At 44.1% G+C, this 60948-nt stretch overlaps 2 protein-coding genes across 2 annotated transcripts; one reads left to right on the forward strand and one right to left on the reverse strand.

The window, feature by feature from the left end:
* Positions 1-11392: 11392 nt before the first annotated feature.
* On the reverse strand, positions 11393-18572 carry Epm2aip1 (EPM2A interacting protein 1). The gene has a single exon (XM_052187092.1). It carries the CDS (start codon positions 18457-18459, stop codon positions 16639-16641), a length of 1821 nt encoding a protein of 606 aa, XP_052043052.1. The 5' UTR covers positions 18460-18572; the 3' UTR covers positions 11393-16638.
* Positions 18573-18803: 231 nt separating this feature from the next.
* Mlh1 (mutL homolog 1) lies at positions 18804-60321 on the forward strand. The gene is made up of 19 exons (XM_052187093.1): positions 18804-19000; positions 21241-21331; positions 22279-22377; positions 25742-25815; positions 27666-27738; positions 28669-28760; positions 29997-30039; positions 30402-30490; positions 32219-32331; positions 34282-34375; positions 36255-36408; positions 41894-42270; positions 44224-44372; positions 48375-48483; positions 50264-50327; positions 52194-52358; positions 58139-58231; positions 58545-58658; positions 59943-60321. Exons 1-19 carry the CDS (start codon positions 18885-18887, stop codon positions 60108-60110), a joined length of 2277 nt encoding a protein of 758 aa, XP_052043053.1. The 5' UTR covers positions 18804-18884; the 3' UTR covers positions 60111-60321.
* The last annotated feature ends 627 nt before the right edge of the window (positions 60322-60948 follow it).

Here is a 60948-nt window from a genome sequence, read left to right on the forward strand (position 1 = left end):
TATCCTCAAACAGATTGGTCCACTAGGGGATGAGGTAAATGGCCAATGGTCAGTATGGTCAGTCCTTTGGAATGAGTCCTCACCTCTAGGTCGGTCTCTCCCTCCTCCTTGTGGTCTGAGGAGTGCAACCCAGCCCCTGACCCTTTTTAAGTTTTTTGAGTTAACTCAGTTGCCACACCCGAGGACTGGGGCTGAACCCCAGAAGTCATACTGTAGAAAGAACTGACCCCAGGAAGTTGTTCTCTGACCTCCACACACATGGCATAACACAAATGTGACATACATACATACATACATACATAAATACATACATCTGTAAAGTTTAGGCTGAGTATGATAGCAAATGCCTTTAATCCCAGCTCTTTGGAGGCAGCGGCAGGCACATCTCTAGTTTACAGAAGAGTCCCTGATAGCAAGCAGAGGAGATGAAGTTTAGAATGCAGAGACAGTAAGTTGAAAATAAGTATGGCTTGAAACCAAAATTAGCAGATTCATAAACTAAACACCATAGAACAAAGAATTATGATGTTTCATCTTTCACATTAGCATATAGCTAGACGCCTAGGAATGTAAAAAAAAAATGGCATTTATAGGATGAGTTTGGACTCAGGACCTCCATTTCTAGAAGACAATATCACACTAAGGGACAGACTCAGGAATATCTGTCACAGTGTTTTTATTTAAATGTGATAACAGAGCAAATGTCAACTGAGAGAGAAATGGCTAATTCCCTTCCCCTAACAAAAACCCACCAGGAGATCATCTCCACGGCAGCACAGGTGTGGATGTGTGTTGTGTAGAGAGCTGAGTGAAGAGACTTGACACGGGCTTTTAAAGCTTTGATATAAAATGCATTTCATGGCCTGGGTGTTGGCCATGTGGGTGTTTAATTATAACAGTTTATTAAGATGCACTTGTACCGGAGAGATGGCTCAGCAGTTTGAACGCACTGGCTGCTCTTCCAATGGACCCAGGTTTGATTGCCAGCACCAACATGGCAGCACACAACTACCTGGAACTATATTTCCAGAGGATCTATAAAAGTAACTTCTATTCACCTGACTTAATTGTCATCTCTGAGGCTTACTGCCTTATCTGCTAACCTAGGCCTGGTCCTGGAAGCCTCTGTATAAGCTAATCTAGGCCTAGATTGACTTGGTGCTGAATAAACTCGACCTTTCTCATTCTTTCTGAACCCTCACTACCTGATTCAACTCTTAGCTGTCCTGGCTCAAACTCCTCTCCAAGTTGACTGATCCGATCTGCTCTCTCTCTCTCTCTCTCTCTCTCTCTCTCTCTCTCTCTCTCTCTCTCTCTCTCTCTCTCCCTCCCCCCCCCTCTGATGTTTTGCTCTGCTTGGTCTCAAACTAACTCTAGCAATATGTTCTAATCTGTTCCTTTTCATTCTCTGGCTTGTTCTGTTTCCACCTGTATCTAGCTTGTATCTCTCTCTTCAACCTGTCTCTGTACCACTGTCCCAATAAAACTGCCTCCTCCCTCTCTCTGCACTGCCCCTTAAGTAGCTTCCCTATCCTCTCTCTTCTTGTGAGAGTTGGGCAGATCCTGTTCTGTCAAATCTTTCTCTGACTCATCACTTTGTCTGTCCCTGCATTAGACATCACTTACAAACATGGGTGCTTCCTTCTACAAACTAACTTTACCTTCCTTGTTTGGGATTAAAGGTGTGCACTAAGGGCCTGTCTGTATTCCAGCCAGAGGGATTAAAAGTGTGTGCTAAGGGCTGAGCCACACTAGCGCCAGGGAAATGTTAGTGGTCCCCAAAGAATAGACAGGAGCCAATCTGATGCAACTCACAGCATGGGTTTTATTCTATTTGAGCTAGCTCAGGCCTCCTCAACACACCACCATCACACAGGGCAGCTCTGGTGGTGGGGGAGGCCCGAATGCCTATGGAGCAAGACTTTATAGTAAGTAGCAACCAGGAGATAAAAGTGCAAGCATCTAATTGGAAAGCTACTATTGCCTATAACATAATTGGCTGGTGCTGGGAGTCATACCATAAACTTAATTTCTGTTCTCCTCTACATTGGTGGTTGTTAGGCAGGGGGTGGGCTTGTAACCTTGGGGTACAGGTTTGCTGGGGGAATAACCTGGAGACACTGGTCTTGTTCAGGGTGTAGCCTGGAAAGCTGGTCTTGTGGGGATTAGCCTAGAGACTGGAGGTTTTGTTGGGGGGCTACTTGGAAACTAATGCTAGGTACCAGCCTGTTAGTTTACCTGAGTTCAAACTTAGGTCAGGTGCTCTAAAGTGGAGTCTGAACTTAAAAGATTTGGAACCTTAACACTGCGACTAGAAACAGGTATTTTTAGTAAATAACACAATCTTGGGGTTTACAATGTGATCGAGTATCTTGAAACAGGGATCCAGTGATCTCTTCTGGCCTCCAGGAGCACCACATATCTACAAGGTTCCCAGACATACATGCAGGCAGAATACCCATACCCACAAAATTTAATTTAAAAAAATTTAAATCAGAATTCACAGAAACCAAAAGGCACATTTGGGGCAGGGGGAGATGAAAGAGTCACGCTGGTGAATATTGCTAGAACAGAAAAAAATTAACGTCATTTCAGAATAAAATCTAATGCTGTAAAAGCAACCAGTACAGAGGACAATCAACTATAAAAATGAGTCTGTGGCAAAAGAAAAAAAAAGGAAGAAATGGATGCTTAATGATCAGAACAGGCAAAGACTCAGCAGGCTGGCAGGGTGGCTCAGGGGCTAAAGGCGTTTGCTGCCAAGTCTGACCACCTTGGTTTGAGCCCAGCCGCCACGTGATGCAAGGACAGAAACGACTTCCACAAGTCGTCCTCTGGCTCCCACATGTGCACACCCACACACAGGAAATAACTCTAATAAATGTAAATGCAAAATGCAACCCACTTTAAAAATGAAAATATAATTCACGATATACAGATATACATGTGAAGCAAAAATTAAAAAATATTGTAAGAAAATGCGGTGAGTGGACGTCATCGGGCACATGAAGGACAGAACAAGGACACGCAAGACTCTTATTATCTCTTTCCGCATTCTGATTTTTTTTTTTAACCACCCAGAGTCTTGTATACACAGACCAAAATGAAATATTATTTGCCGAGGACTTCCTTCCTGGTGTGCTGTTGCCATGGATAAGTTCTTGTCTGCTGCCTAGAGCCAGTCATTAAGTGGATGCCGGTTGCCTGGGAAACCAGATTCGATATCAAAAGCAACACCAAGGCTTACTTACCGCTCACCGAGCCCCCTTTCCGACCTATCTCCTGCTCCTGTGTGATGCTGTCAAGCTGTAGGAAGCTTACAGTGGCCCCCTGACACTGGCTGAGAGGTCACACTACTTAGCAGTGACCCGCTCGTCCTCACTGTGATAAATATGCTCATGGGAAGTGTAGCAGACGCAGCTTTACTTAGTGAATGTCATACCTCAGTGTTGACAAATCCCATCTCCTTTATGTACAGCTTTACACGTACAGTGGGGTGGGTTCCCAACGCAGGTCTGTACTCTTACCCAGCTAAGCCTTTACTCTCTGAGCCAATCTCCCCAGCACTCATCTGTAAAACAGCGTGTGTCCTATTTAGTGTAAACTTGATTCATTTTAAAGCCTCTCTCTGTCTGTCTGTCTCTCTCCCTGTGTGTGTGTGTGTGTGTGTGTGTTGGGTTGGTCTGGTGCTGCTGTGTGTATTCAAATGCTAAATTCTGTACCCCAAGATCTGGTTGCTCGAAGACAAAGGATGTCCTCACATGTATACCAGCTTTTGTTGTGTAAGACTTGACACACACACCCCAAGTTACCACAACCTGGGCTGGAAGAAGAAAGGGGTGAAATGAAGTTTCCAGGCTTGGGGTTTTAAACAGGGACCATGAGGAGAGAAGAAAGGATGAGGAGGGAGTCGCCATGGGGTAGGTGGGTCGCGAGCACGTGGCCATGAGGGCTGGCCTGATGGAACAGCCCAGGCAGAACGCAGCGAGCGAGCGATATCTCAGGGTTACTGACAGGGAAGCAGACAAACTACAGACAGGGTTCATATCTGCCCAGCTCTGGTGCTTTAAAGCTCATATAAAAAGAAGGTTTTCTGTCTTTTATTTGGAAACTAAATGATCTAACCAAATTAACCACAGCATGTGTGTGTGTGTGTGTAAATATATGCCTGCCACATATATATTTGTGTACTCTCAGAGGCCAGATGAGGACATTGGATCCCCTGAAGCTATAGTTATACGAGGTTATAAGCAACCCAGCATGGGTGGGGTGGGAGGAATCAAACTCCCATCCTCCTAACCCCTGAATTAACCAAAATCCCATCCTCTTAGCCCCTGAATCATCCCTCCAGTCCCTCCATTCATTAAAAAAATCTATTATGGAATTTCCAAAGGTACCCAAGAGATGATTCCCCGGGTGTTATAGCCCTCAGACTTTAACCATTAGTAACTCTTGGTAGCAAATAGGGAAGGGTGTGTCTCCGCTATAGCAGCTAAGAGCAGGGACAAAGACCTATCCAAATTGCCAGTTAAGGGTGGTGTTTGGAAGGTATTCTGTGGGCTATGTGACTAAGCCTGGACTGGACTGATGGGCAGTCTTCCAGAGATGGACAAGAGTCTTGCACTCATCTTAAAAGAGCAGCAAAGAAAGGTCACAATATTTGAACCACAAAAGAACTCTCACCATTGCTTACCCACAAAGGGTAGCTTTCATATTGTTGTTGTTTTGTTATTGTTGTTGCTGTTGTTTTGTTGTTTTTTGAGACAGGCTTTCTCTATTTCCCTGGCTGTCCTGGAACTCACTCTGTAGACAGGTCTGTCCTCAAATGCACAGAGATCCGCCTGCCTCTGCTCCTGAAATTAAAGGCTTGCACTGACACCACCAAGACTATAGTTTTCACATTTCAATTGACAGGGGTTTTTTTATTCCTAGAGGAGACTGAAGCTGTATTTGACTTTGTGACCCCTGTGATCCATATGAGGGGCACTGAGCAGACAGTCTGGGTAGTAATTGGACAGGAGTAGTGAGTGCGCTGGCGGCCCTCCTAGTTACATAGGAAACTTTGAAACCCAAGTTGGGGGTGAAAGCCAAGACCAGCTTCTCCAGGTCTTTCTTTGGCACACTACTGCTGGAAGGGACAGCTAGTACCCATCTGCACAGTGACCCTGAAGTGACTCCCTTGACACCTTGAACATGTCTCCAAGCACAAAAGCAAGCCCTGCCCTTGCCAGGAAACCACAGGCCCAGAAATAACATAATAATGATTCTAATTATATTTTATTTGTTGTATTCTTAATTTTTTAAAAAAAATGTATGTATGTATGTATGTATGTATGTGAATATACCATTTCTCTTTTCAGACACACCAGAAGAGGCCATCCAATCCCATTACAGATGGTTGTGAGCCACCATGTGCTTGCTGGGAATTGAACTCAGGACCTCTGGAAGATGGAAGAGCAGTCGGTGCTCTTAACTGCTGAGCGATCTCTCCAGCCCCATGCTGAATTTTTTTTTTTTTTTTTGGTTTTTCGAGACAGGGTTTCTCTGTGTAGCTCTGGCTGTCCTGGAACTCCCTCTGTAGATCAGGCTGGCCTCGAACTCAGAAATCCGCCTGCCTCTGCCTCCCAAGTGCTGGGATTAAAGGCATGCGCCACCACAGCCTGGCCCCCCCATGCTGTATTCTTTTCTTTTTTTCTTTTTTATTGAGTATCTTCTTCATTTACATTGCCAAAGGTAAAACCTTTCCTAATTTTCCCCCTCCCAAAAGTCCCCCTCCCCAAAGATTCCCTACCCCTCCTCCCACCCCCTGCCTCCATGTATATGCCCCCTCTACCCGACACACTCCCACCTTCCCCCAACCTCTGTCCGTTTCCCTTTGTTGGGGCATCTATTGAGCCTTTACTTGACCAAAGACCACTCCTCCCACTGATGCCCAACAAGGCATTCCTCTGCCACATTTTTGGCTGGAATCATGTGTACCCCTTGGTTGATGGTTCAGTCCCTGGGAGTCTTGGGGTGTCTGGGTGTCCGAGGTCATTGTTCTTCCCATGGGGCTATAAATCCCTTCAGCTCCTCCAGACCACCCTCCAGATCCTCCATTTGGGACCCCAAGCCCAGTCCAGTAGTTGGTTGCTAGTTTCTGCCTCTGTATTTGTAAGGCTCTGGCAGGGCCCCTCTGGAGACAGCCATGGCATGCTCCTTTTGGTACACGCTTCTCTGGAGACAGCCATGGCATGCTCCTTTTGGTACACGCTTCTCTGGAGACAGCCATGGCATGCTCCTTTTGGTACACGCTTCTCGTTGTAGTGTCAGGGTTTGGTGACTGTTTATAGGTGCTGTATTCTGAAAAAAAATAAATTTTTGTTTATATGGATGTGTCTGTGTGTGTCTGTATGTGCATATGCCATGTGTGTGCAAGTCCCTCAGAGGCCAGAGGAGATCTAAAGCTGGAGTTACAGAAGCCTGTGAGATGCCTTCTATGGGTGCTGAGAACCAAGGTCCTCTACAAGAGGAACAACTCCTAACCACTGAGTCATCTTGTCAACACCCTCTTTTCTGTATTCTTTTTCTTTTAAATTATTTTTAAAATCCTTTTTATGTCCATAGATGTTCTGCCTGCATGGTTGTCTGTGTACCATGTGGGTGCCTGAAGCCTTCAGAGGCCAGAAGAGGGTATCACATCCCTTAAAACTGGAGTTACAGAGGTTTGTAACAATGTGGATGCTGGGACTAGAACCCAGACAGAGCAGCCAATGCTTTTAGCTGCTGAGCCTCCTCTCCAGTGCTGCACTTTAGATGACCCAGCCTTAGGGCCTTCACTGACCTAGGACTGTCTCTCTTAGCACTCATGTTTCTGGAGATAGCACATTGATTCTGTGAGGGTGTCACTCAAATGAAGCATTCACCTGAAGAGTCCCTATTCTTCTTCTCCTCCTCCTCTTCCTCCTTCTTCTTCCTCCTCCTCCTTCTTCTATCTCACTCTTTCATCCCAGGGACAATACTCCTCTTCCCAACTCATCCAGGACTGAGAACATTATCACCAGGACAGCCTCGCATGGCAGAGGCCAGTGGAATTATCATTAGTGACTCCTAAGCTTGCTGTCCTGCCTCACCTGTTCATGCTTCCTCTCACTCCTGGACACTGACGGGCCCTGGTGCTCTATGTGCATCCCTGTGTGATGTGTGACATCCATTCTGCTCTTAACTTTTCTATTGCTGTGATAAAATTCCATGACTAATTCCATGGATAAAAGTGTTGAATTGGATTTACAGTTCCAGAAAGTTAGAGTTCATGACAGAGCAAAGGCGTGGTGATAGGATCAGCTGAGAGCTCACGTCTTGAACCAAAAGCAGGAGACAGAGCATGAACTGGGGGTGGCTGGAGGCTGCTGAAACCAAGCCCACCCCTGTTACACACCTTCTCCAACAAGGCCACACTTCCTAATCCTTCCCAAACAGTTCTACCAACTGTGGACCAATCATCAAGCATATGACTCATGGGTGCCATTCTCCTTCAAAACACCACAATCTTCTTGGTGCTGTCACAAAGTGCTCCCCCCTATTGTCACATCTATGGTTTGTGCACACATGATAGCATATATATGGGCACATGCATGTGCATGGGGGCGGGGTTAGTGTATATGCCAGAAGTTGATGCAAAGTGTCTTCTTCAATTACTTTTCACCTTATAAGTTAGGGCAGGGACTCTAGCTAAACCTGGACTCAGTGATTCAGTCTGTCTAGCTAATCAGCTTCTTCAGGGGAATCTTCACTTGTTGTCTACTGGGATTACTGATGGGTGACCACACCCACCTGACAGTTATGTAGACAACTAGGGATCGTAGTTATGGTTATTATTGCTGTGATAAAACACCATCACCATAGCAGCTGGGGAGGAAGGGTTTACTTGGCTTACACTTCCACATCATAGTCATCACTGAAGGAAGTCAGGACAGGAACTCAAGCAGGGCTGGAACATGGAGGCAGGAGCTGATGCAGAGGCCATGGAGGAATGCTGCTTACAGGCTTGCTCCTCGTGGCTTGTTCAGCCTGCTTTCTTATAGAACCCAGGACCACCAGCCAGAAATGGCCCCACCCACAATGGGCTGGACTCCCCCATCAAATTACTTATCAAGAAAATGCCCTACAGCCTCATCTTAAGAAGGCATTTGCTTGAGGTTCCCTCTTCTCAGATGACTCTACCTTGTGTCAAGGTGACATAAAACTACAGGCTGTGAACTCTGGTCCTCAGGTTTGCATGGCATGTTGGGTCTCAGTTCTTTACACTAGCCATCTTCGCAGCTCACAAACTGCCCTTTCTTTCTGTTGCCCTCTCTCTCCCCTTTCATTCCTTCTTTCCTTCCTTTTACCTCTTTTACCTTCTTCTTTTTTGTTTTTGTTTTATTCCCAAGACAGGGTTTCTCTATGTAGCCTTGGCTGTCCTGGAACTCACTCTGTAGACTGTAGACCAGGCTGGCCTCGAACTCAGAAATCCATCTGCCTCTGCCTCCCAAGTGCTGGGATTAAAGGCGTGTGCCACCACTGCCCGGCTATTTTTGTTTTTTTGAGACAGGGTTTCTCTGTATAGCCCTGGCTATCCTGGAACTAACTTTGTAAACCAGGCTGGCCTCGAACTCAGAAATCTGCCTGCTCCTTCCCAACTTCCTGGCCTGATTTTTTTTTTAACTGCTCTTTCAGTGGTAGTCATTTTATCTTTGCTGTCATCATGGTATCTCTTATGCATTTTCAGTATGTTATTATTATTATTATTTTAAAGTTCTCTGCCTCTACCATGTGGTCCTGGGGACGAGACTCAAGTTGCCGGGCTTGCCTTCATCGGGCTCACCAAGGCAGGCTGCCTTGGAGCGTGGCAGCCTTCAATGTGATGTGCCTCCCAAAGTCCCCTCTCCGCTCTCCCAGCCACAAGCCTGAGGTTACAGCTTCATATGACAGACCCCTTAAGAGAAATGTCTGCCTCGTCACAATTGTGGTCTACAGAAAAGCAGCAGCCAAAGTCAGTATACAGAGGGAATAAAGCAGATGTGTAGATGGGATCAGAGCTAGGGGCAAGAAATTTATTTTACATCTACTGACGAAACATCAGTTCCTTCCTCTAGTAGGACCTCATTAAATGCCCGAGTTTAACTGCCTCACGTCTTTCTTCCATGAGACAATGCATTTCTCCAATCAGTTCCCCTTACATAGGCTATAGGCTTGTTTTGGGTTGTTTGTTTTTATGAGGAAACAGCACAGACCCCTCCATAACCACTATTCAGTCCTCCAAGCATGCGCCTGGTCAGAGGGAAGACTCAATGAGCACAAGTCACTGCCCAAGAAACAGAGTTAGTACCTGAGATGAACCATCAGCACTGGAGAAGGGTGGTTACAGAAACCAGGGAGGCAAATGAAGGTTAGCTAGCCTGCAGAGTCAGTGTGGTTCTAAGAGATACCCATTTGCCATAGAGTGTCCCCCATAGATAGAATGTCCCCCACTAAATTCTATGTACATGCTATGCATGTGTATGCATGCAGGGTATGCAAACACGTGGAGGCCAAAAGTCACCATGGGGTACTTTTCTCTCCACTTGATTTTTTTCAAACATGTTCTCTCACTGAACTCAGAATTCCCTGACTTGGTAAAACAAGCTAGCTAGCAAGCAAGCCCCTGAGTCCTTCCATCTCTCCCCAGCACTAGGAGTCACACTACCACACCACCTGGCTTTTTATGTGGCAACTGGGGTTCTAGATTCAGGTAGGTCTTCATGCTTTCATGACAAGTACTTTACCAGCTCCAACCCCTATGAATTCTTGCATTGGAATCTTAACCCTCAACGTTGACAGTACTGCGAGAGTTGGGAGGTATGTTGTGAAAATGGGATTGGTTGGTACAGACAGGAAGCAGCTCCCCACTGTAGAGAGACTATCCTATGTATTATATAGATGCATTTATGGTCAAGAAAAATCCTATGGCCTATAAGAAAGGTTAGAATAGACATTTGGTAGGCAGAAAGGATTCTGGGATAAAGCCACGCACAGGGCCCTGGGAACCAAAGGAGGACACGTGGAATCCGATTAGAGGTAACCTGCCTCATGGCAGAACTTAGACCAGAATAATTGGGACGTTAATTTTATGAGCTATTCAGAGAATAAGCCAAGGCTCATGGCTAAGGTGTTTGTAAATATATTTTGAGTCTCACAGTCCTTATTCTGGGAACTTGGGACAATAGGACAAGTAGCTTTTAGAGCCCACTATATGAGGGCAACTATAAGCCAGCAGAGGCTTGTTGCCCGGCAATGGTCATTTGATGCAAATCTGAACTATGACACTGCCCTATTTTTTCCTTAAATTTTCCTTATTACTTGACACTAAATGTATTAAGAATATTTACTTTTTCGTAGTCTTGTGCCCTGATGTTTGTCAATACTAAATATAATTCTTTAAATGTGTCAAGTTTCAAACACTTCAGTTGCACAAAAGTTATTTTAAAAAGATGTAGAGTTTAATTTTTTTTTTTTAATTTGTATGTCTACATGGATGACACTGGAGGATGAAAGTGAGCATCAGATGCCTTGAAGGAGCAGTATGAGCTCTTACCTGCTGGGTAACTAAACATGCATAGTGTAGTTCATTCCACATTTAAAGAGGCCCTTATGCTGGTACTATTTTCAACTTAATACAAATACTTCTTTATCCCACCGCCTTTTCACCTCCTCTGCCCTAGCTTCCAGCACCCACCTAGTCTCCATGAACTACTGGCAGTAAAACCATCCCATTGACAAACTCTAACCATAAGCTGTAGAACTGTAATATAAGAACTTAAACATTTCTGAAATCAAGGTGGATTTTGTTTTCATTTCTACATACCTTTAACAGTTAAGAATTAGTGCTCAGTGGGAGAGTTACCACATCACAAACCAGTTACAGCTTATGTTGAAACCAGTGGCGCTTCTGCAAAGTGGCAGTGTAGTTCACATGCTTAGGGCCCTGCAGTCATTCCCCAGCCTGAAGAAAAAACAAGGCCAAGCTCAAAGCCTCCAAACAAATAACCACTCAAATCAGAAAGCATTTATCTTAACCCCCAAATTTATAAGGACAGTATTCAGTACAGAGTTGAGTAAGGAGCTAAAAACAAAAGATGTTAGAAGAGACACCAAGAAGGTATGTGTGAGTAAAGATGTAGGAACAGACAGACTTCAGCTTTTAATCTGATAGCAAACCACTGGAAGTTTTTGAGTAGGAAATCGGCATTATCTGGGAGATTTTAAAGTAGAGATTGGTCTGGTTGCTTTGTGGAATATAACCCAGATAAAGTAAGTAACAGAAGCAAAGTTATCTGCCAAGGAATACATCGAAAGGAAGGGGTAACACATGTTCACTGAAAGACAAACACAAGGCTTTTAACAGCAATTTTATTCATAATGATCATAAACTGGAAACAATCCAAATATTCATCAACATTGAATGGATTAACTTGTACAATGAATGGACTGTGACACAGAAGTGAAAAATGAGCTGTTACAATCCACAACATGGATTCCTATAGCAGACACAGAGAACAGAAGATACAACAGTGTATTTAATTCCACTTGATATACATTTAAAAACAGGCAAAACTGAGAGGCAATACAAGTCAGACCAGCAATTATCTCTCTGTGAAAGGCAAAGGGCACCTACTGGAATAAGAGAAATATTTTCTACCTTGATCTGAGAGGTGCATTCACAGGTGAATACAGAAATCCACTGAAGTGGACACTTAATATTTGTAAACTTTTATCTCAATGAAAAAGCAAAGCCATATTTAAAGTGACATAACTAGGGGAATAGAATGAGGACCAGTAGTGTGATCTTCCCAACAGTTCATCTTTCTCCCACCTGTACGGAGGGGTTTGCACTTCTTGAAATCTGGTGTGGCTATGGGTTTACAGAGCCAAACTTTCTCTTCTCTTTTCCCTAAGTGAGCAGTCAACTCCTATTGAGTATATCTGCTTAGTCCCCAGGAGAGGTAGGGACAACTTTAAGCAGGAAACAGTGAACTTTTCCAAGAAATACTTTAGTTTATGTAGCACACAGTGTTACAACTACTCAAGTCTGCAACTGTAGAGGGAAGTAGCCATGACGGTTCAGACAGACATGGCTGTAACTCCTGTAATACTTTCCTCAGAGAAGGCTGAGCCAGGACAGACTTGGCCTGTGGGGGATATAGTCTGCCAGCTCAGACAACCTGTCACAGACAAGCTGTTGGGACACTTGTAGTTATTCACCTGCTTATGACAACCTCACTAATCCCAATGCAGAACTAATATACTAAACAAATTGCTTAGTGATTGTTTAGGAGGCATTCAGGAAGATTGCTACTGGAAGATAGAACAAAATTATGACACAGGGACAAGTTATATTATAGAGAGGCGAAAGTGCCCTTTGAGATGAACTGGGAGACAGGACATCTACCCTTTATTAAAGAAAATAATACTTTGTGGTGGCCATTGGCTGCTTTAGACAAAATGTACAGGACATGAATTCAGTATCTGGTCAGCTTCAAGGCAGAAATTATAGAGTATTTATAAAGTACTTACAGTGTAGGATGAACCAACTTTTAAAAAATGAGATAAAAATAAGAAACCCTTAACCCCAAGGTTGACAAAACCTAGTTTTGCAACAGGATCAAACCTCTGGATGACTGTTGTACCTACTACGAAAACCTCAGAGTGAATTAGTGTGACTTCCTAAAGTTGTACGTCCAACTAAGAAAATGGTACTAGTTCATCCCGTAATTTGGGCAACGTGGCTTAATGAAAGAGACTAATAAGCATCTGGCTTTCCGACTTAAGACTGAAATGTTTCATTTATCAAGAAATGAAATTTAGAAGCATGAAACAAGAAAGCAAGAAAATACAGCAAATCTAAAAGTCCATGTCAACTGGATGTCATCTGGGGGTTTTCTCTTTGGGAGATGATGTGGGAATTCCACATGTTGAAAAAAACAAATGAGCTGAGGATCTTGTAGTCAGAAGGACTAAGACTCCTTTCTCAGATAAACAAGTTTACTTACTTTTAAATTCCAGAAGAGCCAGAAATCATCTGTAAAGGAAAGTAACTACTAAATAGCATGCCATTTTCTCCTAGGGTTGACCCTACAAAAGGAAAAATGGACATTAACTCTTTGTAGTATTGTCTTTCTCCAGTACTGAAGGTAATTTTGAGATTACTGAACTCAGGTCAATCTAAGCAGTTAGCCAATGTTTTCCCTCTGTATGTAGATTCCTTTGGAAATTAAAATAAAATAAGGACTCAATATAATGAATGTACTTAACACTAGAGAGTAGATTTGTGAGTACACCTAGTTTGAATCTTGACATTACTACTAGTTTACTAGGGTAAATTACAATCTGTTTTCTTAACAACATTCACATAATATTTGAACTACATGCTCAGCACTGCACTAAATTCAAGAAACACAACAATGAGATTCTTAGTCACAATTAAGGTGAATTTCATTTCTTAATTTTCAATACATGGCTAAGAACTATTCAGAGAACAGCCAAAATTTCTGTGACAGTCAAATGAATACTGTGAAAGTGTCATAAAACAAAACAAAAACCCACACAAGTATTTATTTGCCCAAGCATTTCTTCAAATGCCAGGCATTATGCTATTCACTAGAGATGAAACAATGGATTAGACTTCTCTGGTCCTAGCAATGACCAACACACAGTAAGAAATGCTAAGTACAAAGGACAGGGTGTTCAGCAGTGTAGTTGGGCACCTGGCCTAGAGGATACCCCTGAAGCTTCTTAGATGATATGAGAGTCAAGTTCCGCAAGATGAATAGAAGTTTGTCTTCTATCTACCCTGATATCGATGAAGGCAGGGGAGTGGTATGAGTGAGCTGACTGTAAAGCCATCTGTTGAAGGAAACGTGAGAGGAAGGGCAGCTTCGGGAGCAAGAGCCAAGGTGTGAGAGCGCAGAGTGTCAGCAATATTAGCAACTAGGATTTAGGGGGAAATCTCAGGAGACAAAAATTTGGAAGTATCTGCACACAGGTAATAACTAAAGTCATAGAAAGAGATCAACTAGGAAGTAATGTAGGGAAATGAGGCAAGGGAATCTTAAAAGAAAACAAAACAGAACAGCAAAACAAACAACCAGACAGACATACTTAAGGAAGGGGTGACTGCAATGACTGGAGCTGGTGTCTCTGCAATGCTATGATGAGTTCAAGGCAAAAATACTGACGAGAACACTGAACTTGAGTGATCTGACTGGCAATATGGGAGCCTGGGCAAGCAAATATTTGAACTAGTGGGAATGAGAGAAATGAGAAAGGACAGTTAAGGACATAGAGTTGTTTCAAATGGCACTTATTTTAACTATATATTCACTGATACCACAGGACCAGTAACAACTATATATTTAAAACGGGAGAAGAAAGGGAAAAACTGCCATGCAGCTACAGCTACTTACAGAAATACAAAAAACAGCAAAACACCTTTAAACCAGCAGTTCTCAACCCACGGTCTCGACCCCTCTGGGCGGTTGAATATTAGATATCCTGCATATTAGATATTTACAATTCATAACAGTAGCAAAATTACAGTTATGAAATAACAAAGAAATAATTTTATGGCTGGGGGGTCACAACATGAGGAACTGTATTAAAGGGTCGCAGCATTAGGAAGGTTAAGAACCACTGCCTTAAACAAAGAAACAAACAAAAAGTAAGACTTGTTACAGCAAACTATTGCTGAGGGTCAATTAAAAAAAATTCCTTATTTTATTTATATCTCCTCATATTCACAGTGGTTACATGATGCAAACTAATTATCACCTTAAGCAAAACACGAGAACTTGATAGAATGCACAAGATATTAATATTTAGGAAACTAGAAATGGAAAATAGAAGCAGCTTCCAATCATTCTCTCAAATAATAAAAGTGTTTGAAGTATTTGCTATGAAAGGTAATATACAAAGCTACCGGGAAACTACCAGTTTCCGGTAGACTCACGCCATCAGCTTCCACTGGAGATTTTCCTTGTCCTTTGAAATAAGATGGTGTATACTTGGTGGGAGGAGGTGCTGGCATTTTGGAAGTAATAGATGATTTTTTATGGCATCAGACTATCTGTGCACAATAGGAAGGAGAAATCTTCTTGGCTTACATGCCAGCACAACCCTCCAGTAAATAAAGTAACTACAAAGGTGCCCCTAACACTTCCAGCACTCTCTGGGAGGAAGGGTTTCTCCCTTTGGTGTGGAACCACTGATCTAACTTTGGTTCTCCGACTCCTGGGGCTTAAGCATCAGTTCCTTCCAAATGCTTGGTTGTGATCAGGTTCCTTGAATGTGCAACACGACAGCGTGCTGCAATATTTAAGACAGATCACAGCACATCAGCTTGTAAACTGTACGAGGATGAGTTACAAATTGGGTGCTGCTTAGATCCAGTTTACATGTTGAGCTTTATCTTAAGATTGACTTTTCCACAGTTAATATGCCCGATAACATTATAACACAAGACTAATGTCTCTAGAAATGGGAATTATTAGTCTGTGGATAAGGGCGCTTCTTGAGATTTAAATATTTTTACTTGTGCACTGTCTTAACTACTCAACGTGTAAGACAGTTCTAGAGTAAATCCATTTCCTGCAGCTAACAGAATCTGCCAAATCATTTAAAAATAAAGTGTCTCCGTTAAGCATAGTTTCTTTATAAAACATTAATACCCATGCAGATAAGACAAACAAACTAAAACCTCTCATAACTCCTGATCTTGAAGTGTAAAAGTCTTTTCTTACTGTTTAGATAGGGTCAAAGTTCTGTCTAGAGCAGGGAAAAAAAATTACTCACTGGCAGTGATCAAGATTCCATACTTACCATGGTCCTTTGATAGATGAGCTGAAAAAAATTGCTCTGGCTGTGAAAAAATAAGGAGCAAACCACCAATAACTGGTTATTCTTAACTCCTGATAGTAAGAAACTCCTAAATCAGAAACTTAAAATAATTCCTGCTGCTCCAACACCAAACTGATTACTCCCTCCATCTGTAGTATCGCCATCACCTGGGTAGGTGGGGATGGGGGGGGGGTTCTATTTACTTCAGACTCAGAAATAGGATTTAAAAAATAATCTTAAATTCTGTTAGCTAGATAAAATACCTCTACTGTGTATATGCTATTCCTCTTCAGAAACTTAATTTGCTATGTGAGTTTCTGTAAACTGACTCGAGTACACTTTTATGGAGCTGGTCTTTTCAAACCATGTGTCACACTTTCTGCTGTGTCAAGATAAGAGCTGAAACGTTTGGCATATATCTTTAGACCATTTTAAAACCAGACTTCTGGTTCAACTGACAGTATCAATAGTAAATTTGTTGAAAATCAGTTATAATAATAAAAGTAAAAGGCAATGACTTCTCCACTAAACTACAATTCTTAAAGGTGGGTATTCTTATGGTTCAGTCCCGTGTTGCCAAATGAGATGGGGAAAAGGCAACTCTTCAGAGAGATTTCAGTGTTTCTCAGTTTGGACATCTGTAGTAAGTTCAATGCTTTCCGACCATCCAATGAGGAAATGTGAAAGAAAAGGAAATCAAACTAACTTTCCCTTTTCAAATTTGACTTCTTCTTGTACCACAATGGTTTACGAATCGTTTCTTTCTCTCACAAGATCATCCCAGCGAGGATCCATTTCAGTCGTGGCAACTCGAAATAGTGCTTGGAGATGCTCATCCGTCAGCGGCTGGCTCAATGTGTGCTGGTTTCGAGTTAAATACCCAAAAGCTTTATCACAGATTTGGTTACTATCAAATAAGGATGCCACTTTATAGGCAACCCCTTTGATAATCGGGTAAGTTTCACCAGACAGTCCGGCATAAAACTGTCCCAAGTCTTTGACTCTGTACTCATTCCACAGGTCAGTGTTCGACTGAAGTTTTGTTAGCTCCACTCTTACAGAAATAGGTGCGTACTCCGGCTTAAAGCTAAATGGATTTGCGAAAAGTTCTAAGTCCTTTTTAATAAACCTGAGGTCCTTAAAATGTTTCTCAAAATCTTTTTGCAGGCGGGAGATCACCATCTGGTATCTGTCGGGATCAAATATTTTTTGATCTTCTTTAAACTGCTGTCTGAGTTCATCAACGATTATGCTGAAGGCAGGGAAGTCTGTTAGATTGACTTCCTCCATGTGTCTCTGAAGTGAGCAGAGCTTATCCTCAAAGGTACAGATGCGGTCAAAGGCAGCGGCAGCGAAGACTTTACTGATTTGCAGTTCTTCACTGATCTCTCGAAGATAATCCATAATATCTACCAAGAAACCAAAATCGCAAAGCCACTGCTTGTCTGAGAAATGAACTGTAGTGGCCCCCACTGAAACCAAGAACGCCTCGATTTCTTTTCTTAGTGAAAATATCAGTTTTAACGTTTTGCCTCTTCTCAGCCAGTTGTTCAAACACCGTCCGTTAACTCTTTCGCCATGCTCTGATTCAGACTCAGTTAGTAGAGGCTGAAACTCCGGTCGCCTAACACCTCTGGTCTTAATCATAACTACCCATTCAGATATGGTATTTATGATCTGATTAATATCAACATCATAAGAACTCAACAGTTCCAAGTGAAGAAATCCCGAATAGTGGATAACGTTCCAACAGTTGGGACTCACGGCCTTTTCTCTCATGTAGGAGACCAGTCCGGAGTTCTCTCCAATCATCCTCAAAGTGTGGGTCGTGGTCAGACCAACCATTCGCTGTAAGCTGAGCCCTGCTGTCTGCAGGGCCTCCAGAATTGCCGACATGAGAGCGCCAACACTGAAATGATGAGTCAGGTTGATAATCGTCAGAAGATCTTCTTGCACCTCCAGGTCGCGGCCGACGCCACGGATGAAGACCAGCAGGTAGTTCTCATAGGCCACAAACGCCTGGTCATCCAAAGCAAGGGAATAGGCCTTAAAGTCCCTGGCTCGGTTAAACAGCTGGCTACGGAGGTTGCTGTCAATGCTCAGAATCCTCTGCCGTGTGATCTCTGGAGATAAGTCAATGCCTTCCAGGACGCCGACGTGATCAGGCAGCACCTCTCTCAGCAGCACCTCCATGCACTGGTGTACGAAGTCACCCTCACCCCAGCCGCGACCCTTCAAGGCCAAGAAGCGGCAGAGGCCGAGGCCTGCCCGCGTCGCTCTCTCCTCCGGAGTGAGCACGGAGGCCAAAGACATGTCACCCTGCCGCAGACGCTCCACCAGGGCCGCGCGCTCCTCGTCCCCCACAAACCGTTCATAGAATTCGTGTTCCGCTTCGTAGTGGCGCCTTACGTCGCGTTCTCGGGTAGAGGCGACCAGGCGGCGACACACCAGGCACAGGGCCCCGTCACCCTCCGCAGGCTCCACCACCAGGTAACGCTGGGTCCACTCGGGCCGGAACACCAGAGCCTCGTCGACTTCCATCCTAATCCTCTTGGGCGTCATCCACATTCTGCGGAGGCCACAGAATAGCGCGGAGCTCGGAGGCCGCAGCAAACGGGGAGGAGCCCGACGAACGCCAAGCACCCCCTACGTTCTGCGCCAGATCACCCGAGCAGGAGTGTACCAGCCTCCGCTAGGGCACCTCCGTTCCTATTGGCTAGAGATTTCGTATTTCAGAAATGAGCCAATGGGAAGAGAGGACCGTGAACTTTGATGCGCAAGCGCATTGCTTTCTAGCCTGGTGGACAGCCTCTGTTTAAGGCGGGACAGAGATTCCAGGAAATGACGTAAACAGAGCTTAACTGGCATTCATTCTGCCCAATCAGCACTTGCCGCTGGGAAAGCGGCGCAGGACAGCGGTCGGTCGAAGCTGACGGAAGAACCGGAGCGTGAGGAGCACTAGTGATTGGCTGACGGTGAACTCGGGCGCCAATATGGCGTTTGTAGCGGGAGTTATTCGGCGTCTGGATGAGACGGTAGTGAATCGCATAGCGGCGGGGGAGGTCATCCAGCGGCCGGCCAATGCTATCAAAGAGATGATTGAGAACTGGTACGGAGGGAGCGGAGCCGAGTTCCCCGAATGCGAGCCAGGACGGGCCGACCCATGCTGCAGTCGGCCACCGTGCGGGGCGCCGGGCACAGGGACCGTGCGCACGCCAGGCCCGCTTCCCGCTATGCGCACGGCCGAGCGAGGGCCCTCATGGCTTCCGTGAGACCTGTTTGGGTCGCAAGTAGGGAAGCACGCGTGGTGTTGGTTTGATGGTACCTTCCCAGAGGATGCGCCTCGCCACCACATTACATACGCAGAAGATGCGTGGCTGACGATGTGTGAATGTTTAAGGGTGGAAGAGAAAAACAGTCATTTTATGACTGTATGCCATTTTAGGTTTATCATTCATTCCCGAATAATCAATCCGTACACATCCAAGGCACAGTTTCTTTTGAGTTTAATTCAAACGTTATCAGGCCAGTGGACATGGGGCTTTCTTCTGATTCTCCTCTTGTCAAATTAATGACCCTAGTTAATATTCTAGGGGGAGGCATGTGTTGCACCTGAGACTTAGACCCGTCAGGTTGTGGAAGGGAGAAGTTACACGTGTAGAGTTTAATCTTTAAAAGGCTCTGTGAATAATATACCCCCAAATAGATACACCACCAAATAAGTTCAGAAAGGACACTCTGTATACATAAAGGCTTTGTGCTAATATCAGTTGATGCTAGTGAGAGCCCATACATTGTTACAGGAAAAAAGAAGACAAATAAATGTTCAGTGAGGAATGGCAGTCTGGCAGAAGTGCACTGAAAAGACAAACCATTCAGAACAATGGTACTGAAATAAATGACCACAACATAACAAAGAATTGCAGCTTTAGGAAGGTTGAGAACCACTGCCTAAGGGAGAAAGGAAAGGTTAAGGGTAACCCAAGGAAGGAGCCCGGAGCCTCCAGACATTTGATTGATAGACTGCCTTAGGGTAGCTTTTGTACTGTGTTAGGACAAACTGGAGAACTTGAGTCACTTAGTTGTATTGTGCCTGGATAATGTACAATAAAATTAAGCTTAAAAGTAGCATAGCAGCTTGCATGCAAGTAGAGATTTTGCACAGATTCTACTTAAATATTTAAGTCAAGGTTTTTTATACAGAGGTGCTAAGAAAAGCTAATTAAGTAACTTGCTGGGGTTTTTTGTTTTTAATAAAGGATTTTTCATGAGAGAAGTTGAGAGCTTCCCTTTTTCATGCAGCCCCAGGTCGAATTTGTTTCCTGTGGTAGCTATCCTATGAGTATAGGCTGCTCTGAAAACAAGAATTTCGTTCTTTTAAAGATTATTTCCTTTTCTAAATTTGGTTTCTTTTCCTTTCTTGCTTCAGTGATAGGGATTGTGTGTACAACACACTTGTGGAAGTCAGAGGACAACTTTGATTCTCTCCTTCCATCATGTGGGTCCCAGAGATTGAGCTCAGATCCTCTGGTAGGAGCCAGGTGCTTTTACCCACTCAGACATATAGTTCCTACTGGCACCTTTTTTTATTTTGAATTTTCACTTTATTTGTGAGGCTGTTTTGCCTACATGTATATCTATGCACCATGTGCATGGATTGCTCTTAGAGACCAGAGAGGGTGTCAGGTCCTCTGGAGCTAGAGCTAGAGATACCCCCTGGATTCTGGGAATGAGCTCTGGTCCTCCGGAAGAGCAACCAGCACTCTTAGTGGCTGAGCCATCTCTCCAGGCTCCAGCTCCTTCCGCCTCTCAAAGAAATTTCTGTATGGCAGTTTTTCTTTGCTTCATCATGAATGTGTTTTCTTTATAGGAGTAGAAGGAAGTTGTATTTTTTTTTTTAAAGATTTATATATTTATTATATTTAAGTACACTGTAGCTATCTTCAGACACACCAGAAGAGGGCGTCAGATCTTGTTACAGATGGTTGTGAGCCACAATGTGGTTACTGGGATTTGAACTCAGGACCTTCGGGAGAACAGTTAGTGCTCTTAACCGCTGAGCCATCTCACCAGCCCCGGAAGTTGCATTTTTAATGACATTTATTAGAGTTACTTAGATTGGAGACTGATTGGAGTTGTTATAACAGTAAACATAGTTGAAAAGAGTAAGAAACACTTGTACTAAAAGGACTGCCCTACAGGGACAGAAATGTGTTCTGTCCTTGTTACGCAGTGTATACATTCATGCAATACCCACATCAAGCTTGTAAGACAAAAGTGTGCTAGTCAGGCCCTCTATACGTACATCCGAGTAGTTGCAATTGACTATTTCTTCCTCTGATTTGCCAGTTTAGATGCAAAATCTACAAATATTCAAGTAATTGTTAAAGAAGGAGGCCTGAAGCTAATTCAGATCCAAGACAATGGCACTGGGATCCGGGTAAGCAGGGCCTCGGTGGTGGTGGTGGTGGTGGTGGTGGTGGTAGGGGCGGTAGTTTTATGGGCCTCATAGCAAACCTCTAGGAAAATGCAGGACCTCTTCCCAGCCTGGTGACTGTAGTCTTCTTCAGAAGGTAATTTAGATTGAAGGCTCGAACACTTACCAATAATTAGTATTAAATTTCTAACGTATATTGAACATTTGTTCTCGGGATATGGCAGTGGATGAAATGGACAAAAATCCTTTGTTTTCTGTCATAGTAGTGGTGTTGGGGTTTTGTCTCAGCTAAGAGTTGCCATTTAGCAAAATGGGAAAGATTGTGAAAGAAAGGTTTGAAGGAAGGACAAGCAGTTCAAATGGGGCATGTTAAACTTAGTGCCTTGTAAAGGGGTGGTGTGTGTGTGTGTGTGTATAGGGTGTCTGTGGGTGAGTGTATAGGTGTGTAGGGTGTGTCTGTGTAAGTATTTGAGCCTCTGAATGAGTGCTGGAGCCTATAGAGGCATTGGCTTTCCTGAGCTGGAGTTAGAAGAAACTGTGAGTCACCTGATGTGGGCGTTGGCAGCTGAATTTGGGCCCTCTGGCAGCAGAATATGCTCTTACCACACTGAGGCCTCTCTCTAGCCCTGGTTTATGGCTTTTGAGGCCCAGTCAACCTAAGTCTTGTCCCTCCTACTCTATCTACAAAGTGCTAGAATTTGAAGTGTGTACCACCACACCCAGCTAAAATGAAAATTTTGTTACAAATATTTTTACTACTTGTAAGATAGTAAAGGTTTTCTTCCTGTAGACTGAAAATAAAGTTTCTTTCTTTCTTTTTTTTTTTTTTTGGTTTCTTCTTAGATTTAAGCAATCAAATGAAAATTCAGAAAGATTTGTGAAAACAAAGACATAATTATATACTCACATAATTATTTACTCCCCCTCCCCCTTAATCTCCCCTCGAGCAGAAGGAAGATTTGGGTATTGTGTGTGAGAGGTTCACTACAAGTAAACTGCAGACGTTTGAGGATTTAGCCAGTATTTCTACCTATGGCTTTCGTGGTGAGGTAAGTTAGACTTAGAGAAATGTATAAAAATGCCCTCCTATGATAATGTTCTCATTTCTCAACAGAGGCAAATGCAATTTAATGCTTTGTACTTGTTTACCACATGTAAACTTGAACAAATTTATCTTTCCACAACTGAGAAAATTTGAAAAATACTTAATATACTGTTTTATCTACAGAGGCACTGGATATCATGTGCCTTTTTATTGAAGTCCCTAACATTACCTACTGTGGTGGTTTGTATCTGGTTGGCCCAGGGAGTGGCAGTATTAGGGGGTGTGGCCTTGCTGGAGTAGGTGTGGCCCTGCTGGAGGAAGTGTGTAGGGGGTGCGGGGTGGGGGTGGGGGGCTTTCAGATCCTTCTAGCTGCCTGGAAGACAGTCTTCTGTTTGTCCTTGCAACAATGTGTAGAACTCTCATCTCCTGCACCATGTCTGCTTGGATGCTGCCATGCTTCTTCCTGTGGTGGTAATGGATTGAACCTCTGAACCTGGAAGCCAGCTCCAATTAAATGTCCTTTATAAGACTTGCCTTGGTCATGGTGTCTGTTCACAGCAGGAAAACCCCAACCTAAGATATCAATGAAGTTTTATCAGAAAACCAAATGTGAATCTGATCAACACTTTTATCTGCTTATCATATATTAAAAATATAGGGACATGCAGGGATGGTACTGTAAGCGGTACTGGGTTAGAAAATACAATGCATGCACTAGGCTGTCAGCTGGCGAACCACAGGAATGAAGAGCAGAGAAGCACGGGCCTGTGAACTAGAAGAGACTCAAAGGGCCTCAAAGCCTATGTGAGTTGAGGCCCAGACTCTTCTCTGCGTGTGGATAAGGACAGAACTCTCAGATATTTCTCTAGCCACATGCTTGCCTGCCTGCTGTCGTGTTCCCAGCTATGATGACAATGGACTAATAACCATGTGAAACTGTAAGCCAGCCCCTAGTTAAATGCTTTCTTTTATAAGAGTTACTATGGTCATGGTATCTCTTTGCAGCAATAGAACAGTGACTAAGACAGGCATAGATTTTATTTAATTAAATTAAAAGGCAGCTGATGTGGGAACAGGACCAAGGGTGAGAGGTAACAGAGTCACTTGATAAATCCCAGGAAATCTGACTCTGGAGACCAGCATCAGAGTGCAGATCTGAGTTTATTGCCTAGCCCATAAACTTATATACAATGTTTGTGCCAATCCCAAGCTCCTAAATCTTTGGTCAGTCATATCTCACCCTACTGTCACCGTGCTCCAATGAAAGCCCTACCTAATGAGTTAACTCAGAAGGAGTTGAGGGAATGTGATCACCTGTGAGGACTTCTGTGAAGATGGGAAGTGGCCACTGCCCTGGCCTGGGTTCCTTTTTGCTGTCTCACCTGTGTGCTGGGAGCCATCTTACATGTAATGCTGTGTGCTGCAGATCAGGACTCTGAGGAGTCCCAGGAGCCTGTGGCACCTCGCCCTCCCTCCTGCTTTTTCCTTCACAAGGTTGACTTCCACATGCCCCACAAGCTGTGAGCCAGTCTCTATAATTTAGGTAGTGTAGGTCGAACCAGTAGTCTCAAGTGCCCTCTGGCTCACAGTAACCTCAAAATTGTTCCCAATAGACAGTCTCTGAAAGGCTTAATTTGAAGTTGCCTCTGATCAAGTTGTAGGAAAGCAGTTTTATCCCAGCTGTAACTCTGAGTCAGTTTCCAAGTCTCTGGCATCCTGCAGCCTTAGTCTGTTTTAGGAGTTACTGTTTACTGGAATCAGAAGGAGGTTTATATTGAGGAACGTCTTTGGGCCAGGGATATTCCTTTTGTGAATTAGCTCTTCCTTCCAATCCCCATAGTGCAGAGTTACCATCTCCCTGAGTCACTGAGGATGTGTAAGAAACTTGATCTGTGCACACTAGACAGTGACAGAGTCAAGGGGTGAATGTAGGCACTCTGACCCCAGAGTCTGGTCCAGTTTACTTGAAAAGGCTCCTCCTGCAGCAGCAGGGCTCTGCTGTATTGCGTATATTGGCCCATTTTCTTCCTAAAAATATAAAGTATTGTATCTTGTAAGCAGCTCTTGCTTTACACAGGTCTCTCTCAAGAATCATTTATGTTTTAAATGTACCGTATGGTTTGAACCAGGTCTTCTCCACTGAAGAACTCTTGAACTCCTTATGTAGCCGAGGCTGGTCTTTTATTCCTGGTCTTCCTGCCTTTGCCTCCAAAATACTGGGATTAAGGGTCTGCACTACCACACCCAATTTCTTAAATGTTGAAAATTATAAAAGCCAAGCTAGATGAAATGGTATATGCCTATAATCCCAGTACGCAAGAGACAGGAGGATCTAGAGTTTGAAACCAGCCAGATCTACATAATGAGTCTGAGGCCAACCTGACTATAGAGAGAAAGAGAGAAGGATAGATTATCTGAACCAGGGATGTGCGGCTCTGATCAAGCATCTCCAAGTCTGAAGCATGCCCCTTCTAGTTCATGTTTGTGAGATGGGCCCGAGCTCCTCTGCTGAGCTCAAACTCCAAGGCTCTAGTGAGCCTCTTGCCTCAGCCACCCAAACAGAGTCATGCTTCTTTCAGTGAGCTGAAGCTCCTGCCTCTGGAGTTTAGATGTTATTGCATAGACCTGCTGTAGCAATTTTAAATTCATATTTTTAAAAATACAATTGTTTCTATAAAGCTGTTTTGAGATATCCCATTATTTCTTTCTGAAAGCACATTTTTAATTCCTTGGCAGATACACCACTGAGAGTATATTACCCTTTAAATGTGTAATAATCTCTAGACACCCATGCACTGAAAGCTTGGTCCATGGTTTATTGTTATTGGAAAGTTATTTAAGCTAAGTGTAGGACCTAGTACATGGTTTTCAGGTCATAAGATGTGCCCTTTAAGGGGACAGTGAACCCCTCTTGTTCTCTTTGGCCTCTGTGGATGTGAGGTGTAAATGACTTTGATCTCTATGAACTCCACACCACGATGAATTTCTTCAACACAGGACCAAAGCATCAACAGCTACTGATCATCAAGTGGGACCTCTAAAACCAGAGTTAATAGAAGCCTGTTGTCTATAAGTTGATCATCTCCTGTGCTACAGTAATGGCAACTGCCTGGCACAGTTCCTGTGGTAGCAGCATGAGCTACAGTTACTGTCAACACAGAAGGTTTGATGTGATTCCTTTTGGAGTTTGTAACATGCTTTCCCTTGTGCTAGGATTACCTATGGATTAGATTTTATCTCTTTCTTAAACAGCATCAGATTGTTCATTGTTGCCACGTTAATGTAGGTTGGAAGAGTCAAGTTAGATAACCTTTGCCCTGATGAAGCAGCAGTGAGGTTTTCTTTCATCTGGTTCCCTTCCTCCCTAGGCTTTGGCAAGCATAAGCCATGTGGCCCATGTCACCATTACAACCAAAACAGCTGATGGGAAATGTGCATACAGGTATGTGATAACGACCTCTGGGTCCACCCTAAACACAAGGTTACTCCCCCAACCCCACCGTGGTACTAGTCTTTCTTCCATTCCTATGGATAAAGTATTCACCCACAGGTATGATCATGAGGTGCTACTCTCTTACTTCATTGCTTCTTTTTAAGATTTAAATTATTGTATTTTATGTGTATGCATATTTTGACTGCATTCATATCTGTGTACCATGTATGTGCCTGGGACCCTTAGAGGCCTGAAGAAGGAATGGGAGTGGAGTTACGTATGATTATAAACTGTGAGCACAGCATGTAGGTTCTTGGCATATAGTACAGGTTCTCTGGAAGTTTCTAGGTAATGAGATATTCTCTTTGTCTCTCTTTGGCCTCTTCAATATTTAGGAAGAGTAGCCAGTGCTTTTAACAGCTGAGCCATCTCCAGCCCCACTGAGTGGCTTCCTAAGAGATTAGTTGTAATGCATTAAAAGTTCTCAGGAAGGTGTCCATTGCACATAGGTTTTCTAAGCACATAGTAGCTGCTCATGTTCTTTCTGCTCCTCTGTCCTTTGGTGAGGGCAGCACTTTGGGCTGGCTACAGGTCTGTGGCTGGTGTGCTGGACATTCACAAGTCATTTTCTGGCTCCTGAGCTTCTGGTCCCCTTCTCCTTGGACCTGTGTGAGCTGGCTTGCTCCCAGGACGTACCTGCTGCCTGGCTGTTGTGCTGGAACTTTCCAGAGACTTGGGAATGGTCCTGAGACAGAACAAGAATAGGATTCAAGAAATCACAGTCATGCTTTTGTTTTTGTAAGCACTGGCTTCCAGTGACTGAGAACCTTAGTCATTCCTATGAGTGCAGAAAGAAAAAAGAAAAGCATGCAGATTGTTTGTAAATTAAATCTGGGCAGTTCTGTGCCCTCAGTCTTCTAAAGACTAACCTTGTGTGACGTAACAGAAGAGAGAGTGCTTCAGAGTATGCAGGCAGGCTGGTGGGAGGAGTCTTGATTCTGTGTGAATTCTGGGTGGGCTGATTGGAGTGTTACAAACCAGATAGACAACTGTGAGTTAAGTTTGTAGGTAGCCTGAGCTGTGAGTCCTATTTCAAGACCTTTTTTTTGTTGTTGTTTGTTTTGTTTTTGTTTGTTTGTTTTTTAATGCCATACCCAGGGCTTCTATTCACTCCTTCTGTGACAGGATGAAATCCAGAGGTTTCATCTTGGCACCTGGTGCCTTCCTGTGCTGGATAGTTTTATGACATGCTACAGTCATTTAAGAAGAGGGAACCTTAATTGAAAAAAATGCTTCCCTAAGATCTGGCTGTAAGACATTTTCTTAATTAGTGATTAATGGGGAAGGTGCCTAGCCCTGGTGGGTGGTCCCATTCTGGGCCCTGGTGATCCTGGGTTCTCTAAGAAAGCAAGCTGAGCAAGCCAGTAAGCAGCACCCTCCGTGGCCTCAGCATCAGCTCCTGCCTCCAGGTTCCCATCCTGCTTGAGTTCCTTCTCTAGTGGATAAGTGCATAAAATATATTCCTGCAAGTGTAAAATTTAATGTGAAACTTCACAGATTAACGTCTCAATGCCTAGTTCATTGAGTTGTATGGTTGTATAGACTTTGGGCCTGGTTAATTTTTGGTGTATGGTGTTTTTATTTATTTGCTAGCTTTTTTTTTTTAATAAATGAAGTTTGTAATGTTTTAAATGTGACATATTGATATATTTATGTTTTATGCAGCTCAGGAACCTGAAAGGCATTTACGATGTTGGTGTTGCAGACACAGGCCACTATGCTTGTACTATGATTTTTGTTTTTATGCTTTGGATAAGCATCCTGTTAGATACTAATAATCTTTTATGGTTTCTGACTAGAGCAAGTTACTCCGATGGAAAGCTGCAAGCCCCTCCTAAGCCCTGTGCAGGCAACCAGGGCACCCTGATCACGGTAAGGATGGGACATGGGGACAAAATTGCTGGTAAGCAGCTTCGTGTGCTGAAGCAAAACTAAAATGGCCTCTGAGTTTCTGATGTAAAATCAAATACATTTTGACTTGTAATAGAAGTCCCAAGATACTTATGCTTCTAAGTAAGAAAAATGATTATTGGGTTTTATGGCATGGCAGCCTGTCTACCTTCTAGGGTTTTATAGGGGGCTGGGATGGTAGAAATCAGTGGGGGAAAGTTATGGTTGACTCCAGAAGACACATTGGAGCAAGTCACTTAACATCTCAGAGCTTTAGTTTTCTAATGTCTCCAGTAGAACAAAGAATGCCTAACCATCTGCCCCAGAGGATCATGGGTGGGTCATGTGAGTGTTGTTAGTGGAGAGGAAGTCCATTATGCAGCCTCCTCATAGCATCTCAGTGTCTTTCCTCACAGTGCTTCACATCTGGTCCTTTGCCCTTTACCCCAGCTGTAGCACATAAGGCTTTCCAAGTCCTGGTGTGATAGGCAGGCAGGAGGCAGAACAAACCTGTGCTTCACAGTGGTGGCTAGAGCGAGCCTTAGCTACATACTGAGTGTGATTATTGAGAACTCCAAATGATCTCCAGAGTTTTATGATTGTCCTTAGTTTGAAAAACTCTCTCTGTGTAATATAGTAATTGTTTGCAGAGTTACATTCATGTCTTACTGAGTTGTCTACTCTCTTGAGCCAGATAGTAAGTTAAAATGTCCTCATATTTTTAGCAGCCAGCCTGCCCTGCAGCCAGCCCTCATTATCTGAGAAGTCAGTGAGTGTGGGGTTGATGCTGCAGGATTCCTTCCCCTCCCGCGTCAGCACTTAGAACATGTCACGTATTCAGTACCGTAATAGCACAGTGCGCTGCTTTCCACGTATATCCATGAATTTACAAGGTGGTGGCTCTTTCTTTAGGTGGAAGACCTTTTTTACAACATAATCACCAGGAGGAAAGCTTTAAAAAACCCAAGTGAAGAGTATGGGAAAATTTTGGAAGTTGTTGGCAGGTACCGTCCAAAATTTGGGAGTGGGTCCTTGAGCTCTGTCTTTAAAGGAATGTGCCCCAGGGCTTGTAAACGGAGGATACTTGAAAACTAGGTGCAGACAGCAAGGCTGGCCTGTGCGCTGCTCTGGTCCCAGGTCACTCATCAGTCCTGAGTTCTGACTCGTCTTGCAGGGCACAGTTGGTCTCTTGTTGGGCCTTTGCTAGCAGGTGAAGCAAACTAATCTTAGACGCCCTGAGCCAAAAGAAAAAACAATCACTGTTGCTCACTGGGTCGGTGAGGTAAGGCGGGAACCAGGAGACTGGTGACTTCTGTCATTTCCTTCTGCCTCGCCTCTGTAGTCCTCTTGGGACAGTTCTGGCATTGGCATTACTAGGATCCATGGCTTTGTGCCCACAGCCCTGGGGAGACTTACTGGCTGCAGTCTTTACTTAGTGTGCCTTAGGAGGGGTGGGATGAGAGAAGCTTCCCGAAGAGACTTGGAAGTCTGATCCATTCGGGCAGGCAACGGCAGACTCACGTGCAGTTAAGCATCATCTGTTGCTGCCCGTGCTGCAGTGGGGCTTCAACTATGTGTCTCAATCATAATAGTGATTTGTGTCAATAGTTTTCAAATGTATCTGTCCATACAGGAACGGGTTTATGTAATCCGGTCCCCTAAACTCTCCCCACTGCCACTAGTAAAACTGTATAAAGTAGCATCAAAAATTTTCTCAGTGGCTGTTTTAGTAAAAATTGGTGTTAATAAATACAGTTCACTAGACAGTTCTTAGTTCATGGAGTTAGTGAGCAGAGGAGAGACAAAGTGTGCTTCAGAAGGGCCGTAGAGATACTGAGATACTGGAGAGGACTAGCTCCAGGAAGAGAGCGGTGATGGGGTGGTGTGCTGAGGGAATCAAGTGCAGAGGTGAGTGAGGGCTCAGTATGTCCTGGTGGCAGCTCAGGCCTGTCACCATGAAAGTAACCTACAGGTTCCTATTAGCTGAGATCCCATCAGCAGCCTGTAACCCTGGGTGTTTCCTGTGACTTGGTCACATTGGGCGGTGTAATCTCCACGAGTCTCTGTACTGTGTTTTCCTGTGGGTGATATAGATTGTACCAAGGTATTTTGGTTTGTACATACCTTTGCTTAAATCACCTTTTTCTTATTAATCTACCAGCTTGCTTAGTTAAAAGTAGTTAACTAAATTTATTGTGCATTTGGATACCCTCTGCTGAGCTTTTTCCTTTTCTTTTCAGGTATTCAATACATAATTCAGGCATTAGTTTCTCAGTTAAAAAAGTAAGTCATGATTTTTTTTTTAAAAAGTTATATCCATTTTTGTTTTATGTGTGCAAATTTTTGCCTGCATGTATGTCTGTGTACCATGTGCATGCCTGGTGCCCACAGAGGCCAGCAGAGGCCAGCAGAGCCCCTGGACTGAAGTCACAAATGGCTGTGAGTGCTGGAGACCACACCTGGAGCCTCCCTCTGCAGGAGTAGCAGCAGTATTCCTAGTGGCTAGCCATGCCTTCAGTCCCTAAGTTATGATTTTTGAAGGACAATTTTGTATTAGGAAAGAAAAGTAGGTTATGTTTAAGAAAAACATTCTTACTTCTTGGGGTTTTCAGATGTCAAGTCACAATGTGGTCTGTTGTTTTCAGCAAGGTGAGACAGTATCTGATGTCAGAACACTACCCAATGCCACAACCGTGGACAACATTCGCTCCATCTTTGGAAATGCTGTTAGTCGGTATGTCAGTAATCGCATATAACAGAATCTTTTGTTTCCTCTGGTTTATCAGCCCAGTTTTATTTGAATCTTGTTAGCAGTAAATGCTGAGAGTTGGTGTAGTCAGATATCAGGCTCATCCCCTTGATTCATGGTGGTTGGCGGTGTCATTGTGTAATGTAGTCAGTGCTCCCTAGGGCTCTCTGCCACAGGATGCTGTGCCTGCCAGTCAGTCAGCTTGTTCTCTTTAAAGCTTAGAGTTCTGTCTGTCACCCTTGGATGTTCCTATTCCCTTTTTTTCATTGTTATTAGGATGAGGATTTAACTTACTTGTCTCTCAACACTAAATAAGTGCCATTCTTATTTCAAACTTGGTGTCAGGAGCTAGAGATGTAAAGCTGGATGAAATTTTCTATTCTTAAAGACTGCACTTGCAGGCGTTAGCAGCCTTTTATTTTCAGAGAGGGCCCACGAGGAGAGTCCACTTCTCTGAGGAGTTCCTCTGGAGCTCTCCTTGTTTGTAAAGCCTACCGTTTCCATCACAGGTGCCTTGCTAGGAATGCCTGCTTCGAACTCCCTGACATACCCCAGGTGTCAGTAGTAGATTTCTCCTGAGCAATCAGTGGGGGCTGCCTTCCTTTGCCCCAAGGTTTCAAAAGCATTGGCAGTTGTCTTAATACTGGAATTCTACATCCAAGGACAAACCATTCTTTGAGTCAAACCAAGGGAAGAAATAGCTTGTTATACTTTTCTTTCTAATTAAGTGTAAATGAGTTCATTTTAAAACTATTCCTAGAGCAAAGAAAGATCTGTGTATTCTACAGGGTAGCTTTCAAGAGTATTTGATAAGATTTTAAGACTGAACAGTGGTCCCCATGGGCTGTAAGAGATTAGACATCATGCCTAGAGAGCATTTCCAGAAGCAGGTTTCCAGTCTGGGCTCCTGAGACATTGGAGGAAGAAGGAGTTTGTGGGTCACTGTGTATGCGCAACCCTGCAGGCTGCATCTCCACCTAGGGACTCGGGGTCTGTTACCACCGCAGCAAAATCCAGTGAGTGCTGTGCCACAGCAGGGATGCAGTAGTGAACAGCTGGGATGGTTCTTCTCACAGGTCTCTAGTCAGAAGGAAATGAGATAATTATGCCATCCATTAGCAAGTTGTGCTGAGGCCTCAAAAGAAAAATAACAGGGCATGAAGGGGAAATCTCTGCAGATAGTGAGGAATATGAAGACTGCTACGAGTTAACTAGCTGCCAGTAGGTTATTCTGAAAACTTAGGAAGAAATAAGTGTGGCTTTTCTGAGAGACAGCTCTTGTTTACCTATTCTCACAGTAACCACTCTGGGGGGTCCATTATGGTGATAATCAATATAGTAAGGTTTCAGGTCAGCAGAGATGAGTTTGGGGGCTTTAAGCTTTGAGATTTAGTTATGATAACAAAATATTTAAGCAAAGTAAGGACTAGGAGCTTAGATTGATCTTCTCAGCAGTTAGAGTAGTGCCCAGCACTCAGCACAAGTACCTGAAAACACTGAGTAGGTGGCTGGACAGAGACTGGGTAGAGTTTGAGAGATGGATAGACAGATGTCGAGAATACTTACAGGACCTCAGCTGAACCTAGTCTTAGGATTTTTATGGGGCAAAGATAGTTTATGGGAAGGAACCCTGTTTTTTACTACTGTGATTCTTTTCTGACATGTAAGATTTCTTGTGCTTTCAAAGTTTCAAAATTTCTCTTTTCTAAACAGAGAACTGATAGAAGTTGGGTGTGAGGATAAAACCCTTTCTTTCAAAATGAATGGCTATATTTCGAATGCAAACTACTCAGTGAAGAAGTGCATTTTCCTACTCTTCATCAACCGTAAGTGAGAAAAAACCAAGCGTCTACACGTAGAGCTGAATGGAACCCGAGAGTTCCTAACTCCCAGGGTAATCATACACGGGGAGACTTCCTGCTGCAGTTCTAATTGTTACCTCATCTGTGCTGCTGGCTGGCACACTCCGGCTCTTTACCTTGAGCAGCGTAGGCCAGCTTGCCTTCCTCTGCCAGCACCACAGCCTTTCCAAGCAGACCCGTTTCCACCTCTAGGTCGGGCTGCTGTTCCACATTGCACTGCAGAAAATCAAGCCTAAATATAAACATTGTTTTGGGTTTTTATGCTGTGAACAGACACCATGACCGAGGCAACTCTTCTAAGGACAATATTTAATTGGGGCCGACTTACAGGTTCAGAGGTTCAGTCCATTATCATTAAGGCGGGAACATGGCAGCATGCAGGCAAGCATGGGGCTAGAGGAGCTGAAGGTTCTACCTCTTCATCTGTAGGCCTCGCTAAGAGAAGACTGGCTCCCACATGGTTTCTCATTGACCGCCCCCACAGTGACACACTTGTAATAAGGCCACACCTACTCAACAATACTCCACACCTCCTAATAGTGCCACTATGGGGCTCAAACCTCCTCAGGCATTGTCACTAAAATGCCAAATCCTACGAACCTTGAGAATTTTTTTTTAAAGAATGAAATTTATCCTTTAAAGGGTATTTAATTTATTAAGGGTAATTCTAGAAATCAAGGAAGGAATTAAATTAGCTTGAAATTCTCTCCTAGTTCTTACCTCTCTGGTGACGTGTTATTTACATGATTTTTATTAAGTGAGTACTATTTGACTTTCAGGTTTGTGTAGCTTACTAGTATGTTGTAAGGGTTTGCTGGTGCTAGAGTAACACACCACCCTGCCGTAGTAGTCAGAGCTCGCGGGGCCTTTCAGACGTGAGAAACGGCTTTCCACACATTGGACTTTCATAGTCTTATCTTCAGAGTCCTTTTCTTTTGAGCAAAATTGGAGTTAACTAAGTTTACTAAGAATAATAGTTTCATAGAGTAGCAATTCCGGATGAGTCCTGAGAGAAGGAGCCAGGCAGCACACCTAGGACGTGGCCTTGGCTCTTAGGGTAGGCTCTGGTTAGGGTTTACTCATCTTAGGTGTGAATGCTTTGCCTTCCTGTACACCACCAGCCCTGTGTGGTCAGGACAGGAGTTACAGAGCACAGTCGGCATTGTTAAAGGGGCCACTCAGAAAACAAGTCTCAGCACTGATAAAATCATCACTCTTGTTAGAAATACAAAGATGTGACATATTCTTGGCTACCAGTTCATAGAACAACAGTTCATTAAGCTATTCATTAAAATCTGACTGAGCAGAAAGAATTTTCTGAAAATAGATCTTCCTTCGTCTTTGTCTTTGTCTTCTAGCCCTTCTCGAACCCTCTAAGCCCGGGTCACTTCAGTCTCCTTACCAGGACCAAGCTGTGTACACCTCCTGAGGTGCTGGGGAGCTCCTTCCCATTAGTGGAACCCTCTGTGGACGAAGTCAGTGCCCCTCCCCGCACTGTGGCTCACACACATCTCTGTTGTGGGCTGGACACTTGGGCTAGAGTTAGTTTATCCACCATTATGGTTTCTCTCAGCATTTGGCATGTGTGATCAATAGCTTTGTCTTTGTGGATTGGCCTATCTGGGAGCTGCCAAAGGCCAATGACAGCTAATGTACATGGGCTGACGGGAGGAAGGTGAGGGAGCCGGCAGGATTGGACGGCCTCTCATCTTTTCTGCTGCTTGGGTGAGAGGAGAAGCCCCAGGCCTGCAGTGAGATGCTGGGAAGTGGTGACAGATAAAGGGAGTTCTTGTTCCTGGGCATTCAATAAGGTTGCCACTCCAGGGGTGACTTTATAGCCACGTATGAGGATGCAGCCATGACCTCATCTGACGGACAAGTGTGATCTGGTTAACAATCCTTTTGTTTTTCCAGATCGTCTGGTAGAATCAACTGCCTTGAGAAAAGCCATAGAAACTGTATATGCAGCATATTTGCCCAAAAACACACACCCATTCTTGTACCTCAGGTAATGTAACACAGACACTTCAGTGCTCTGTGAAAGAGGGTGCCTGTCAGTTGTCACCAGGGTGGGTCCTGGCCACTGCTCTGGAAGGGCTCCCTGGCCCTCCACGGGAAAGAGCACTGTTCTCACTCGCTCAAGACTCTGGGCTTCCTTCCACTTGGGTCAAGAAACAGCACCCCGCCTTGCAAGGAGTCTTTAAACATTTTAAAAGATTCTTTAATCTAATTTTATTTATTTTAGATATCAATAAAGTTTATATCTAAACTAAAGTTTATTTAATTTAGATATAGAGGGGTAGGAGCAAGAACGAAGGCGTGAGAGAGCACGGGGCCCGGGGCACAAGTGTGGAAGTCAGAAGACACATTTCTAGAGTTGGCTTTTCTTTCTCTTTACACGGGTTCTGGTGGGCAGGCCTGTGGTAGCTGCCCCTACCTGCCTGCCTGCTTGCAGGGTTCTTGCCTTAGCTTGGCAGATGCCCATCCGTGGCTTCCTTAAATACTGCAGCAGCCATGCTTGTCTCACACACAGTGAGGGCTTGCCTGATTTAGACCAAAACCCACATGGTCAAGATCTCTTCTTTATGTCTTGTTCTGCTTGTCCGAAAAAGCCTCTCTAAAATCAGCATGAAGAATGACTGTTCTCTTTGCAACAGAGCTGCCAAGGCCCAGTTCATGACTGAAATCTTTCAGGTCTTAGCCTTTTGGCAGAAACTATGTTGGAACGTTAATTCTCAGCTGAGCCTGCTGGAACATTCCTATGAACCTGGTGTTTTGGAGGATTTTACGTTTCTAGGCCAGTGTAACAAGACCCTGTCTCAAAAAGAGAAAGTCTTCTTTGTTCTGATCTCACTGAAATGAGAGAAAAAGTAAAAAATCATATTTCAAAATGGTTCTTAGATGAGATCAGACATATTATGACCATGAACACTAATAGCCGTTTTTAGATTTAATGTACAGTTGTTGACTCCCATGTTTCCTTGCTGGGTAATCAATCTGCAGTGTCATCAGCTTGTTCTGGACCAGGCGGGAGCTAAATAGAGATAGAAATCATGCCACAGAACAAGGAAAGCTTAATGATGAAATTAATACTGACATCAGGGAGCCTAGGGTTAAATAGTGAGAGATCAGTGACAGGGATGACAGAGCCCCTTCCCAGGGCGTGGATAGGAAAGAAGCCGCTTGCCCTTCCATTCTATAAGGCCCTGAAGAGAGAATGTGCCTGTGGCTTGCTGCACCTGGGAGAAGGGCATGAGGCAGTCCTCCTCTATAGAGCACTATACTGAGGAGCCTCTGTGGGGTGTACTGCCCATAAGAAGAAACTGCTGAGCTCTATGAGCAAGAAGACTCCTCCTGTTGTCCCTGTGGTGCCCTCTGCTGACAGAGCTTCATATTGCAAAGCGCCATTTTTAGCAAGCCATGAGAGATGAATGAGGAGCAGGTCAGAGCTCTGAGCTGACTGGAGAGTCCTGCATCTTCTGAAAAGTGAGGGAAGGGGACAGTTTGATAGTTACCCTGTCTTTAGAGCTGAGAAGACACTCAAACGTTGGCTACTTGCCTGAGGTCACATAATGCAGCACTTCTGCTGACAGCTGACTTGCAGTAACTGCCACACACACAAGCAGGATGCCTTGCATGGACTTTATTCCCAGTGTAACTGAATTTAGGAGAGTGCTGTGTCCAGTGTGTAAATGACACTAAGGCCAAGGGCAGTGATGCAGGTTCCTGAAAGCCACACAGCTCCTGAGGGAGAGCATGCGGTCCCCCGACTTAATCTTGAGGTGCGAGGCTCTGGTGATTTGGCCTTGCCATGTTGTCTAGTCGTCACATGTCACCACACGAACATTCTTTTCCATCTCTGTGGTCTTTCCCTCTTTTTATTCTAGTTTGGAAATCAGTCCTCAGAACGTGGATGTCAATGTACACCCCACCAAGCATGAAGTGCACTTTCTCCATGAGGAGAGTATTCTGGAGCGTGTGCAGCAGCACATCGAGAGTAAGCTCTTGGGCTCCAATTCGTCCAGGATGTATTTCACCCAGGTGAGGACATCTCCCTCCACAGTCTTTCTGGGCCTTTGCTGCTTTGAAATGTGTTCCACATCAGGAAAACTCAGATTTCTTTTTGTTATAACTTTGAATTGTCTTTATATTTTTTTTTGATAGTTTTCTTTCAATACCATTTTTCTCTGGGATTTATGTGTTTGAGAGTCTCTGTGTGTTCAGTGTCATGCGCACAGGTCATGTATCCATAGACTCGTATGCAGAGGCCAGAGCAGGGTATTGAATTTGTTCTGTTTCTTTACTGCCTTGAGACTGAATTTCACTGAACTGATGCTCTCTGAGTGAGTCTAACTGGCAAGTGGCTCTCAAGATCAGCCTGCTTCTACCTCCATGAATTAGGTAATAGACGCTGTGGCCAGGCCAGGCCTTACTTGAGTGCTGGGCATTTGAGCCAGGTGCTCAGGCCTGCACAGTGGATGCTCTTACCACTGAGCCGGCTACTCCTCTGAAGTTTGACTGTCTTTCAAGAAAGGTGTTCTGTTTTTTAATCGATCTGATACTTTGTTTTAATTTTTAAGCATTTTCTAAGCACAGATAAAATTAAGTAGTACATATACCTGCTGCCCAGCTTTTACAACATCAGCATTTTGCCCTACTGGTTTTATATAATCTTACTTGGGAAGAGAAAAGTATATCTTGAAGACATCGTAGACACTGGTTTCTTCCTTAGTACTTCATTATACATCTAAAAGATTTCTTATATAACCTTAATGTAAATATGACACAACAATAAAATTAATAGCAGTAACATCATTTACTATCTAATCTTATTCAAATATCTTAATTATCCTGAGACTCTGTTTAACAGTAAGTGTGTTCAAGTCTGTATTCAGAGAAGTTCAGGTTATAATATTTGGTTGTTACATTTTTTTAAATCTCTTAAGTTGGCTCTCTGTCTGTGTTTTATTTTTATTTTTATTTTGGCGAGGTGTGGCGATCAGAAGGTAACATTGATGCCTCGGGCGTCTCCTAGTGGTGACTTCCAGGATTAAGTCAGGTTCTCAAGGCTTGGCGGCCAGCACTTTCATCCATCACGCCATCTTGCCAGCCCCAGCTCTTTTTTAAAATTGCTATTCTCATTGATGTCTCTGTGTTTCTTGTAGCAGAAGGCACATTTAGACTGATGGGTTGTTTCTTTGTAGTGTTATTTAATTCTCTCTGATCATCTACGTTGCTTTAAATTGGAAATCTAGGGGCATAACTATATTCAGACACAAAAACATTATTTTGCCTAGATTTTTTTTCTTGTAAATTTTATTCCTTCTGGTTTGATCCCTCAAAAAAAAAAAATCCAAGTTACTATATCTTCGGGTTTTTTTTTTTTTTTTTGCACTGCTAGTAGCTGTAAATTGTCATACTCTAGTCCAACAGCTGATGTTTGATATTAATTTTTTAATTTTTAATTTTTTGTTTTTGAAACAGGGTTTTTCTGTGTAGCCCTGGCTGTCCTGGAACTTACTCTGTAGACCAGGCTGGCCTCGAACTCGGAAATCCCTAGCCTCTGCCTCCCAAGTGCTGGGATTACAGGCATGCGCCACCACTGCCTGGCGATGTTTGATAATATAAACTGTGGTAAAAAAGTCATAACATAGAGTGTGGCATCTGAAGCATTTTAACCACATACACAGTTCGGTGCTAGTAACTGCATTCCTATCATCTCTGATCTGGCTCAGAACTTTTCTGAATCACAACCTACAGTCAGTTTGCCAAATGACTGTCCCCTTGCCCCTCTATTCATTTTACCCCAGTAATGCTTTATCTAATGTTCTTTGTTGGGTTCATTCAAATGTGCCCATCTTACTCCTTTGGTAGTGAGGAGGCAAATGCTGGTCTTGCTTCTACTGTGGGTTATGGGATGGAGCCAAGGCTTTCTTGTGAGAAGCAGCTGGGGGTGGGGGTGAGAGAGAGCACACAGTGAAACTTAAATGTGAGTGGTGAGTCCCTATCCACAGCAGGAGCACACCAGGCAGAAGGCCAGGTTGGCTGCATCAAAGCCATCACCTGCTGGGCTTTATCCCTGTTATTCTATCCCTGTGGGATGTGAGAGCAATCTGTTGTGACATCTGTCACCCTATTGATCTCCAGCTGATCTAGCTGGCTAAGCAGGTCCTCACTGCTCCCTGTGCATCCTTCCAAAGCTCCATGCTCCTTCTGGAGAAGAGGAGGACCTAGGGGAGGACAGGTCCCTGGTCAAGGGTATGCAGTCGTGCTCCCCTGCGCGAGCCTCCAGTCAAGCTCTCACTCCACCAGGTGTTTAAATTAGAACACCAGAGCATCAGGAGAGTGTTGAACATTTTGCCTTCCTGTTAAGGAAGTAAGCATGACATCCTTGACCATAGTCTTAGCAGGTTCAGTGGCGTTTTCTGGGTGTCTCACATGTCCTTCTCAGTGTGGAAGCTGTAGCATAATTGTGAATTGTCCAGGACCAGTTTCGGGTTGGAGAGAAGCTCTGAGAGGAGGAGTGTCTGGGAGTGGGAAAAACCAACAACTCTAAGTCAAGTCATAGCCCCAGCTGGCAGCCTCTGTTCTGCTCCTCTGAAGACAGCGCTCTCAATATATATTTTCTGCTTCAGACAGTTCTCTAAGGAGTTCTCTCTTGTTTTCTAAAAATTTCTCTGGATAGCTCATCTCTTACAGATCATAAGCCCAGTCTTTTATTTTACGTATTCATCCAGTCATTTCCTCCAGGTTCCCTTTCCATTAGCCTATGAACCAGCATCCAGTGACTGCAGCCCTTGGAGTCTTAGAAGACAGCTGGAACTTCTGTTTTGTTTTTTTGTTTTGTTTTGCTTGTTTTTTTTTTTCAAGTACTGCAAAATAATTCAGAGATCTGCCTTCCTCTGTTAAACACAGATGATAAGCTACCTGGGTGAGATCCCACCCCGGAATTACCATTGCAGCCATGCCTGGATCTGAGTTCAATCTGTCCCAGGCTGACCTTGAACTCAGGGATCTGTCTGCCCTTGTATCTGCCTGTCTTTGATTCTGAGAAGATGATTCACAGTGTAGCTAGCTGCCTCTGTCCCTTCAGAACTGTGAAGCTCCTTATACAGTTCATATTGCATCCTTATATTTTTACATAATTGAGAAATTATGTATTTTCAAATTCATGCTTTTAGAGTTCTTTTCCACAACCTTAAGGGCTGTCCTGGAGGTCACAGCATTTACCGTTTTGCTGAGATATCAGCCACACTTCTGCCTCCTAGACTCACATTGTCTCTGATTATCATGGAGTCTTCAGTGTCACTGGGGAGAACATTCCTCAGAGGAATGTGAAAACATGTACAAATGAGCCTTACGCCCACAGCAGCCATCAGCACTGGTGGAGGCCTACACCCTGTTGGCTGTTCTGGGGCAGGAATCATGTCATGCTGTCTCTACACATGGCCAAACTGAACTCTTCATCTGTGGAATAGGCGTGGGATAGTTCTGGGAAGGCAGGGCCGTATACTTCCTAGCGCATCCAACAGGAGCCTCATAATGACTTTGTGCGTTAAGGGTGAGCTTCTTTGGTGACTGCCTGGTTCTTTTTTGTTAAGGTTGCCCTCCACAACATACCTTACTGTGCCCCCATTACTGTAATCAGTTATTACTTTAGATTGTAAGACTATGATCTTACCACTTAATCTTCTTGTCCTATGTGTGTGTGTGTTTTTTTTTTTAATTTTTTTTCTTTTCTTTTATTGGATATTTTCTTTATTTACACTTCAAATGTTATCCCTTCCTCCCACCCCCACCCCCGCTTTCACCTCCCCTATCCCATCCCCCCTCTCCCTGCTTCTATGAGGGTGTTTCCCCAACCATCCACTCCCACTTCCCCACCCTGGCATTCATGGGGGCATTAAACCTTCACAGAACCAAGAGCTTCTCCTCCCTTTGATGCCCCACAAGGCCATCCTCTGCTACATATGTGGCTGGAGCTAGAGCCATGGGTCCCTCCATGTACACTCTTTGGTTGGTGGTTTAGTCTCTGGGGGGGTCTGATTGGTTGATATTGTTGTTCTTCCTATGAGGTTGCAAACCCCTTCAGCTCCTCAGTCCTTTCTCTAACTCCTTCATTGGGGACCCCATGCTCAGTCCAATAGTTGGCTGCGAGCATCCGCCTCTGTATTTGTCAGGCTCTGGCAGATCCTCTCAGGAGACAGCTATATCAGGCTCCTGTCAGTAAGCACTTGTTGGCATCTGCAATAGTGTCTGGGTTTGGTGACTGTATATGGGATGGATCCCCAGGTGTGGCAGTTTTTGGATGGTCTTTCCTTCAGTCTCTGTTCTGCATTTTGTCTCCATATTTCTTCCCGTGAGTATTTTGGTTCCTTTTCTAAGGACCAAAGCACCCATACTTTGGTCTTCCTTCTTGAGCCTCATGTGGTCTGTGAATTATATCTTGGATATTCGGAGCTTTTGAGCTAATATCCACTTCTCAGTGTATATTATCATTATAATATCCACTTATCAGTGAGTGCATACCACGTGTGTTCTTTTGTGATGGGTTACCTCACTCAGGATATTTTCTAGTTCCATTCATTTGCCTAAGAATTGCCCTGTATTAATTGACAGGAATCTTCTGCATATAACTTTCTCTCATTTGTTGGAACTTTTGTTCCCTTCCTACTTTCTTTCTTTTCTTTATACTGAGTCACAGCAATTAACAAAGGAACCAAGTTAGTCACTTGTAGACATTTGTCTTTTTCCCATTTTCTTGTCCAGTTGAAGTCCCTTTTAGCTGTTCCTTCATCTTTTTGGACCTAGTTCCATTAGGCTTTAAGATTTCTTGAGTCTGGCAATGCAAGATTTTGTGGGCAGCCTCGTGCTGATTTTCCAAGCCCTGCTTGATTGGTTATTTCTTGGAGGTACTCTAGTTTATGCAGGGGGATTGGTATTTGGTAACCAGAATCCAGAATCTGGGACTTGGGATTTTTACTGTTTCTGGGTAGTCACTGATTTTTAGACTCCGGTGGATAGAATGAAGGAAAGAAGTATATTTAAAAGTAGAATTCTGAGCCTATAGCTCAGTGGCAGATTGCTCATGAGAGTTGTGGGGTCAGTCCCCCAGCAAATTTTAAAAGACAGCAGAATGATAGTTGCCAGGGCCAGGTGTGAGAGGGAATGGGAAGTTAAATGTGAGTTTTGAGGGGTGAAAGTTATGGAGATAGAGTCACTGCCATGGAATTCTAGCTTAAAAATTGCTTAAAATGGTTTGTTTCCTGCTGTATGTGTTTTACCATAAAAAATAGAATCTTTTTAGAGTAGAAAAATAGTCAAAATATAGGAACTTTTCACATTTCATTTTAACCTAATTTTAAGATTATAAGAACTTTGCTTAATTCTTGAATTTTATACTTATGAATGTTGTACTGTGATGTAACTGGCTCTGACATCTTTGCCCACTACTCTTCTTTTTTTTGGATCTGGACATTTATGTATTAAAGACTGGGCCCTTTTACTGTCTTCTCTCTTGAAACAGACCTTGCTTCCAGGACTTGCTGGGCCCTCTGGGGAGGCAGTTAAGCCCATGACAGGTGTGGCTTCTTCATCTACTAGTGGAAGCAGCGACAAGGTCCACGCTTACCAGATGGTCCGCACAGACTCCCGGGACCAGAAGCTTGATGTCTTCCTGCAGCCTGTAAGCAGGCTTCTGCCCAGCCAGCCCCAGGACCCTGTCCCAGGGGACAGGACGGAGCGCTCTCTGGAAAAGGCCATGCAGAAGGATGAGGAGATGCTTGAGCTCCCAGCGCCCGCTGAAGCAGCTGCTGAGAAGGAGAATTTGGAGAGGGAATCAATAATAGGAACTTCAGAAGCGGCACAGAAAGCAGCACCCACTTCCAGTCCAGGCAGCTGCAGGTGTGGCCTCCTGTGCTCCTCACTAAAACTCTTCCAGCAGGTTCTCCACAAATTAGTCTCTCCTTCTCCTAGACTGGGGCAGTGCGGTGGCCTTGTTTACTGTCTGCATTTGACAGTGACTCTCATGGTTTCCTGTGAGAGTTCTTAAATGAATGTCCACTGTTTATGTTTTAATTAATATATCAGAAGGCACAAAGATGTAGCCTTTGTTTCTAATAAAGCCTTGACATCAGAGATGACTGTGAGAGAAGCTTAAAGTGGCTCTTCATCCTTGCCACAGCTGCTGCCCCTCCTTTCAGAAGCAGCCTAGTCTACAGGATTCCCTCAAGTATACGAGATCGTGGGAAAAGCCGTGAATGGATCTGTAGTCAAAAGGCTGTCATTTGACCTTGAACATTTCTAGTGTATGCTCTGCAAGTTCTTAGTCGGAGTCTCTGGGAGACTCAGGAGATGGCCAGGCTTCATTTTCTGAGCTGGTATTGATCCTGGTGCTCAATTTAAAACCCCTTGCCGGAGGTGCATGTTCTCTTAGAGGCGCTGGCAAGAACCCTGGCACTGAAGTGAATGTTGCCCTTAGACATACTGCCTAACGCCAGTTGATTCCTTTATTATCTAAGCAAGGCCACGTCCAGGCAAGTTTTTCCAGAGAATAAGATGATGCAGGTATTTTTCAAGCATGGGTACTTTATATACATTCTCAAGACTTCCCACTGACACGGAATGACAGCCTATGTCTCGCTTGCCCCTGCTTGCCCCCTTTGCAGTACGATAGCCAAATGACTGTGGCTTGTCTGAGCGGCCTAGCTTCCATCCTTCTACTGCCCTTGGTGTTCCTCAGCCTAGGAGACACTGGGCTCTTGTCATTCATGTCTTAGCTCAAGAGTCACCTTTCCCAGTCTTTTGTCACAGTTACTTTTCTATTGGTATGAAGAGACACAATGACCAAGGCAACTTATAAAAGAAATTAATAATTATTAGTCCATGATCATCATGGCAGGAAGCATGACAGCAGGCAGGTAGGCAGGCGTGGTACTGGAGCAGTGATTGAGAGCCTACATCTGATCTATAAGTTAGAGGCAGAGAGACAGAAACTATTTTGAGGTTTTGAAACCTCGAAGTCCACCCCCAGTCACATATTTCTTCCAATAAGGCCTTTCCAAATAGTTATAGCAACTAGGGACTAAATACTCACGTATATGAGCCTATACAGGCCATTCCAGTCAGACCACATGTTCATTCAGATAAAAGATCCCTCTTCTCTTACATTCCCATCAGCCTTATTATGTGGCCTTGTATTTTCTTCCTACCATCCGCCACTATTAAAAATCCTTTTCTTGGGCTGGAGAGGTGGCTCAGCAGTTAAGAACACTGGCCGCTCTTACAGAGGACCCAGGTTTAGCTCCTAGCACCTAGAACCTGGTGGGTCACAGCCATCTGTAACTCTACTCCCAGGAAATTCAATGCCGTTTTCTGGTCTCTGCAGGCACCAAGGCATGAACATGGAACACGGACATACATTCAGACAAAACAGCCATACATATAAAATAATTACACATTTAAAATTTGATTTTAAAAATCTTTTTCTGTTGCTAACTTTTCCACTAGAAATTAAGCAAAAGGATGTCCTCTTTCTAATGTGTTCACTGCTGTATGTTGTTGGTGCATGTCAGTGTGATGTGGATGGGTAGACGGATGGACAGACAGATGGAACGATTCATGAATTAGTGAGTCTTGACAAGGCCACTTCACTTGCTCAAAGCCCTTGAGATCTGAGGTTGTCAAATAAGTAATGTGACACGGGACAGCGGCTGGTCTACCGTAGCATAGCTGTGTAGACATAGGCACTGGCAGGGAGGAGCTGCTCCTTTCTCCAAAGTACAACCCTTACATTTAGCTGAGTTGAAAAAATATAATGGAAGAATAACAACCTGTCAGTTCTTCTCTTCATTGCAGAAAGAGACATCGGGAGGAATCTGATGTGGAAATGGTGGAAAATGATTCTGGGAAGGAAATGACAGCTGCTTGCTACCCCCGGAGGAGGATCATTAACCTCACCAGTGTTTTGAGTCTCCAGGAAGAAATTAATGAGCGGGGCCATGAGAGTACGTAAGTGCTGAGATCTGCGTGGCACCGAGTGAGGGCTTTTGAAATACAGACAGCACTCAGGTTGTCAGGTGGGCACAGCCTTATGCTGCATGGGCAAGCTGTTTTCCCTTACACAGAAGACCATTCTCTAGAGGAAGAGAGGGGGGAAATAATCTATTGATTGTAAGCAGAATTAACTGATATTTCCATTTATGGAAGGGTCGGCTGTGATGGTCATTTCAGAGGTTTCTGCTTTGTTTCTGTTGTTGCTAAAAGCAGCATTGTGAATGAGCGAAGTCCTTACCCTACCAGACGGGGTGTGCTTAGCTGGGGCTAACAGTCCTGCCGCTGACTCAGTTCAGATCCTGGACTCCATTTCCACTGAGTGACCTCACACTGTGACTGAGCTCTTCTGTGCCTCAGAAAGTAGTACTGACTTATCCTAGATCACCAGACTGATTAGAAGTAACTAATAAGACACTGCTTAAAAACGGGATATTTTTATGTTCTGAAGGCTGGTAAGTCCCTGTCATCCTCAGAAATAGCTTTTGAGAATAGCTGTGTGCCAGACTTCTTCCTAGTCCCTACTAGAAAACTAGCTGAATGCTCTTAGGAGGATAGGGCAGGGGTGTAAGGAGACTGGCCCTCACCCTCACGGCCAAGCTGTCCACACCCTAGGAGGTACTCATGTTCTGAGTGTAGGGTAGCATGTAGGCTCTAGGTGGCAGCTCCGCTTGAGTCTGTCATCTAGCCATGACCTTCCTGTTTTCATCTGTCAGGAAGAAGCCCTAGCGGCTGCAGCATGGCTCCATGGGTAAAAGCTCTCACCACAAGGCTTGACGACTTGAGCTTGATCCTTGGAACCCACATAGTAGAAAGAGAAAACTAACTCCTGAAAGTTGTCCTCTAATTTCCACATGTGTCCTGTGGCACATGCATGACCACACACACACACACACACACACACACACACACACACACACACACACACAACAGAGGGGGAAATAAGTCAATTTCAATATTTTTATAAAGTATAAATTATGATCATCTGGGTCGTAATCATCTTGTTTGAGATGCTCTCACTGTCAGCCCAGGCTGACCTAGGGACTCAGAGTAGCCCATGTTAGCCTGGGTTCTCAGGTCTGCTCCCACCTTTTAGAGCTGGGACTGCAGGGCTCCACCACCACACCTGCCTCCTGGATTGATTTCTGAAAAGATGGTCAAGCTCAGGAGCAAAGTTGTACTGTCCCCTCTACCCTGAACCTTCTGAAATAACTACTGTACATCAGCCTCTTCATTTCCTGTCACAGTCACCATCATCTGAGCTAACGCAGGAGGGCCTGAACTTGGTTTTCATAAATTGCTCCTGGCCTATCTGCCTGTCTTTGTCCCCTTGTCACTCTGGCATGTCACATGTATAGCACAACATCTTCCTGTGCCTGGGTTTCTGCCCATGTACATGTTGCCAGTTGGCTTCTGATTTTTATTTCCATGAAATGTGCTGAAGTTGTTCTTTTCTTGTATTACTTTTCAAGCTGGGAGCTCTTAAAGCAATTTTAAATCCTAAAATGGTGGAGTGTAGCCTGATCTCTAGCAGGACTCCTCCTGATCTCTGTGGCAGGGCTCCTCCTGATCTCTGTGGCAGGGCTCCTCCTGATCTCTGGCAGGACTCCTCCTGATCTCTGTGGCAGGGCTCCTCCTGATCTCTGTGGCAGGGCTCCTCCTGATCTCTGTGGCAGGGCTCCTCCTGATCTCTGTGGCAGGACTCCTCCTGATCTCTGTGGCAGGGCTCCTCCTGATCTCTGTGGCAGGGCTCCTCCTGATCTCTGTGGCAGGGCTCCTCCTGATCTCTGTGGCAGGGCTCCTCCTGATCTCTGTGGCAGGGCTCCTCCTGATCTCTGTGGCAGGGCTCCTCCTGATCTCTGTGGCAGGGCTCCTCCTGATCTCTGTGGCAGGGCTCCTCCTGATCTCTGTGGCAGGGCTCCTCCTGATCTCTGTGGCAGGGCTCCCCCTTAGCTGAGCTTTACTTGTTGGTGCTGAGAACATGTGAAGACCCACAATCTCAGTGTTGAAGTGGGCGTGTAGTTTAACTTTGATATAAAAGAAGGATTTTGTATATTTTGGTCTTTGCAGAATGGAGGAAAACACAGGAGAAACTGAGGCTGGAGGAGTGTTTCAGGTGGGGTAAAATGCAGTCCTTGAAGTCCTGTGCAAAAGGGCCTGTGCTAGACCAGCAGACATGGAGTCTGCTTTCCAGCTGGCCGAGTCCCACCCCAGTAGCTAGCGATGGATAGAGCAGAGTTTCTTGGAAACTGGCCTCATTTCAGGTGATTCCACTGCTCCTGCCCCTCCAGTGGGCCATTAGTCTAGATTATTTGACTTCTCCGGCTTTAAAAGTCATCATTTCCACCTACATAGAACATCCTGTAAAGACATGGAGTTTCCAGTAGAAAGGGGGAGATGGCTGGTGCCTATTCCATAGATGAAGACAGCAAGCCTCTCTCTGTATGGGACATAATTACAGAACTTACACAGCAGTGAAAACTCACAAGCGCATCAGCAACAGCAGTGATAAGTCTGCTTCCTCAAATTCTGTTTTCTCAAATTTACTTTTATTTAAAACTCCAGGTTGATGATTTTTCTTGGGTATTGAAGGTAGTACTCTCATTTTATGATTTCTACTGTTGAAGTTCAGCCATGGGGCCACTGACATTGTCTAGTGTGTTGCCTGCCTGTTTAAGCTGCCATCAGTTCTCCATGTTAAGAAGTCCTACCCAGCTCTTCTGAGGTCTCTTGGCATTTGCAGTCATGTCCTGCTCAGGAGTAGCTCAGGTCCTCAGCACCTACTGTGCCCCCGTTCTCTGCTGGGTCTCCAATCTGCAGGCCATTGCAGGTCTTCTGTGCTGGTCTTCTGTACTGGGTTCTCGACTCTGAAACTTGATTCCCTGTGTCTCTTTTATAATAGTACACACATACACTCACACCACACACACACCACACACTCACACTCACACAGCTGCTACTCACTAGCACGTATCTTGGAGAATTACTTGGAGCCTGCTTTTAGTTTAACCCAAAATCTCCAATAGAGATCTCAGATAACCGGCCTTTAAACCATTCGAGGGAGATCAGCCGAGAGCTGTGCACTCGGCACTCGGGGTGTCAGCTTGTCTCCTGTCTTTACTCCGCAGAGTCAGCTAGCTGAAGACATGGGTAGTAGAGCTTCTGTTTATGCGAGCGGTAAAGTCCTTGGGATTTCGGCTCCAACAGTGGGCATTGGTCTGCCAGGCTCCCCATTTCACACAGTTCTTGTCTTGTTCTTTTTACACTGCCACAGCCTGTAAATGCTGAAGTTCCCAACTCTGGAGAATCCCTTCACTCTTCGGCAAAGCTGGCTTCTTGTCACAATTCTGGCTTCCCATTGTGCCTTTCATTTTGACCCTTAACCTTTTAGTATATATATTTTTATTTTGTTCAGTTTACATCCCCATCACAGCCCCCTCCCTCCTCTCTTCCCAGTCCCACCCTTACAAATCCCTTCCCCCATTGCACCGTCCCCTTGGATACAATCCCATCCTAGAAATTCCAGTCCAGCAGGACTAGGCACATCCTCTTCCACTGAGGCCCAATAAGGCATTCCAGATGGGGGAAAGGGATTCAATGGCAGGGAACAGAGACTGAGACAACCCCTGCCCAACTTGTTAGGTGACCCAATGAAGACCAAGATGTACATTTGCCACAAATATATAGAGGGGTCTAAGTCTATCTTCTGCACGCCACCTAGTTAGTGGCCCAGGCTCTGTGAGCCCCCCCTGGTCCTAGGTCAGTTGACTCTGTAGGTCTGGGGTTTCTCTTCAGATTATATAAACCTTTCGCCTTTCAGCATCTTAAGAGGTGGATGGCATATTTGGTTTCTTTCAACAGGAGCCTTGTTGATGAATCTTTGCTTGTGTGGGGCTTGAGGTGTGAAGAAGTCTTTAGTACAATTTCATCACTTACGTGGTGGTGTTTGTTTCTAGCTCTCCGGGAGATGCTCCGTAACCATTCCTTTGTGGGCTGTGTGAATCCTCAGTGGGCCTTGGCACAGCACCAGACCAAGCTATTCCTCCTCAACACTACCAAGCTCAGGTAAATCTGTATGTGAAAGCAGCAAAGCCATCAGAAGAGCAGTCTCTGGGGATAGGCACCAGTGCTGGAGGGTGGAGGAGCAGGTGAAGTGGCTGCCAAGGATATATAGCCTTGAGAGTCCAGATAGGAGTTTAAATCCAGGATTGACCATTTCCCATTTACATGATGGGAAATTTCTATTCTGTATTTCATGTATCTAACTTATACATAGGTTAGTAAGACTCAATTTGATTGGAATTTTGTGGAGATAAATAACTTGAGAAGCCCAACTCTTGGCTCAGCACTCTGTAAACACTGGCTAAAGACCAGATGTTGAGGGCTTCATGCTGTTAGAGATCTAGTGTCTCATGCGTGTAGCAGAGTTACGGAGAGGCAGAAGGAAGCCCATGCCTCTCCCTGGCATGAGAATGCAACCACCAAAGTCAAGGTATTGCACAGTGTAGGAAGGGCAAGCCCAGTGGTGCCATCTACCGTTTATACCTCAGGACATCTTAATTGTTTCCAGGGACTTTAGATCTATTGCATCTAGAGCTTGTAGTAAATATATCCTCAAATAGATGATGCATATGGGAGGATGCCACCGCCTTGTGTCCACTGTGTATTGTTTGTCTCTCTGGGATTTCTAAGTCTTTCTGTAAACTTAAAGTACTCATGTCATTTACCTGAGTTTAGACCTTTCTCGTCCCCTGATATCCAGCCTTCTTTGTTCTTCTTTGTACATGATAACCTGTACCCACATGTACTTTGCTTACATATTTATACTAGGATTTGCATATGAAGAAGAGCATGTGGTTTTAATTAGTGATCCAGTATACCTATTTAAGAGCTATTCTTGGATTATTGTCAGCCAGTGCAACATACTAACTCAGATATCAATGCACTTCCAGACATAGGGTGTCTTGGTTAGGGTTTTACTGCTGTGAACAGACACCATGACCAAGGCAGCATTATAAAGACAACATTTAATTGGGACTGGCTCACAGGTTCAGAGGTTCAGTCCAGTATTATCAAGGCAGGAGCATGGTAGCATCCAGGCAGGCATAGTGCAGGAGGAGCTGAGAGTTCTTCATCTTTATCTGAAGGCTTTTGTGGAAGACTGACTTCCAGTCAGCTAGAGTGAGGGTCTTAAAGCCCATGAACACAGTGACACACCTACTCCAACAAGGCCACACCTCCAATAGTACCACTCCTTGGGCCAAGCATATTCAAACCATGGCATGGGGCAAATACCTGCAATCCAGACTTGTCAGGTGTAGGTAAAGAATGACTGTAAGTTCCAGATTGGGCTACACAGCAGGACCTTTTCTCCTACCCCATATCCCCCACCACCCCCAGTCCATGCAGGATAATTTTGCCTTGGGGTTTATTTCTGATGATTCAGGAAAACACTGCCCTTTCTGTGCTCCATAAACATTTTCACCTACACACAGTTTCTGTGGTGCTGAGAGTAGAACCCAGGCCTTCATATGCTAGGCAAACCCTCCACCCTATGGTGTTGAGTGGTGAATTGTCAAAGGTGATCTCTAGTGCTCTTCAGTGATTGGGAGACCAATAAGCAAACAGTGTCTTAAAATTGATTGCCAGTGTCTGAAACCTTGCACAGCTCTAGGGAGGAGATGAGCCAACCTTAGTAACTGAACTTGTCCAGGAAGCCCAGTCCTTTGCATAGAGACGACCTCCTTGGCTCCTCAGCCGGTGGCAGCACCTTTGTCCCACTGCCCTTGCTGCTCGGCTTCCAGCACACATTCACTTTTCTTAAAGTTGTCCATTTCTATTTCAGTGAGGAGCTGTTCTACCAGATACTCATTTATGATTTTGCCAACTTTGGTGTTCTGAGGTTATCGGTAAGTTCCTTTCCTCCTCACTTTTGAAATTGCACCTGGTCATTTCTCGGAATATGAGCTATACAGTGATATACTATTTAGCAAAATGTTAACTTTCCACGGTTTGTTGGGAATATCTGTACCATATTATTTGCAATGAAGTTTTTGTGGTTGAATCTTTTCAGGTGAATAGTTACTTTTATAGCCAGCTTAAGTAAATGCTTATTATAGAAGTTACTAAGTATTTACTTGAAGTTAAAATTAGAAATATTCTGTAAAACCGTGGCCACAACAGGGATGGGGTGCGTGCTTGCTTTCTCTTTATCTCCGGGCACAGTAGCTGGTGGTACATGGTCTGCCATGGAACTGGACTCTGAACCATATCAGTTTAGCCCATTTGTTCCAAATGATTTTGGTGCCTAATTTTAATTTAACCGTTTGGAAGTTTGATTGTATTTCATCTGCAGATCACTTTTGAGAAAAGATATTTTATTAATGTTTTGCTTTTTTATAAGTGTTGTACATAGCAACTTAACAAGTTATAGGTTCCTGATGTTTATTGCTCAATTACAATTGCACTAACTAAACAGTTAAGCAAAACTGCTAGTTTGGTTAGGGCCTGTGTAGAGTCTGTTTTCTACATAAATGATGATAATATTGAGATGAAGGCACTTGTCCCTCTTCACATCTAGTTTGGGTGCCCGCCCACTCTTTGTCTTGAGGGCTTGCTGTCTGGGGCTAACTAAAGTGGCAAGAGTGGAAGCCCTGGTCTTGTTCTGAGCCTGAGGGATGGATCACATGTCAGTTGTTGAGTATGCTAGCAGCTAGGAGCCAGTTTTTGTGGACGCCCTTAGGAAGTTCGGGAAATTCTCTTTTTTTACATTTTAATTTAGTAATAAACATTAAAAATTTTTCAAATGCTTTTTCTTCCTCTAAGATATGACTTTTAATTTTTAGACTATTAATATGGTAAAAAAACATCAACTAGTTTCTATGTTTAGTTAAGCCAATCTTGAATTCCTGGTATGAACCCTACTTAGTTACATGTTACCAGATTTTATTTCCTAACGTATTTTTAAGTTTTATGTCTGTGTTCATGAATGTTACTAGTTAACTAGTCTGTTGTTTTTGTATTGTATGGGTCATTTTAGTAGCTGATAAAGTGGACCTCAGAGGAGTTGTAAACTCTCCTTTACCATTTTCTAAAAAGGTTTTATAGGGTTGTTATTATTTATTCATTGTTTAGAACAGTCTGAGTGTGAAGGTTTCATGATAGGAAATTTTTATTGAGATTCAAGATCTTGCTGTGAAAGCTTTTCAGGTTGTCTCTTGTTTGTGTGTGGAGGCCAGAGGACCATGTCAGGCGTTGTTCCTCAGGGACTATCACCTCATCTTGTTTTTTTGAAACTGTTTTGTTTTTGAGACAGAATGTCTCACTAGGACCTGGAGCTTTCTGAGTAGGCCGGGCTGTTTGTATTTAGATATCCAGCATTTGGAGGGGAAGGTCTCTTGGAGATGTTCCAGAAACCTGTAACTGATCTACTTTTCAACTAATCTAGCTTAGTTGAAAGACATTCATGAGTGTCTTTACACTTACTGAGACTTTTTTCATGGTCTAAAGCATGTGTTTGTTCAGCATATGTGTTTCTCTGAAAAAAATTATGTTACCTTGCTAGGACTGATTATAAATGTCACATGTATCATACTCATTGTGGTACTTGATTGTCACCATAATGATTGTCTACTTGTCCTGCTGTTAAGAATAAGGATACTGAAACAAGCACTGATGCATGGCCATTCCATCTCTGATGACGCTCTAACTGACCTGAGTGTGGTCTGACAGACTTAAACTTCCCACCTGAGCCCCACATTCTTGTCTCTTCCCAGGAGCCAGCACCACTCTTTGAACTCGCCATGCTGGCCTTAGATAGTCCTGAAAGTGGCTGGACCGAGGAAGATGGCCCAAAGGAAGGACTTGCAGAATACATTGTTGAGTTTCTGAAGAAGAAAGCCGAGATGCTTGCAGACTATTTCTCTGTGGAAATCGATGAGGTGGGGGTGGCCATCTTAATGCCTTTAAGTTATCTTTAAATTGATGAGATGGGTGGGGTCATTTGGAGTTATTTTCAGATAAGAGTCAAGTCCCTAGGTTGAGACAAAAAGGCAGGCCTCCCCTCCGAAGCAGCATGTATCTGTCATACATGGTATTTCCTCCGTTTCTCATTTGCACTGGAGATCACACAGCCATACTGTTCTGTCCATCTTGCTGTTCTTATTCCCAGGGTGAAGGACTCTTTCCTGAAGGAAACTGAATCCTTGTCCTTACAGAGTTAATGAAACTCTTGATGCTTATTCCATTTCTTCCTCTTACCCTTGTTCTTTGGGCTTTCCTGTCCCGACATTTGCAAGCAGATCCAGAAGAAAGAGAATTATTCTCAACCACAGGTTCTTTTTAAATGCTGTCAGCTCAGTGTCTGTAGTGGCTATTCCTGGTTGTCAACTTGACTATATCTGGAATGAACTACAGTCTAGAATTGGAAGGCTCACCTATGATCCTAATTTGGAGGCTCAGAGATATAAGTTTCTGACCTGGATCTTGGCATGGAGACCTTGAAGCATAGTGGCTAAGACAAGGAGATCTCCAAGTTCAAGATCATTTGGGATTAAAGGCATGGATGCACACACACACACCTTTAATCTCGGCCACACCCTCTACTGGAGATCCACTTGCCAATAAGCTGGGCCACACCCTCTGTTGGAGACCTACAGCCTTTAATCTGGGCTACACCCTCTGCTGGAAATATGTAAGGACATTGGAAGAAGGAAGATTCTCTCTCACTCTTCCTTGCCTGCTTGCCTCTTGGGACTGAGAAACTGCTAGATCCTTGGACTTCCATCCACAGCTGCTGCTGATCATTGTTGGGGAGTTGGACTATAGACTGTAAGTCATTGACAAATTCCCTAACTATATAAAGACTATCCATACGTTCTGTGACTCTAGAGAACCCAAACTAATACAGAAGTTGGTACCGGGAGTGGTTCTAGAGGAGCAGAAGTATAAGGATGAATGTTTCAAAATTTTGGAGTTGGTTGGTTGATCCAATAGCACCTTCAACCACTGAAACTTCTCCAGATTCTCTCCCTCCTGGGAACTCGGAGAATATTGAAGACCCGTGGATGAAACTATATCTCAAGCTTAAAGAAGCTAATGTCTTTGATTATCTTGATGAATTAGGTGATTCAGTGGTATACAATACTTTCTCCAAGTTGGGGAAAAAATCAGAAAATGATTTTGCTGGCTGGTTGCTCTTAGCATCTCGGGGGAAAAAACAATGAAGGAAAGGAAGGAGTTGTGTGATAAAATCGAAGAGCTCCAGACTCAAGTAAACAATCTAAAAGTTGCTAAGTGTGCCCTTGAAGAGAATCTACTCGTTAGCAGCCATAGAGCTCAAGTAGCAGAAAATCAAACTGAAGCCCTCATTATAAGTTTGGCTGAATTACAGCAAAAATTTAAATCTCAACCTCAGAAGGTGTCAGCAGTTAAAGTAAGGGCATTAATTGGCAAAGAATGGGATCCTATAACTTGGAATGGGGATGTGTGGGAAGACCCTGTTGAAATTGAGAATTTTGAATCTTCAGATTTTCAAGGATTTGCTCCACCTGAAGAAGTAGTACCCTCAGCCCCACCCCTTGAAATAATGCCTTCTCCACCTGAGGAAATTAATCCCTCAAAGCCTGATAATCCAGCAGTGACTTTTGCTGACAATACTGATGTTTCTCCGGGCCCACTAATAGTTTCTTCTAGACCTATAACCAGACTCAAGGCAAAGCAGGCCCCTAAAGGGGAGGTAGAAAGTGTAGTCCATGAGGAAATACACTATACTGATAAGGAGCTTAATGAGTTTGCTAATTCATTCAAGCAGAAGTCTGGAGAATATGCATGGGAATGGATTTTAAGGGTGTAGGATAATGGTGGAAGGAACATAAAACTAGAGCAGGCTGAGTTTATTGGCATGGGCCCTCTGAGTGGAGATTCTTGGTTTAACTTGGAAGCTTGCAGTTACAAAAGGTGTCAAAAGTTTGTTTGATTGGTTGACTGAAGTATTTATCAAAAGATGGTCTACTGAAAAGGAGTTGGAGATGCCTGATATCCCTTGGCTTAGTATTGATGAAGGGATTTTAAGGCTTAGGGAAATTGCAATGCTAGAGTGGATACGTTGTGTAAAACCTAATCCTCCACAGTGGGAAGGTCCAGAAGATATGCCCTTCACCAGTCCTATAAGACACAAACTGGTGAGAGGGGCACCAGCACATTTAAAGAGTTTTGTTCTTGCCCTTTTCCTTGTACCAGACCTTAGGGTTGGAGATGCTGCTGCTCAATTAGATTAATTAAATTAATTAATTAATTAATTAAATTCAAAGTGTTTAATTGGGCCCCAAGTTAACAAGGGCCAGGTGGCAGCATTGAATTGCCAGACACAAGGTGATCGTAGTTATTATAATGGACAGCGTAGACAAAACAATGTTTATAATGACATACCCCGTAATGGGCAGAGAGGTGGAACTTATAATGGTATGACTCGTTTGCACCTTTGGTGCTGGCTAATCAATCATGGTGTTTCCAGGGATGAAATACATAGGAAACCTACTGCATATCTGTTTGATCTGTATAAGCAGAAAAATCCTCAAACAAATGATAGAAAGACTGCATTGGATTGTGGCAAAAGGCAATCTCGGCCAGTGAATCAATTTCCAGACTTGAGCCAGTTTACAGATCCAGAACCCCTTGAATGAAAGGGTGGCCGGGTTCCCCTGAGGAAGGATCTTGATAAGACACCTAAAAGTTTTGCTGTTAGTCTTTCTCCAATTCTTCCCCAGAGGGACCTACGGCCTTTTACAAGGGTAACTGTACACTGGGGGAAAGGAAATAATCAGACTTTCCGAGGGCTATTGGATACTGGTTCTGAATTGACACTGATTCCAGGAGGTCCCAAGAAACATTGTGGCCCTCCAGTTAGAATAGGGGCTTATGGAGGACAGGTGATTAGAGTTTTGACTGATGTGTGACTCACAGTAGGTCCAGTGGGTCCCTGAACACATCCTGTGGTCATTTCCCCAGTTCCAGAATGTATAATTGGGATAGATTTACTCAGAAATTGGCAGAATTCTCATATTGGTTCTCTGACCTGTGGAGTGGCTATTATGGTTGGAAAGGCAAAATGGAAGCCTTTAGAGTTGCCTCTGCCAAAGAAAATAGTGAATCAAAAGCAATATCGTATTCCTGGAGGAATTGCAGAAATTACTGCCACAATCAAGGACTTGAAAGATGCAGGGGTGGTGGTTCCCACCATATCTCCCTTTAACTCTCCCATCTGGCCAGTGCAGAAGACAGATGGATCATGGAGGATGACAAATCAGGTAGTAACAATTGCAGCTGCTGTACCAGATGTAGTTTCGTTACTTGAGCAAATTAACACATCTCCTGGAACCTGGTATGCAGCTATTGACCTGGCAAATGCCTTCTTCAAAGTACCTGTACATAAGGACCACCAGAAACAATTTGTTTTCAATTGGCAAGGCCAGCAGTATACCTTTACAGTTTTGCCTCATGGATATATTAACTCTCCTGCCCTGTGTCATAACTTAGTTAGAAGGGACCTTGATCATTTGTCTCTTCCACAAAATATCACATTGATGTACTATATTGATGATATTATGCTGATTGGACCAAGTGAGCAGGAAGTAGCAACCACTTTGGATTCATTGATAACACATATGCGTATCAGAGGATGGGAAATAAATCCGACCAAGATTCAAGGTCCTACTTAAGTGAAATTCTTAGGAGTACAGTGGTGTGGGGCATGCAGAGATATTCCTTCTAAGGTGAAAGATAAGTTATTGCACCTGGCCCGTCCCACGACCAAGAAAGAAGCACAACGTTTAGTGGGTCTATTTGGATTCTGGAGACAGCACATTCCTCACCCGGTGTGTTACTCAGGCCTATTTACTGAGTGACTTAGAAAGCTGCTAGCTTTGTGTGGGGCCCGGAACAGGAGAAGGCTCTTCAACAGGTCCAGGCTGCTGTGCAGGCTGTACTACCACTTGGACCATATGATCCAGCAGACCCAATGGTACTTGAGGTGTCAGTGGCAGATAGAGATGCTGTTTGGAGCCTCTGGCAGGCCCCTGTAGGTGAATCACAGAAGAGACCTTTGGGATTTTGGAGCAAAGCTCTACCGTCATCTGCAGACAACTACTCTCCCTTTGAAAAACAGCTCTTGGCCTGCTATTGGGCCTTAGTGGAAACTGAACATTTGACAATAGGACACCAAGTTACTATGCGACCTGAACTGCCCATTTTGAGCTGGTGTTATCAGACTCTCCAAGTCATAAAGTAGGACGTGCACAACAGCAGTCTATTATCAAATGGAAGTGGTATATACGTGATCAGGCCAGAGCAGGTCCTGAAGGCACAAGCAAGTTACATGAAGAAGTTGCTCAGATGCCTATGGTTTCTACTCCTGTTACAATGCCATCTGCTGCCAAGCATGCGCCTATAGCCTCATGGGGTGTTCCCTATGACCGGCTGACTGAAGAAGAGAAGACTAGGACCTGGTTTACTGATTGCTCTGCACGTTATGCAGGCACCACCTAGAAGTGGACAGCTGCAGCATTACAACCCCTTTCTGGGACAAGCCTGAAAGATACAGGTGAAGGAAAATCTTCACAGTGGACAGAACTTCGGGCAGTACACATGGTATTACAGTTTGTTTGGAAGAATGAAGGTATGGGTCAATCCTCCAGGAAAAGAGCCAAGACCTGCTGAAGTGCTTGCCGAAGGTGAAGGAAATACAGAATGGGTAGCAGAGGAAGGTAGTTATAAATACCAGCTAAGGCCACGTAACCAGTTGCAGAAATGAGGATTATAAGTAATATGAATGCTTCCATCTTATTTTGTTAAAGATACATTTGTCTTTCTTCTAATCCTTTTAACATCAATTGGTATTGAAATACTAAAAGAATGTTCCCAAGGGACATTTCCCCATTGTAAATTTACAAATGTGTTTGCGATTGTGCAAGGAATAGTTAGGCATATTCACAATCTTGTTATTGTTTCATGTGGACATGAGATATTATTTGTGTCAAGTTGACAAGGGGTGGATTGTAGTGGCTATTCCTGGTTGTCAACTTGACTATATCTGGAATGAACTACAGTCTAGAATTGGAAGGCTCACCTATGATCCTAATTTGAAAGCTCAGAGATATAAGTTTCTGACCTGGATCTTGGCATGGAGACCTTGAAGCATAGTGGCTAAGACAAAGAGATCTCTGAGTTCAAGATCATTTGGGATTAAAGGCATGGATGCACACACACACACACACCCCTTTAATCTGGGCCACACCCTCTGCTGGAGACCCACATGCCAATAATCTGGGCCACACCCTCTGTTGGAGACCTACAGCCTTTAATCTGGGCTATACCCTCTGCTGGAGATATATAAGGACATTGGAAGAAGGAAGATTCTCTCTCACTCTTCCTTGCCTGCTTGCCTTGTGAGACTGAGAAACTGCTAGATCCTTGGACTTCCATCCACAGCTGCTGCTGATCATTGTTGGGGAGTTGGACTATAGACTGTAAGTCATTGACAAATTCCCTAACTATATAAAGACTGTCCATACGTTCTGTGACTCTAGAGAATCCAAACTAATACAGTGTCTATCCTACAACCTGCTGGGCAAGGCTTGGAGAGCACCAGGGCAGGGAAGGAAACCTACCAGCCATAGTGCCAGTATGTCTGACCCTCTTTTCTTGGCCTTTTCCCCACAAGCAGGAAGGGAACCTGACTGGATTACCTCTTCTGATTGACAGCTATGTGCCACCTTTGGAGGGGCTGCCTATCTTCATTCTTCGACTGGCCACTGAGGTACACAGCAGCAGATGCTAAGCAGTGTGTGTGTGTGTGTGTGTGTGTGTGTGTGTGTATGTGTGTGTGTGTGTAAAATGGAGAATTCCTTCATTTGGAATGGAAAAGACTAAAAAGAAAAAGCCCACAGCTGAGGGCCCATCAACCCATCAACTCATCCCCCTAGTTATCCCAGCAATACTTACTAGTCTGGTCTTAGTGCCAGAAAAGCCAAAAAAGTTTTTTTTTACCTGTTAAGTCTGTGAACTATTTAGAAATGAAATGTTAGAGCACTGACTCGAATGCTTGTCTTGTATTGAATTCTGTGGACCAGGTGAATTGGGATGAAGAAAAGGAGTGTTTTGAAAGTCTCAGTAAAGAATGTGCCATGTTTTACTCCATTCGGAAGCAGTATATTCTGGAGGACTCGACCCTCTCAGGCCAGCAGGTACTGTGGTATTAATGTACACTGGCATCCAGGACTGGGGCAGGTCGCATGTATTTAGGATACGGGACAGATCCTATTGGCTCACTCTATATTGACAAAGTTCAAACAGCGGCCCTCCTAAGTGCCGAGATTATAACATGTACCAGCACACCCAATTTTTTACAATGGTCGGCTTTTATTCATGAGCATTATTTCTTTCTACTGGACTAGAACATTGACTTCCAAAATGATCTGAGAACCTGTCAGATACTCAGTGGTGCGTATGATATCAGAGTGAAAAGGAGACGTTAGGCCAGCGCTCTGTCGGTGTCACTGTTAGCACTAAACCCAAGTCTTCAGACACTAGGCCAGCCCTCAGTCTGCCTCAGCTGCTTCCTACACTGCATTTGACTGCTGCCTTCCATACTAGGAAGTCAGTCTCTATGAACCCTCTCATCAGCCAGCCTGACTCAGAGCCTGGGTTTTACTGCTTGTCACTATTTTCAGTCAGATGGGAATGCTCTCTCACATTTCAGAAGGAGGGAGAGACTCCGGAGTTTGTAAGAGTCAGGGGCCGCTGTAATGCATAGCCATCTTAGTGCTGGTGAAGTCTGTTGACTGAGCAGGACAGTTGGCATGCTCAGGGGCTCAGTGCTTACAGTAGTGAACAGACAGCAACCCTGGTTCTAGGCTGAGACCCCAGGCGAGAAAGGCGAAATACACCTTCCTCAGAGCTTATTTGATAGGAACCAGAGGATGGGAAACAACATTTGTACGTGAGGCATCCAAGGCTTACAGAGCAATGGTGAGGCAAGTTTAGGGGTGTCAGAACAGCACTACTTTAAGACACCCAGGTTTGGTGTGGAGCTATGATCCAGGAGCCAGACTTAGAAGAAATGTTAGAGCCACTGAAGTAGAGATGAAAAATAATTGCTTCCGGCCGGGCAGTGGTGGCGCACACCTGTAATCCCAGCACTTGGGAGGCGGATTTCTGAGTTCGAGGCCAGCCTGGTCTACAGAGTAAGTTCCAGGACAGCCAGGGCTATACAGAGAAACCCTGTCTCGAAAAACACCAAATCCAAAAATCCAAAAAAATAGTAATAATAATAATAATAATTGCTTCCTTTGTTTCCTTACAAACCTTGCTGCTTCTGCTTAGACCTGTGGGATCTCAAGTCTGTCCTGCAGAAGCTGCTTCATAAGCTTTGGATAGCACACATATTGGTCACCACTGAGACCTTTCCAGGCCCAGTGCCCGTCTTGTCATTGTGTGGGGAGGTAAGTGACAAGTCGTATATTTTCCAGAGTGGCATGCCTGGCTGCACTTCAAAGCCCTGGAAGTGGACCGTGGAGCACATTATCTATAAAGCCTTCCGCTCACACCTCCTGCCTCCGAAGCACTTCACAGAAGATGGCAATGTCCTGCAGCTCGCCAACCTGCCAGATCTATACAAAGTCTTTGAGAGGTGTTAATACAGTCACAGGCACTGTAGAGACTGCATGGCCATCCACGGTGAAGCATACGGGACTGATCTGGAAGCCACAGAATGGGACACTTGGTTTCCACGCTCCAGGCTTTCCAGAGCTCACTGTTCTTGCTCTGTACCCCAGTACTGGTGCTACAACTTAATGTACTTCACCTGCAGACTGACTGCAAATAAACTCACATTTTTATATAACCGCACACTGGAAAACTTTCTAAAATGATTTTTACCTAGTATATACTGGGTAGAATTGGAAGATTTCAAAAGGAAGTTTAAAAGTCCCAGGGCATTGAGGAGGCATTTCTATACAACTCTTAAAAAACTTCCAGTTACCCCAAATCAGGTTCTGATGTTTGTGTTCTGGAAATGTTCTGTCAGATACCAAACTTCCTCAGTTCAGGTTCCTTTAAAAGCAGCCCTGGAACACCAATTTTCTAGAAGTCTGTGTCCATGTCTCAGGTTTCCTGCATCTCATCCCTCAAAGTTCAGGTTTAATCCACCTTAAAACTTTAACTCCAGTTTTGCTTTAAAAGAAAACAAATCCCAAGGTCGGGCACTGTGCATACCTTAATCCCAGCACTTGGGAAGTAGAAACAGATGGATCTGGGTGCTCAAGGCCAGCCAGGGCTACAGAGGGAGTTCCAAGCAAATTGAGACTACATGGTGAGATCCTGCCTCAAAAAAAGAAAAGTCTAGAGCACATATGGCGGTCTTGTCAGTTGATTGGACTCAGAATATCTAGGAAAGATCCAGTCTATGTTTTTGGAGCAGGTAACTGGTTGGGGAAGGCTCATCCTCCACTTGGGCAGCAGGAACCACTTCTAATA

Source organism: Apodemus sylvaticus, chromosome 7 (assembly GCF_947179515.1).
Source record: "Apodemus sylvaticus chromosome 7, mApoSyl1.1, whole genome shotgun sequence".
Classification (NCBI taxonomy): Eukaryota; Metazoa; Chordata; class Mammalia; order Rodentia; family Muridae; genus Apodemus; species Apodemus sylvaticus.

What these genes read in the sequence shown, in the direction of transcription:
- Mlh1 (XM_052187093.1), top strand. Translation starts at nt 18,885, where the DNA reads ATGGCGTTTGTAGCGGGAGTTATTCGGCGTCTGGATGAGACGGTAGTG. An exon ending in GATGGGAAATGTGCATACAG is followed by an intron (nt 25,816 to 27,665) that starts GTATGTGATAAC and finishes GTTTCTGACTAG; the next exon opens with AGCAAGTTACTCCGATGGAA. An exon ending in TTTGGAAATGCTGTTAGTCG is followed by an intron (nt 30,491 to 32,218) that starts GTATGTCAGTAA and finishes TTTTCTAAACAG; the next exon opens with AGAACTGATAGAAGTTGGGT.
- Epm2aip1 (XM_052187092.1), bottom strand. Translation starts at nt 18,459, where the DNA reads ATGTGGATGACGCCCAAGAGGATTAGGATGGAAGTCGACGAGGCTCTG.